Genomic DNA, 72089 nt, shown 5'->3' on the forward strand with positions numbered 1-72089 from the left:
TTATATCTAAAAGCACTGCTGTTGGTTTCTGATGATAAAAAACTAAAGAGAAAAGTCAAAAGTACTCGGACTATTAATATTTTCTCTATAGGTTTATAGGTCTTTTCTGGTTAAGATTTGCTCAGTCTAGAAATCTGAGATGCAGATATAGAAATATGCATTATGTTGAAAGGATGATGCTAAATTCCAATTAAAACATTCAGACAAAATACCCAAAGATGGAAAGTATGGGTTCATATGTTTTATGTTCAAGAAAAAATATTTAATTATTGATATATTTCCTTCCCAGCACTCTGGAATTTTTATCAGTAACAGCCAGATTTTTCTAATTTGGTTTCCCTTTCTCTGGCCCTATAGATGATCCAGAAGATTCTTTTTCCTCTTACATGGTAGCAACATGAATTTGAATTTTTATGAAGTATAAGTTTTATCTGTTGGCACTGGTTAAATGTATTTCTTTATTTAAACCAATACAGGTGCTGATGCACGCAGCCAAACATAGGACTGAGCACGAAGACCCCAAGGGAAAAGTTAGGGTAAGGACTGAAGGGGTTTGCAACCCCATGGGAAGAACAGTATGAGTCAACCAGACCCCCAAAACTACCAGAGACTAAACCACAACCCAAACATACACATGGGGAGACCTGTGCCTCCAGCTATATATGTAGCAGGCGATTGCCTTATTGGACATCGCAGGGAAGGGAGCCCCTTGGCCTTGTTGAGGCTCCATGATCCAGGGTAGAGGAATGCTAGGACATTGAGGAAGGAGTGGGTACACAGGTGGGGGAGCACCCTTATAGCAGCAGGAGGGGAAAGGGGATGGGTAGGAGATAACATTTGAAATATAAATAAGTAAAATAACCAATTAAACAGGCATCACACACACACACACACACACACACACACACACACACACACACTTCCAATAGACAAAAAAAAGAACATGTATATCAGCTGCAGTGCTTGTGAGAGAGTGTCGCTGGTCTCTCACATGTGACCTTGTCTGTTGGGGTTCACGTGGGTTGACTTTTAAAGACACACACACAAAAAATCATTAAGGTAATACAATTTTAAAGTTACAAAGGACCAAGAGGAAAAGAGGAAGAGAAAGAGTTCAGGGATGTTACAAGACCTAGGAATCAAGTGGAATGTATGCATGCCACACGAAGGGCAGTAAGATACTGCCAGTGGGACCACACGTTATGTTTTCATTAAGTTTTATTTTAACTCAGAAAGTAGAAGAAAATTGTTTCCTAGAATATAATTACCTAACATCAAAGCATCCATTGTCTATGTGCCTCTAGCTAAAATCTTGAATCTGGAGAGAGATGACATCAATTTCCATATATTCATCCCTTCCCTCATACCCCAGGACTTCCTTTGCACTCTTCTAGTAAGCTATGACCTGTCCTGAACTTTATTTTAATTATATATTTGTAGCTCCCAAGGAATTCTTTATAGTTCAGAGCCTTTCTGCATTAGTTAGCCCAGAGAAAGGACATTACAGAAGTCCAAAATTAATTCAGCTTAGAACTAAAAACAGTGTTTGGTATTATTGTTCTGAGGACTAGAAGTTGAAAGTCGGGGTATCTCAGGGGTCAGTTACTATCTTAGGGTGTTACAAAAGGTTTTAGCCAACGCCTGGCTCAGAGTTTCTGGTACTTACCTATTTTATGACATTAGTGTTAAGGTATGCCTTTAAAGATAACCGTACCAGCAATACCAAAGTATGGCAAGGTCCTGATGTCCATAACAGAATTAATAACCCTGCATGGAAGCAATCAATTGTATGGCACTCATGTAGAAGGACTTCCTATGCTAGCATGAGTTCAACTCAGCTGAACTCACTGCACTTGTTCCAATGATGTTATACACTGAGGGATATGGCGTTGGGGTTTCAACACATAGGATTTGAGGAAACCAAGCCAATAATATACCTCATATGAAACTCTGCACACAACTGTTTTAATTCATAGGAGATTAAGATCTGGATAAATATGTGAATAAAAGTGTGAACTTTCTCAGCTTTCCCTTTGCCGCTTCCATGGCTTAATTTCTTAATTTCAGAGTCATTTTCACAATAATAATGAAAGCAATAAACCGATTATACTTATGGACAAATTTACAAATATGCTCATCTGCATTTACCAAATTTCTCATGCTACCTTCTTCGGGCATATGAATATATGACTGAACACAATCTTTTCTCTAAGTGAAGAACAAGCGGTTACCTAAATATTGAAAAGATTGTCATTTTTAACAGCATACATGAGCCAGTGCTATATATTTGAAGAATTTCTTTTCCAAAGAATACAAATGGTAGTATCAAAAAACTCATAAGCCATTATTTGCTTAATAAGAAAATAGGAATATCTTTGAGAGTGTTACAACTTGAGTGACATACTAGATTCTGGAGTGCCCAGGAGGCATCACGAAATTAAAGCAAAGTCTGTGCAGTTCTTCACTGAACACAGAGACAAGCATACACACAGACACACAAACACACACACTCACAGACACACACAATCATCCACACACAGACATAATCTTACAGACATACACAATCATGTACACACATACAAACATTTCACACATACACACACACAATCATACACACACAATCATACACATACATAGTACACATACATGCACACACACAAACACGCACACATAGATGTTTTACACAATCAAGTAATAACATGCTCAGTATATAAGCATTAGTTCATCTGCTGGTAATTATGAAAATCTGCTTTGTAAGCAAAACTGGCTAGGTCAGTTTTATTGTGGCTTCAAGTTCTTTTGTTTTATTTTCTTTATGTTATTTTTTTCTTTGTAGTACTGAATAAGTCCTTAAACCAAAGTGTATATTAGTGCTGACTCCATCTTCCCTTAAATATAACAGGTCATTTATCATCAGAAATAATTTCTTGTAAATTACATATTTTTTCACAGTATGCCATCTTAACCAAAAAACATCCATTGGTAATATAAGTGATGGGTAAAACACAATACATACCATAGACACATACACACACAGACACATATTCACATATATACATGCATGCATACATACATACATACATACATATGTATACATGCATACTCCCAGGTACACACATGTACACACACATACACACATACACATACAGCTATACATAGACATACACAAATTTTCATATTTCCTTGGCAAGTTTTGAAATACTACAAACAATTGCTCTTTTGTCTACTATGGAAATCAAAACAATTGATGTTAAAAACTTGATTGAATGTTGAAACTCAGTTGTAAAAACAAACAACAGATACCATTTACTGACTTGACTGCATAACCTTTCAAATGACAGTACGACTTAGTTGTTCTTAAAATATCAATTTCCCTACACACACAAATAGTCTCTATGCATTCATTAGAGTCTAATTTTTCACCCCATCTCTTTAATAGTCCATTGCTATTAAGCACATCATCAGACTCTTTTTAAACCAATCCTGAGGCCTGAAAGGGTATTCTTCTAGCCTCTGAATGTACTCTGTGTACGCCACTGGAATTTTTCTATAAACTGCTCTAGGATTTAGGGATACAGCAGTGTTATGAGACAATATGCACACATAAGCCACAGTTATATATCCTCTCATACTCATTGAGGTGGAAATAATCTGCAAAATAAGAAAATACTGTTTTGTAGAGAGTGAGGGTCAATAGGAATTCTTACACAGTGTGGAAGTAGAAATTGATACAAAAAAGGGGGGCTTTAGAAAACTAGAGATGGCATTGTCAAATAAGTCCAAGGACATTCACAAAATAGGATAACCAATTTCATTCTATTTGTGTACCCTGAAGAAATGCAGGTATATATACATATGGTATATCATGAATAACAAACACACATATATGTAGAAAGGGTATAGCATCAATAACAAACAACTATATATGTAGCTATGGTATAGCATCAATAACAGACACACATATTTATATAGGCTATAGCATCAATAACACACACATATGTACATAGGGCATATCATCAATAACAAACACATGCATATGTGCATAGGGTATAGCAAGAAATAACAAACAAATGCATGTGTACATAGGGCATAGCATCAATAATAGTGGTAACAACCCAGGAAGACCTGTCCGGACATCCAAACATGGCTATTGGAATGATGTAAGTGATAAATATCTTTTATCTATTGCTTCTATCTTGTTCTCCCATGTATCATCATTTTGTAGTAATTCTATTTAAATACACACACACATATAAAGAACAGATAGAAATGAGAGTCAATAAAATTAAAACAATCTATTATTGAAAAGACATTTCTTTCATTTCTATGCTTGCCAAAGAGAGTTTGTGCGTCAGAATGGGGTGTTGAGAGATTAACACAGAACACAGAACAGATAGCTGCTCTTGATGATTCCTGTCCTTTTCTTGGCAGCACGTTGTAGTAGTCTGCTTATTGATTACTTGGCGGCTTTGGAATTTAAATCTCAAGACTCTGTGTTGTATATCCTGACTTGTTCCCCCCTGACACTGATTCCACTTTTAATGGACTAGGAAGTATAAATGTCTGGGAGCAGCTGGAAATACAGCTCTTACGAACAGCCTGATCTTCCTCGCCGATGGCTCAGACTCCTCTGTCCATCTATGGAATGAGGAAGAGGATGGCACCTCACAGTATTTTCCTAGTATGTGGTGAAGCATGTATGTCAACTGCTTAAAATACTATATGCAATGTAGAGATTTCCTGTTTATTTTTAATCTTTCATTTCAGATCATTCATTAATCTGTTTCTGAGATTTCCAACCTTGTATGTATGATGGTTAGGTTTTGCAAATCCCTTCCAACATTTATTATTATTATTATTATTATTATTATTATTATTATTATTTCAGAAATTATAGATGTTACTTCTACAAGTGAATACTATTTTATATCAGTCAGTCTTTCTTCTGCCATCTTGAACATACAAAATATAGTAGAGGCTAAACTTATATCTATATTTGTTGATAGTATATTGCATGCAATTTTAAGTCAATTGACATTTTGCAATGAGAAAACTATGGGCCATTGTTCCTGCTCTCGATTTTTGTTTAGTGAACTAAAGATTCTATTGGCTTAGGATGAATTTTGTTTCTTTGTAGAGGTAATGCCTTACAAAATACTTTCAAAATTGTACCATGCATTTTAAAGTGTAGTGTCATTGATAGTAATATGAACCACTCCTGTCTCTATTTGACCTATAAGAACTGACCCCATCTTCGATCCTTGTAAGTGGTCTTTTCTCTTCTTAAAATATGAAGTTTTAAAATTTTTATGTCTGCAAGTCAATAGATACTCAGCTAGGACTCTGGGGGGGGGGTGGAAATCCAATGAGCAGTGGACAAGCAACAGCCTTTTCTATCTCTCTGTTCAGAAATACTAACCACTGTGTGAGTTCCAACACAATATGCTAAGTACCCCCTGGAGTTCCAACTAACAGAGACTCCAGTACCTGAAAACAGAGACATTGCACATTTTCCTCAATTTCTTGGTGTTTGAGGTGACAGGGTAAATATGCTCAGTTGCTTCCAACTTAATGGGCAACAAAAGTATTATTAAAGTTGTCACCAACCAAGAAATTTTTCTAAAATTGTGAGCCAGCCCTAGGCACTCTGATCCATACAGTGCAGAGGTTGGTATGCATAATAATTCTGTCATTTGGGAATTCTATATACCAAGGGAAGATAAAGGTGGTCATGGGCTATACTCTGAAGAGTTCTTTTGAAACGATTTAATACATTCTTCATGGTGCGTGACATGCAAACTCTGCAATGAGTCTCAGAAATAGTTTACTATGAAACACAGTGATTTTTCTTACCCAACACAAATAGAAACTTATGTCTACAGAATGAACTTTATGAAAATATTAATAGAAACTTTATTCACAATATGCAAACTCTCAAAAGTGGAATTTACTTACCAAAAGAAACCAAATATACAAAACCCCCCAAGTCCCAAAAGGTGACTCTGCTTAGTGAGAGGAATTGGATACATGGACTGTATACATCAAGTGTCTAGTTAGCCTGTGGTATTATCATATGAAAATTGCAAAATGGGTTCTTTGAACAACAAAAATTTGTTTGTACCCAAGTATAGAACCTAGGAGTCCCAGGTCAAGGTACGACCTGATTTAGTTTCTACATGAATCTAATGCTCAGAATGAAATTGTTTCTTTCTTTCCTTGTAGTTTGATGGCTTTTCCTGTGAACATGTATCCTTGATGTTGAGTTTTACAAATTCATCACTCATAATGGGTTGGGGCTTCAGTTGTGTAAATTCTTTTTCTATGAAATTATAAACAAATGCCTACTCACCCCAGATAGGAACAAAAGCATGACAAAGAAATGATTTCTTCTAAGTCACTCTTAGAGAACCAATACGTTTATCAAAGTTATATCACAAACATGGGTAACTCAAATGTCGCTACACCAATGAAAAGTCCACCCCAATATTGGTGATAACTCACATAAGCTAGTCCCAGAGCTCCCTCCCCAATTTACAGACAGCTTCACCAATAAATCTCTTCATCCCCAGAAAGCGCTGCTTGCTTGTATATTCTCTGGAGAGGCCACAAGAGTCCTGCAATGTTTTGAGCATCCTCAATTCTGTAAGTTTAGTGGGCTTCCAGGGTACCTAGAGCCTCTCACTTCCTTAGAAAGGATTAATTCAATTCAGAAGAAATCACTATAAAACAATTCCCCTTTTCCATAAATAATTGCATTGCAGAACAGAGTCTCAAAATATAAATTTAAAGGTAGAGGGGTAACTTTTCATTCCATCACAATTGATACAATTCTAAGAATCCACATTTATGATAGTCCTTATCGTTGGTAACCTATAAGAGAGTAGACATTGGGAGTATGACAGACACACAAGAGAATACACTATGACTTGAGGTTGGTTAAGATTAAATGGGTAGCTACACTTGCTGAAATTTTCAAAATGGAAAAGCTAAGTCATGGTACATGGGTAACACTGAAAGGGTCTGTCACAAGATAACAGTCAACAGTGGTCTCAAAGAGGTACTTGATTTATGGCTTTATTTACTTCCAAGCATTTGTTACCGTCTCACATATTGTGTGGTGTATTTGTTAGTGTATTGTATGTCTTCTTCTGAAAGTCAGCCCAGCAGGAGTTTTACTTCTTTCATGTCTTTTCCTCAAATCCCTACTCAATCTCATATTGTAAATATCAATAAATGTTAGCTGGGCAGATAATAGTAAACAAGAAAACAGTGGTAAAATAGGCTAAAGAGTCAGCAAGACAAGCTTAACATGAACATTGCTGTTTTAGGTGTTAAATGTGTAAACACTTTAAGTAAAGTTATAAAACAGTAAAGCACAAGTTCTCAACCCTGTCTGCAAATTAGAAGTATCTGGAGAGCTTTTAAGTAAAACACAGTTAATACTCCAGCCCTACCGCCAGAGAACCTAAAATAATTGGTCTGAAATTGGGTCCAGACATTAATTTTTTAAAAGCTCCCCAGGTGACCTTCACATGCTGCCAGTGGTGAGAACCACTGATGTAGAACCATTTCCTTCTCTCCTATGCCTTTTGCTGAGCCATCTCTTCAACGTCCCCCTGGACTGAATCATGTTAGATACAATCATTGCTACACAAACTAGTTCTCTCAAGCAAAGAGAAAGGTAAGCTTAGGATGGATTCCAGCACTTGTATAAGCTAAACATATGTGAGTTGAATATGTGAGTATGCATGTACACATGTCTTTAACACATATGCACAGACTACAAGTCCAAAGCATGTTTTTTACCTTGTTCATGAAGACTCACAATTCTATAACAATAATTTATTCAAGTGCCATGAGTTTTATTAGATTTCTGTTGTGTGTATAAGGCTATTGGTATTTTTTTTTAACATAGTACAAGCAGTAGACCTCCTTCCAAAAGCAACTTCTCTATCAGCTACATCTCAAAGACAAAGAATTATAAGAGGTAGCAGGGTAGGTTGTAGATTGCACTGTGCGCAAGAATGTTGCTGCTTCAATCCCCCAGGCCGAAGAGCCAGCAAATAGCTTAAATTTCAATCTCTGGTTGGGATATGAAATAAAAATTAGGATCAATGTGCAAAAAGAAAAAAAAAGACATGATAAAATGGTGATCAATAAAATTAATCTCATGGGCTTGATGGAAGAAAACCTGTGGGACTTATTCCTTGGTGTTGGGGCATGGAGGAAATCTAGTGCTTTTATGACCATGTTACACTCATCTGAAATACCCAGTAATACTAAAGTATAGCAAACGAAGGAAGGGAACCTAATGTAATCAAATTACTATAATATAATGCCATACAAGTTTGGGATTATTTTTTAAAGTTGATTAAGTAGACAATGTTTCTTTGCAATTTTGTATTTTACTATTTAAAATCTACCTAGAACTTTTGGATGTTGCAAACAAAGATTCGCATTTAAAAAAATCTAATCACATGATTATGTCAAGGACTAAAGGTAGACAATTGGTTGTAGTTACAGATTATTATTTCTACTTGCATAGCAGAAGCAGCTTTTACTTCATTTATATAATATATATATAGTGTGTGTGTGTGTGTGTGTGTGTGTGTGTGTGTGTGTGTATGTGTGTGTGTGTGTGTATTAGGGATTAGTTTTTATTATGTCAAGAACATATTTTGGAAAAAAAATCAAAGAAAAAAAACCGAACTGGCTTCCCTGAACTTGGATAAATCCTTTTGTCACCGTAAATAAACACTGCATGAAAGAATCCTAGGTTTCATATGCCTTTCCTAACAAATTGACTGTTATACTAAATGGGCATTTCTAAGTGATTGGCTAATGAATTCCTTGCTAATATACCTTCCTCTCTCTCTCTCTCTCTCTCTCTCTCTCTCTCTCTCTCTCTCTCTCTCTCTCTCTCTCTCATCTTTAATCTTTTTCTACAGTACAGTTATCATCCCCCTCCCTCCCGTTCTGCCCTCTGACAGTTCCTCATCCCATCCTCCTCCACCATCTCCAAGAGGATCTCCCCACACCCACCCCTGACACCCCTCCAGACCTCCCCACACCTTGGGGCCTTAAGTCTCTCAGGATTAGGGTTAGAAGCCTCTTTTCTCACTGAGGCCAGACCAGGTAGTCCTCCTCTGTATACATATCAGGGCCTCAGAACAGCTAGTATACGCTGACTGGTTGATGGCTCAATGTCTGAGAGATCTCAGGTGTCCAGGTTTATTGAGACTGCCGGTCTTCCTATGGGATCACCCTCCTCCTCAACTTCTAGCCTTTCCCTAATTTAACAACCACAAGGGGCCCCAACTTCAGTCTAATCATTGGGTGTTAAGTATCTGCATCTGATTCTTTCAACTGCTTGTTGATCCTCTCAGAGGGCAACCATGTTAGGCTACTGTCTGTAAGCACACCATAGCATCAGTAATAGTGTCAGGCCTTAGAAACTTCCCTTGAGTTGGATCCCAATTTGGGCCTGTCACTGAGTCTCCTTTCCCTCAATCTCTTCTCCATTTTTCTCCCTGCAGTTCTTTTAGACGGGAACAATTCTTGGTCAGAGTTTTTGACTGTGGGATGGCAGACCCATCTTTCCACCTGACACCCTGTCTTTCTGCTGGAGGTAGATTCTACAAGTTCCCGCCTCCCACTGTTGGGTATTTCATCTAAGGTCCCTCCCTTTGAGTCCTGAGTTACTCTTATGTCCCAGGTCTCTGGTACATTCTAGAGGGTTGCCCCCCAACTCCTACCAATGTTGCATATTTCTATTCATTTTGCTGGCCCTCTATAACTATGATCTGATCATAGTTATTTCTTAAATATTTTGAAAATCAACTTGGAACATATTAAGAGCTTCCATTATTACATAAGCCACAATGCATTATTAAAGAGTGAATCTAATAACAATACTAAATTATTTCTCATCTACCAACTTCCATAAAGCTATGGTATGTCAGACTAATTCACATTCATTTTAATGTATCCCATAGGAACTTGAAAATTATAGTTTTTTTTAAAAAATATTTCCCCATTTAAATCCTTTGGATAAGTAGTCTCAAGAACAACAAATTTAAAATGTAATTGAATAAAATAATGTTTAAATGGAATGTCATTTGCTTTTGTAACTTTATTTTCTTATTGATTTTAGATGCAAATAATGTTTATATGAAGTGGTGAATTCTTCATGAAAACAAATATTTTCTGGAAGGCCCTGGCACTTCCTTATAATGCAAATTTTACCTCAGCTCTGATAGAATGAGATGGTAGAAGAAAATGAACTCCAAGTTGCACAGAAGTGTCAATCCTGCCAGACAGCAGGATGCATTGAAAACTTTCTTACTGTATATCAAGCACATATGAATACATGAAACTACTGACAAAACTGTTTCACAACTTGCCCACTTGATACCTGAGATCTAGTTTCTTGTTCAGTGTTTGAGAGGATAACGTAGAGAATTGGTAACTTAAGCATGTACTTGAATGTACTATAAAACAATGACCATTGTTTGTAACTACTCTGACTTCTCTCCATTCTGATGCTTTGGTAACATACATGATATATTAGCAAATGCTAAATAAAATAGTGAGTGCTCATCTTATATATAATGAGGTAACCTTGGATACCGACAGAACATCCTCTTATGATATACAGGTACATGCAAATAGGCCATCTTACTATAACTTGAAGTCACCACAGGATACAGTTCCCAGTAAGGATTCAAACTCTTAAGAGATCAGAGCAAGAGAAAGGATAAGCCACCTTTGTTTAGAATCCCTTTGGAAAAACATGTTTCTCTATAATACCAGTATCAAAAAGAAACAGACCTGCAAGCTGGCTTTGTGCAGTGTGAAGCTAGACCTGCTGGTGAATGTCACCTCATGGAGGCCAGTCTCTATTCTCTTCCATTGGGTGTTTTAAAATTCTATGAGCTGCTTGAAGAATGAAGAACCAGCAGAAAATCATTTGAATCTGTCCAGCTGTCTTTGGGAATAACTTTGTCATGTTTTTTCCCTTCCAAAATATTTGCTTAAATTTTCACCGAGAACAGTTTTCTATTACATGTGATGTATAAAAATCCCCAACAGTACTTACATTGGAAAGTGAACTCAATAAAGAGACATAAATATAGAATCCATATACATAAAATCAGGTTTGAAATTCTAGTCCCTCTGCGGTATTTCTTTTCCCTTTACAAAGCCCAAAGTGCCCATTTGTCAATACCAATATCATGTTCTAAATGCCAGAAATAAAATGCAAATCCTAGTGAATGCTCAAATTCCCACCAATCACAATTAATTATGTGCATTTCTGTGAAGCGGCATGACCTAAATGAGTTGGGAATTATGACATCCCAAGGCAGAACTAAATGATGGAAAGGCTCTCTCCAAACCCAGTGAAAACTGTCACTTCACTTACATGATCCTATTTACAATGTGGAAGCCGTGGAAGTCATTGTCAAGGCCAATCAGTGCCGACTTTCTGAAAACTGTGACAATCTCACAATGATTTTATGACCACTTGGATAGGTATAAATCTAAGCCACTCTTGGCTACTCCAGGGTTAGTTTATTAATTAACTCATTTCTGCCTGGAAGTTCCCTTATCCCCTTTTAATAGTTACAATTTCTTTTTTTTTAAAAAAAATCACTTCCTAAATTAAAAGAAAACTTGGATTTAAATTAAGACTCTTTTTAAAACCTTTCTTATCCATTTTGGTATTAAATTCTCATGCTAGTCTTGCCCATATAAATAATGTATAATGCACAAAAATCAGGGGGAGAACCATGGTTTAGAGACAAATTTGTTATAAAAGATATCGCAGCATCCATGGAAGCCATTGCTTTTTTCTCCCTGCAGTGTAAGCTCTCCCCACCCATTCTTGCCTCTTTTCCTTCCTCTCTGTTTTTCTGTTCTTCATCCAAAGGAACTAGCTTCCAAATAATATCACAATAGCCCGCTCAAGTGTTAGATGCACTACCAGTTCAGAGGTTCATTCTGAAATGATGGAATTTGTTGTCAAATAGACATAGTATATGGTGTTCCACAAACATGAAAAACACACAGGAGCAGAAACACAAAAGGGGGAAGAGCAGGAATGGTTGCTGTCCTTGAGAGTGTATGTAGGACTTCTTAGACTGGGATTGACAGAGGCAGCCTCAAAATGAGGAAGACTAAGGCAGACCTCAACATTGTAAGACAGCATTTTTTTTCCAACTTGAGAAATAAACATTTTTCTCCAGAATGATGCTTGTGCTCTATGGAGATGACAGAGCCCAGGTCTTATAGGAGACAAGGCTGTTGGTTTACTTAAGGGTTTTATAAGTGCTTTCAGAGAATGGAGGGTTGGATAGACACCTGAATATTTGGGGAATGGAAAGTTTAGCATAGATTGGGCATCTTTATTGGGCACAGATGTTCTTAGGAGATGGGGGGATTCCTTAGTGGAGGGAGGCATGTTGACCACTAAGGTTTACTAGTCCCACAATTCTAGGCTGTAAATGGTTGAAAAGCCTGGTCTCCAAGTGAGTAAATTCTTAACAGGTGAGACAACATGACCAACATTTGTATTTTTCTGTCTAGAAATCAACATGTGGGATGAGGCAAGAGACTAATCTACTCTAGTGACCAGAACATAAAGTGTTGCTTTCAGAAAGAGGCAGAAGAAAGAATATGAAACATGACTCAGCCGCATACATTCTCCTAGATCCTCTCTTATTCTAGTCATAACTGTGAAGACAGTGAATCTGCTATGAAAATTACACAAAGCTAGTATTAGGAAGTTTGTGAAACCTATCGCCCTTCAAGACCACAGTTCCAAGAAAATATCATGTTTTGGAAGGCGACTGCAGCCAGAGTTCATGAAGGAGCGAGCTAGATAGCTAGCTGCTACTGTGCTATCTGGGAAGTTAACCCCTGGGATTTGATGAAGGCAGCCATTGAAGTTGAAGATACGGTGAAATCTCTGATAAGAAGGGGGAAACTCTCCCAATGGCACCAGGATTCGGGAAGAAAGTCAGGCCTTCTCTCCTATAGAACTACTCTTTAATTGAAAAATAAAACTGTCTGGCATTAAAGAAATCTCCAGATTGGATGTACAGAAATAAGATATGGGATTACATGAATAGACGGGAAGAAAGAATACCTGGGCAGAAAATGCTCCAGCATCTAAACCTATTGTGACGATCCCAGACAAGGAAGCAGAAGGAAGGCCATGCATGAGCTTCCCATCATGGGCTTCCTTTACCAAGCTGTACAAGATACTGCCATTGATGGAACCCCAGACTTCCCTCAGTAACATCTAACAATGATCATTGAACAAGAAGCAAGTCCATTGCATGGAGTCCTTCCACTTGAGGCACTGATATGCCCTTATTAAAACTGGCACCTGCTATAGATACATACTTACATTTCTTGCCCACAGTTCTGCTAGAATGACCTGAATTTATAGGATGAATGATTTATTTGGTAGAGTATCCCACATAACATTTTCTTGGCATTCAATCACTAAGCAAGACAATATTGCCAGTCAATCTATCAGTCAATGTTGATGGAGACAGAAATCAATGGTATTATTTATAGCCACTGGGCCAACTGCAATGGAGACTGTTCTTGCTATAACCAGCCTATAGTCGTCTGTATGTTGGTCAACAAATCAAAGGAGACTCTATGACATTGAGTACTTAATAAAGGACACATATATCATGTCAAATCCTATAATTCTAACATCTTGCTAAATAATAAAAGAGTAGTATTGTGTAGGCCAACCCCTGACTTACTTAGCATCACCTTCAGAACCTCAGTCTTATGTAAATAATAGTCCACATAATAATTGCAAAAGAGTTACTACTTGTAGGACCAATCTTAATTATCAGAGTTAGAAGACATGAACAATCCCTCTGTTTGCATGCCAGTGGAAGACGGTTCTAAGATACTTTCAAAAAGTGATATAGAGTTGAAGACCCACCACTCATCAAGGCAGACAACTGATAGACATCCCTAGGCTGACTTACCTCTCTGTTCAGGATCATTGCCCCTTGTCCTTCACTTACTGGTATCAGTGTACAATAATTTATATGCAAACCAACTTTATTCAAAGTTTCGGGTTTGGAGATGGACTCTAAGACATACTTAGATGTATGTTATATGATAGCCTTCATTCATTTAACATAGCATCTTAAAGTTTCTATTGATGTGATAAAACACCATGACCAAAAATCAAGTTGGGGAGGAAAGGGTTTATTTGGTTTAAAGTTCTACATAAGTGGATGTTCATCACCAAAGGAAGTCAGGACAGGAACACAAACAGGGTAGAAACCAGGAAGCAAGAGCTGATGCAAAAGCCATTGGGGGATTCTGCTTACTGGCCTGCTTCGCTTGACTTGCTCAGTCTGCCTTTTAGAGAACCCAGAATCACTAGGGATGGCCTCACCCACAATGATCTGGACCATGCCCAATTTATCACTAATTGAGAAAATGCCTTACAGCTGGATCTCATGGAGGCATTTCCTCAACTAGGTTCCTTTCTCTGTGATGTCTCTAGCTTATGACAAGTTGACACACAAAAGTAGCTAATATACATAGTTTTGGAGCATCCATTTTTTTCCCTTGGTTACTAGATAAGTAATTCTAAGTTGTTTTACTGTTCGTGTCTTTGTCACAGAATTGATTAACATGATGCTAACAAGTAAATCTGAGATTTTAAAATTTTATATACTTTGGTCTGAAATTTCATTCAGTTCTATATTCTATGGAATTTATTAGACAAATCATATAATGCTTTATCTAAGATACCTAGCAGAGTATATAAATTGGATACAATTTAATTATCAGTAGGTAACTGGTGAACTAAATTCTAACATTGCCCTATACAATATACCACCCTATCAAATAAAAAAATGAGATTTTTTAATAAAGACATGGTTCTAAAAATATGCCTCATAATTCTTTCTGTTTCTTTTAAAGCTCATCTTCTGTAAGAGTAGCTTTGGTTTGACGAATTGTCTTTTAAACCCATCACTTCCATACTTGTGTGTGTGGGTTTATTTGTGTTTGTTAGATATAGAAAACCCCTAAACAACAAAAACTATAATTAGGTTGATAATGCTGCTACAGATAAACATTATCTGTTTTGAACTGAAAGATTGTGAATAGGAGGGCTTTACATAATTATTTATTATCAGAACAGAAGACAATACACACTGCTTTTAATACGTTGCTGAAAGTTCACCCATATTACATAAAGAACAAATACTTTGTTCAGAAGCTTCCCCTGTTGCATTGTCTCTTCTTGAGGAGGCAAAAGCAAACACTCTACTCATCCAAGTTAGGGCACCATGAACAGAATCCAGAGAAACTGTCCACCAAAGTGTATCTCAATGCTTCAATGAGTATAACTAGGATTCCTTATGGGCAGCTGCTTCACTGAAGAAGAAAATGTTTCTCCAGCAACATTAATTACCCAGGTCTATCTGTGTTGGAAAGTTCATAAGTTCTTACCCATTACCAACCCAAAACTGCCTTTAAATCTTTGGAGAGGGGTGGGACTTTCTGTGTTTCTTCCTTCTTTAGGAGGGAATGTTAATGAGCTCAATTAGCACAGAACTTACAGGAATTACAGCCAGCTAAGAATTTAGGAAGGCTAATATCCCCTTATTAGTGAGTGCATACCATGATTGATCTTTTGAGACTGGGTTACCTCAGTATGATGTTCTCCAGCTCCATCCATTTGTCTAAGAATTTCATGAATTTATTGTTTCTAATGGCTGAATAGTACTCCATTGTGTAAATATACCACATTTGTATCTATTCCTCCATTGAAGGACACCTGGGTTCACTGATAAGTGGATATTAGCCTAGAAACTTTGAATACCCAAGACATAATCCACATTTTAAATGATGTCCAAAAAGAATGGAGGAGTGGCCCCTGGTTCTGGAAAGACCAGTGCAAGAGTATAGGGGAATTCCAGAACAGGGAAGCGGGAAGGGGTAGATGGAGGAACACGGGGAGGGAAGAGGGCTTATGGGACTTGCGGGGAGTGGGGACCCAGAAAAGGGGAAATCATTTGAAATGTAAATAAAAAATATATCAATAAAAAAGGAAAAAAAGAAAAAAGAAAAAAGAAAAGAAAAAAAGAAAAAAGAAAAAAGAAAAAAATAAAGAATTCAGGAAGGCCAAAGCTGTATCACTCCTGAGAAAAACACTCCTGAGAGCTCTCTTTAAAATGTTTTTTTCATAACTACCTGTTTCTCATTCTACTCCTCCCTTTTATCCCACCCCAGACCCTTCTCTGCCTCTAAGAGGGCATTATCTGATTTCTTAGGAGATGTTCTCCTAAAACATTCAAAGAACTTTGGAGATTCAACTGTTGTTGTTTTAAGATCAGAGGTAAAACTGATCTGATAATCCCAGGCAAAGGAGAAGGAAGTGTGAGGTTCCTGGGGACAGTAGGAGCAGAGGGCAGAAGAGAAATGTGGGCAGCAAAGGCAAAGGCAAAAGGAAAACAGTTACAGCATAAACAGACACAAGATAATAATTCTATCAAGGAAAGGACATGTTAGAAAGCAAAACCATGATCAATAGTGTGATGGTTTGAATGAGAATGGTCCACATAGGCTCATGTATTTGAATACTTGCTTCCCAGTTGGTGGAAGTGTTTGAAAAGGCTTATGAGGTGTAATGGGGAGGAGATCTGTCACTGGGCCTAAGCTATCAGGATTCAAAAATTCTATACCATGCTCTCTGTCTCTGTCTCTCTGCCCTTTTCTCTCTCTGTCTCTCTCTCTCTGTTCTCTGTCTCTCTTTTTCTCTGTTCTCTGTCTCTCTCTGTGTCTCTCTGTCTCCCTCCCTCCCTCATCATTCCCCTCCATCCCTCCCACTGTGATTTTGTGTGTGTGTGTGTGTTTCTGTCTGTCTGTCTTTGTTTCTGATTCGTACTTGTGTATCAACTAGTAAACTCTCAGTTTCTGGCACAATGCCTTTGCTCTACCATCATGATTCCAATTCTTTGAAATCTTAAGCTCCAAATAAATTCTTTCTTCCTAGGGTTACCTTGGTCATACTGTCTTATTATAGCAGTAGAAAAGTAACTAGGCAGTGATGAGAATATTTGTCAAAGTAGGAAAATTAAAGCTTTCAATAAATGAGGTACTAGGATCTATAGTACAGACCTAAAGATAAGCCTGAAGTATTTATCCTTTCAAGTAATAAAGGAATAGAAATAATCTCCTCTCTACTTTCTTGGTTCTTAGCTGGACTAGAACCCAGTAATAAGAGATACAGCATAAACCAAACAAACTTATTAGCATATAGATTCTCCTTATGGGCTGTTGCCACTTCTTCAAATAGGGACAACAAGCAGGAAAGAACATGAATGTTTCAGATTTCAAAGATTTTCAGAATTTTTATGTTTTTATGGATTTTACTGGTTGAATATCTTTAACATGACATGTTCCAAGATCCAAGACATTATGATGTAAAAGTTGTAGATTTCAGAGAGCTGTGAGTCTCAGGTATTCAAATTTTATATACAAGCTGTATCCATGAGAGTCCAAGGTATCTAGCAATTCTTAAAGAGGTTTCTTTGAATTCTTTCAAAAACAACAGTCAATTTATATAGAAGCAAAAATCTAAAGAAAAGAAACTTTGAGCACCTTGGAGAAGAAAGTTGGGATAAGGAAAATTAGTGTCATTCACAAATATTCTATTAAAATTTATAAAGAGTCCTTTGACATTGTCTCCAGATTGAAAATGGCTGTGAATTTGCTTCCTTTGAGCAAAGTCTCTCTCTTTGACTTTGTGTCATATGTGTGTGCCTTGCTGTTAAGCAAGAAATGGCAGTCTCAGTGTTTCCCTGTAACCCCTCTCTACTCCTCCATCTGAGAACAGCCTTCCTGCTAAGTTCCAAGTCCAGAGCCTTCTGTCACTTCTGCTGTATTCCTAATATTTCATCAAAAATCCTGGCATTTCAAAATGGTGAAAATGATCGGCTTGGGACAAGTGAACACCACTCAATATTGGAGACAAAAGATTAAATCCCAACTCTGGTGTCACCTTCTGAGTTATAGTAAGGGTGTATGATAGTTCAAATTCCTCTAAGCTTAAACGTTTTCACTAGGAAATTTATAACCTAACAAAATCAAACATACTGGGTTCCTGTGCTGGTTAAGAAAATAACGCTTGTGCTGAAAATAAGCTTGTATAATCCTTAACACATAGAATACAATCAGTGGGTTTCTTCTGAATCCAAAAATATATATATATATATACATATATTTATATATATTATATATATATGTATATATATATATATATATTATATATATGTATATATTTATAAATATATATATATTTATATATATATATACATATATATATAAATATATATATACATATATATGTGTGTGTATGTGTATGTATATGTGTGTATATATATGTATATATATGCTGAATTTATATAAAGTGCAGTGACATTTTTACATTAGTGAAAACTGTTAAAAAGAATCTAATAATTTTAAAAATGTATAAAATAAGAATTGCACAAATTGTCTCTAGTTTTAATTTATCTTATACATAAACAGTTATATATAAGGTAATATATAAATTCAAATTTATTTTAATGGAATGTCAAAAATATAATTTTGAGTGAAAATATTGGAACCGAGCTATTTTAAAGAAAAACTTTCACTAATAGGCAAATACACTTAAATATTTAAACATTTCTTATAAAATATAATGAGACTATTCTACTTTTTCTAGAATATATGCTTGTTATTTCATCAGTTGGTAGCTTTTAAGATAATGTGTTGTTTAATTTCTACTATAATATTCTTTTGAGAAATATAAAAATATACTGAATTCCTAATAAGACCTTTTACTAAATCAATTTTTTCTAAAGATATTGACTAAGAAGGATCTAATAATCTAATGTAAAAATATGTACAAAGTATTTTAAATGAACTATTGATCCAACTAACAGCTGTAAAAGAGCTATTAATGTCCATCATTAAAGCTATTTAATGCCTTTTTAACAGAATAATTATTCACTTAATTGACCATAGCAATGGCTTTGCTAGAGTTATGATATGTCATCTACTATCCAGGTAATGTCTCCTAAAACCTGAGATTGGTTCACTGTTCTGTCACAGGAAGTTAGTCTGGAGGGTAAACAACAGCTCTTTCAAAACTGGGACATCAGGCACAACAGAGATAAATGTACATATTGAGGTTGAGGTGGATGCTCAAGTGGGAAACATAGATTTACCTCTTAATTAAGCACATTCTTCAGACTTGCTTCTTACTTCAGTTTTTCTGCCTATTTCCTTTTGCTCCCTGTTTTTCCTTATCTCTTTGTTTGATTATCTTTTCAGGGATGGGGTAAGAGTTGGGGAACTGTTAAGAAGTCCCAGAGATCTAAGATAGGTGAGGCTCCCAGGAGTCAATGCATGTGACCTTACTCAAACTACCTAACAATGGGGACATGGAACCGGAAGAAGCCACCTCCTATAGCCAGAACGGACAACCAGTGGAAATACCCCCACAAAATTTTTGACTCAAAAGTTGTCTGTTTAAAAAAAAGGCAGGGACAAAGATAGAGCAGAGTCTGAAGGAATGGCTGACCAATAACCAGTCCAACTATGGGCAAGCATCAATTCTTGACAGTATTAATGAAACTCTGTTATGCTTGCAGACAGGAGCCTAGCATAACTATCCTCTGAGAACCTCTGTCCAGCAGCTGACTGAAACAGAAGCATATACCCACATCCAAATAATGTACGTTTATGGAAGAGTTGGGGGAAAGGATTAAAGGCTCTGCAGGGGATGGGAACCCCACAGTTTAACAAACATGGTCAACTAACTTGGACTTCTGGGAGCTTTTAGAAACAGAACCACCAATAAAAGTCATACAGGGACTAGAACAAGGGCCACATGCACAGCAGCCTCCCGGTGGGACCCCACCAACTGGACCAAAGGCTCTTCCTAAAACTTTAACCCAACTGTGGTACCAGTTCCACCACAGGGCTGCCTTGTCTGGCTTCAGTGGGAGAGATGTGGCCTTGTTGGAGGAAGTGTGTCACTGTGAGGGTAGGCTTTGAGAACCTTAATTGCCTGGAAGCCAGTTTTCTCTTGTTTGCCTTTAGGATAAGATGTAGAACTCTCAGCTCTTCCACTGCCATTCCTCCCTGGATGCGGCGGCCATGCTTCCTGCCTTCATGATAATATACCGGATCTAAGAATCTGTAAGCCAATTAAATATTGTCCTTTATAAGGGTTGCCTTGGTCATGGAGTCTCTTCGCAGCAATGGAAAGCCATAACTAAAACAACAGCAAGAACATCATCCACCTTGATCAAGCAGACATCATCTACAGGGATACAGGGATGGTTCAACATACAGAAAACTATCCATGTGATCCACCCAAAGTATAAACAAAATGGAAGAAAAAGCACATGATCATCTCATGGATGCTGAAAAGCCTTTGAAAAACTATAGCACCCCTTCATAACAAAAGTCATAGACAGATCAGGACTATAAGGCTTAACTATACATAAACTCAATAAAATAATATACAGCAAGTCAATAGCCAACATCAAATTAAATGGAGATGAACTTAAAGCAATTCCCCTAAAATGAGGGACTAGACAGGCTGCCTATTCTCTCCATATATATTCAATGTAATACTTGAAATCCTTGCTAAATCTATAGGACAATAAAGGATCTGAAGGAGGTGGAAAATGGAATGGAAGAAGTCAAAGTATCTCATTCATAGATGATATGATAGTATACATAAGTGACTCCCCAAATTCTACCAGAGAACTCCTTTAGCTAATAAACACCTTTAGCGATGTAGCTAGATACAGAATTAACTAAAACAAAATCAGTAGCCCTCTTTTATATAAAGGATAAATAGTAAAGGTACTGAGAAAGAAATTAGGGAAACAGCACCCTTTACAATAGCCACAAATAATATAAAATATATTGGTGTAACTCTAATGAAGCAATTGAAAAACCTATAGGACAAGAACTTAAAGCCTTAGGATAAAGAAACTGACAAGATAATAGAAGATGCAAATCTCCTCCATGCTCATAGAATAAAAGGGTGAAAATGGCCATCTTAGCAAAAGCAGCCTACAGATTCAATGAAATTTCCATCAAAATTCCAACAATTCTATTCCATTACAATTCTTTATAAACCTTGAAGAACAATACCCAAATTCATATGGAAAAAAAACAGAAAACCCACTATAGCTGGGGTTTACTGGACAATAAAAGAACTTCTGGAGGTATCACTATCCTGATTTCAAGCTGTACTACAGAGCAATAGTAATAAAAAACTGTATGGTACTGGCATAAAAACAGACATATTGATTAGCGGAATAGAATCAAAGACCCAGAAATAAACTCACATACTTATGGACACTTGATTTTTTACAAAGCAGTCAAAGGCATACAAGGGAAAAATGAAAGCATCCTCAACAAATAGTGCTTGTCTAACAGTACTTCTGCATGTAGAAGAAAGCAAATAGACTGAAACATTTCACCTTGTACAAAACTCCAAGTGGATCAAAGACCTCAGCACAAAACTAGATACACTAAATCTAATAGAAGAGAGAATGGAAAATATCCCTGAATGTATTGGTACAGGAGAAAACTTCCTGAACAGTACAGCAATAGCTCAGGCACTAGGATCAATAACTAATAAATGGAACCTCATAAAACTGAAAAGCTTACTCAAGAACCAAGTACACCAGCAATAGGACACAATGGCAGCCAACAGAATTGGAAAATATCTTCACAGACCCTATACCCCACAGAAGGCTAGTATCCAAAATAAATAAACCACTCAAGAATTTAAACAGCAACAAACCACATAACCCAATTAAAAAATGGTATCCAGAGCTAAACAGAATTATCGACAGATGAATCTCTAATGACTGAGAACCACTTAACTAAATGTTCAAAGCCCTTAGTTATTAAGGAAATGCAAATCAAAGCAACTCTGAGATTCCATCTTATACTAGCAGAATGGCTACAATCAAAAAGTCAAGTGACAACACAAGCTGGCAAGGATGTGGAGCAAGGGGAACATTCTTCTGTTGCTGGTGGGAGTGCAAAACTGTACGACCATTTTGGAAACCAATTCATCAGGGGTCTGTCAGAAAGTCAGTAATTGTCTACCTCAGAATCTGGTTATACCACTTCTGGACATATGTTCAAACTATGTTCCACCATACCACAAGGATACTTCCCCAACTATGTTCACAGCAGCTTTATTCATAACATCCAGAAACTTGAATCAACCTAGATGACCCACAATGGTGTAATGGATGAAGAAAATATTGTATATTTACACAATGTAATACTACTCAGCTATTGAAAAACAAGGAAATCCTGAAATTTGCTGCCAAGTGGATGAAACTAGAAAATATCATCCTAAGTAAGGTAACCCAGAGCCAGAAAGACACACATGGTATATGGTCACTTATAAGTGGATATTTACCAAGAAGTACCAGGAAGCACATGCTATGATCCACAGATCCAAATAAGCTAAGTAACAAGAAGGACCCAAGGGAGGATACTTGAATCTCACTCCAAAGGAGAAATAAAATAGACATCTACAGTGGATGGAGAGAGAGAACTGGGTGGGAGAGGGGATGGTGAGAAGAACAGGTATGTAGATTAGGTGTGAGGAAAGCAGGCATGGAAATTAGTTTTCTGAGAGTTAGAATTAAAATTGGTAAGGTCATCTCTGGGAAAATCTAGAGATCTGGGTTGGGGAAGACTCCTAGGAGTAGCTAAGACTCTTATGTGCAGCCTGAATTGGTTACCTCCTATAGCCTGGCAGGACTTCCAGAGGAGGAAGAAGATACCAACTCACTCACAAATCCTTTAACCAAAAATTTTCCCTGCCTACAATATGTAGGGATAAAGACAGAGTAGAGATTGAGGGAATGGCCAAACAATGACTGGCTCAACTTGATACCCACAGCTTGGGAAAAAAACCAATCTCTAACACTATTAATGATGCTCTGCAGACAGGAACCTAGCTAGCATAACTGTCTTCTGAGAGGCTTCATCGAGCAACTGATGGAGACAAATAAAATGACTCACAGACAAACACTAGGCAGAACTCGGGGAGTCTTATTGAAGAGTCCAGGGCATGGAGAAGGATTGAGAGAGCGCAAAACATCAAAGTCAAGGATGCCACAGAAACACCTACAGAATTAACTAACCTAGGCACATGGGGGTTCACAGAGACTGAAAAACGAACCAAAAAGCAAGAATGGTCTGGACGTCTGCCTCCTACATATATGTACCATATAAGCAGCTTGCTCTTCCTAATTGGATTCCAATTCAATTATTAGTCCCCTAATAATTGGAGCAGAGGTTGTCTCTGACTCAGACTCTGATTCAAGCCTGTGAATACCTTTCCCCTATCTTGTCTTTCCTTAATGGGAAGGGATAAGTTCAGTTTTAATGTGACATCATATGCCAAGGCAGGCTGGTCCTGGTATGAGAGTTTCCCCTTTTCCTTAGAGAAGAAAATGGGGAAAAGAGGATGAGAGGGTGGGGCTGGGAGGAGAGGAGAGAGAGGGCTGCAATCAGGGTGTAAAATAAATAAATAAATAAATAAATAAATACATGGAAGAAAAAGAAATGAAGTAACATATAGTTCAAATAGCTATGGAAAAGCATGAAGAAGTGACATATCAAAAACATGCTTGGCAAAGGTGTTCTAGGGTGTTAGCTGACTCCAAGTGTAAATTCAAGGAAGGACAGTGTAAGAAAATGGTAAAAACCAAACTTTGTCTGGAAGTAGGAAAACAAAGGATAGATTTCTGCTGTTGCTCTTTAGCGGAGGTTGACAGGAGAGATGATATGCTGTTTTATTTATTTATTTTTTTTGGATGTGTTGGTTTTTCAATGGTTGTTGCTATCTATTTTACGATATCCAGTAGGCAATGAGAACTATGGATGCGGGCCTGAAGGGAGAGGCTGGAGTGAGAGATATTGAAGACATAAATTTGAGTCATAAAATTGGAAGTCATAAATAGGAGCCGTAAAATTTGAACTTAAAACTGTGGGGGCACAAACAGAATGCCAGAGAGAGTAAAGAAGGAGGAGAGTCTACAAAGCCACTCTTGAGTTGTGTTACCCCTAAGTGGGGTAAGTGGTAGAAGGAAATTTCTGATGGAGAGATAGATAGATAGATAGATAGATAGATAGATAGATAGATAGATAGATAGATAAATAGGTAGGTAGGTAGGTAGGTAGATAGGTAGGTAGGTAGGTAGATAGATAGATAGATAGGTAGATAGATAGATAGATAGATAGATAGATAGATAGATAGATAGATAGACAGACAGACAGACAGACAGACAGACAGACAGACAGATAGATAGATAGATAGATAGATAGATAGGTAGATAGATGGATAGATAGATAGATAGATAGATAGATAGATAGATAGATAGATAGGCAGGCAGATAGATAGATAGATAGATAGATAGATAGATAGATAGATAGATAGATGATAGATAGGTAGAGACAGAGAGATCAATCATAACAGGAAGAAAAGGAGAAGACACTGAGATCCTAGGATACTGGGATAAGCAGATGATGGGATCTCAAGGAAGGGGGAGGTTTAAAAAGCAACAGGGAAAAAAAGATTATTTAAAGGGAAGACTTTTCTTTACAATTATGTGTGTGAATAGTTACACCAGAATGATCAGAAAAATGTACGTGAACTGAGGGGCAGGCATGATGACACACTGAGCATAGGATCTACTGCCAAGCCAGATATCATGAGTGTTGTCCACAGAACCCGCATGGCAGGAGAAAAGAAATAATTCCTACAAGTCACCCCTGACCTCCACTGCATGCCATGGCACAGGCAGGCACAAATGCAAACCTATGAATAAATAAGTGTAATAAATAAGTAATTGATAAAGATGCATCAGCGTTGAGTAGGAATTAATGATTCAGACACAACTTCACATAGAGGTCATATTTGATCAGCATGGAATTGGGTAGTATGTTGATAACCAAAAGGCACATGCAGAGCACTTACATTTGGATTAATAGAATGTTATTTTATACTTTTATTTTTTGATAGAGACACTTGGTCTGTATTTTGATTAAAAAGTCAGGTCACAATGAAAGAGTGAAAAGTCTGAAATAAAGTGAGGCAGGAATAGAAGACTGAGTTCCTCAGGCAGACATTGCTCTGTCAGACTGGAGACAGAGCAAACTTTCTTTGGAAGAAAAAAAAAAAAAAACACAGAAATACCGGAAAATCTGAAGCAAGAACCTTTAGCGTCTAACAGGTTATTCCGGTTACAAACTTAAGCTCAGAGGAAACATCATGTAACTTTGAATCCCAGATGCATTATCTGGGAGAGTTTCCTACATATTTTTAAACCATTTTCCTTTTTGAAATAGTGCTATGATATACCATTCAACTAAGTGATAAACATAAATTGATAAAATATTACATAACAGGTTATTTAATTCGAGTCAGAATCCATTCTTTTCATTGAGAGAGACAGAGAGAGAGAGAGAGAGACTGAAAGACAGAGGGTCCCAACTGATTCTAATGGAAGTTTTATCAACTGGAATGCCTAATGACCAAAAGTGTCAGACAGCTTGTAAACTTGTGCTGAACAGTGCTGAGAGATCAGGAACATCATTTCCTATGCCCCAATTAAGCGCAGTTTCCATTTCACGTTTCCCTATTTCATCCTTAATTTTACATAGTCATTGGTTCCTCATCAAATTTGTCTTTCAATGTCAGTTGATTTTCATGCTAGGCACAACTCTAAACTATAGAGATCCAACTTTGCACCAAACAGACAATTTATTCCCTCATGGAAGGTCATTGAAGTAGTTGTCGTAAAGAACAATGAATTAGCAAAATGATGCAGGCCACATGTTAAAATGATGATAGTGCTAAGGATAGGAGGAAACTTGGAAACAGGATGGCCCAAGTCTACCATGGTAACCGAGATGAGAGGGGTCCTCCTGAGTGAACGGTCCAGGGAGGGTTGTTCCAGCCACAGAGGACAATGAATGGATACAGCCAGAGGCTAAAGTGCTCCTGATGTGCTCTGGCAAAAATAAAACCAAACTGGCCCAAGTCTACCATGGTAACCGAGATGAGAGGGGTCCTCCTGAGTGAACGGTCCAGGGAGGGTTGTTCCAGCCACAGAGGACAATGAATGGATACAGCCAGAGGCTAAAGTGCTCCTGATGTGATCTGGCAAAAATAAAACCAAACTGGGTAAGTAGGAATGTATAAAGAATTAATACAACCATTGCAGAATATCATAAGGGCATGAGAGGGAAGTCACCTATGCTGGAAAAGCCTGACTCTTACTGTATACAAGCAAGGAAACAATTCAGTAGAGTGATTATGGTGCAGGCAAGAGAAAGGCATGGCTTAGACTAGTGTGGACATAGAGGAGTTGGTAATGGTGAATAACTTCTTCATATATGTAGAAGGTGGATCCAAGTTTAAAGTAATAGTTGCCAAAGTGGAACTTTGGTACCAGCTTTCCAACTGCTCTCTCTGACTCTAATTTACTCCAATCGTGGAAGCCAAGGACTAATGTTAAGTTTATCAAGTGTTCTAGTTGATAGAATTTATATTCTGTTTATTTCTTAGAACTCATCCCATGGACAATAAATCTCAAACAATCTTCAGAATTCAGAATATGGTGTTTTAGCCTTCCTCCTTTGTGACTGGAAATTTATTTAAATAATTAGTGTTTTTGAACTGACTCTAAAGAACAACATCTAAAGTTTGACCATATGCAGTTAAGAGTATCTAGTCTTTTTGTGTGATAGAGTTAGCTTATAAATCTCTGTACTAGTAAAGTTAATTCCCAGGACATTCTGGTGTGGAACAGCAGCATATGGGGTAGGGTAGCTATATCATTTACGACTTACGTCACTCCTCACTTGTGGACACCTTCTAAGGGGGAATTTTGCCTTTCATGATTTTTCAGTTCCTCAGAGTGATAACAAGGTTGTTCTTATCTTCTCTTAAGAAACCAAAGAAATGCCAAAAACCTGATTTTTCACCAGACTGTCATGGGATACTGGCTAGGTTTTTGTAACAGATAATGATTTTTAGATTTATCTTTACAAATGCTTAGGTTTTCTTCTTCTTAATTTGTTTTACTTTGACCTGTTGAAGAAATGTAGACAGCATAGACTAAAACCCAGTGATCTCCTGTCTCCATAACAACAGATGTTACAGTGGAAAACCCTCACATTTATCATATAATGAAAGGCAATCAGGCTGTGGTTTAGCTCAACCACAGACAGGTGGTTCTACTTGATGTCCTCAAACAAGCCAATGTAGATATTTCACTGTTAGAATTTACCCTACCAGAATCTCGGGAAAGAAATGCAGACATAGAAGAATAAACACATGGAAAATTTCTTTAGGATCAAAGGTCAACCCACTCCATGGTTAAATGTCTGGTTATTTTCAGAATAATGCACTTTATATATAAGTTTTAGAAAACAACTGATATTAAATCACCAGTCATACTGAATTTTGATTTCTTCCACAGGGATATTATCAGGCTGTCCATTTAAATAAATACATAACAATAATGAATATTTGGTCTTCAGACAAGATGGATGGAAACATATCTACTATAACAGGTTTAGAACTAATATGATTTTTCCTTTTTTGACACTTTAGAAATGTGACATAAAAATTTTTCTTCCTCTTTCTATTAGCTTCTACTGACATAAAATTTGTTTCTCCTTGAACCATATAAAATGTGTAAATTTTATAAAACCTTCAAATATAGAAAGTCACAGAAGCAACATATGCTATCAAAAATTTACTTGTGAAAACACAGTTTGGCTGTTTTTTTTATTACTATTGGGATTTTAAAAAGGCATTCAGACAATGAGTGTATTCACTTAAAGGTAAAAGTATACATAGCAATCTATCTCTTAGCAATCTGACTTCTAAGCAACATGCTCAGATAATTGTAGCTTTTAATGATTAATACAAAATGTAAAGATAATAACTATATTTGCAAACAAGGTAAGTGAGCATATGTAGTATGAGATGACAAAACAGAGATTGCATTTATTCACTAATGACCTGAGCGTCCACTAGTGTTCTGGGTGCATTCCCCAGGCTCCCGAGGGCCCTACCCTTATATTTCCCACATGCTTTTTATTTTATTTTTTGTTCCTTGAATGCATGTCTGCCCACACCTTACCAACTCTGGATGCTGTGTTGCTCCTTAAAACAGACTTGTGGTAACAGGATCGTTCTAATTCCCTTTAATACAGTTCACTTTTTGGGAAACTGAGCTCTATCCCTACACTGAGAAGTGGGAAGTTAGAGAGATGAGATGCAGATGCTTTGCTCTTGTTGTTGTTGTTGTTGTTAATAATAATAATAATAACATTGTTGTTGTTTTTATTATTATTATTATTATTTTGGTTTTTTTTTTTCTGAGACAAGGTTTCTTTGTGTAGTCCTGGCTGTCCTGGAACTCACTCGCTCTATAGACCAGGCTGGTCTCAAACTCAGAAGTCCTCCTGCCTCTGCCTCCCAAGTGCTGGTATTAAAGGTGTGTGCCACCATGGCCTGGCTTTGTAATTTGGGTTTTTTTAAGATTTATTCATTTATTTTATGTATATGAGTTTACTGTTGCTGTCTTCATACACAGCAGAAGAGGGCATCGGATCTCATTATAGATGGTTGTGAGCCACCATGTAGTTGCTAGTATTTGAACACAGGACCATCAGAAGAGCAGTCAGTGCTTTTAACCTCTGAGTCATCTCTCCAGCCTTGGTAAATGTTCTTATTACACCATGTGAGAGCTCTCATGGTCCTAATTAAGTAGTGTGCTTTTTAATAATGAGTGTGTACAGATACTGCAATAATTTACTCTCCTCTCACAAAAGTAAAGAACAGGCACATACTAGCACTGAAGACAGAGCTAAGTAGTTGAGAGTTCATAGTGCTCTTGCAGGGGAACTGAATTTGGTGCCCAGACCCCAAGATTGGTATCCAGGGCCCATATCAGGCAGTTCACAACTGCCTGTAGCTATAACTCCAGGGGATGCCATTCCCTTTTTTTGGACTCTAGAATTACCTGTAATAATGTGAACAGAAAACACACACACACACACACCACAATTTCAAAAATTAGAAATAAATATTTTAAGACTAGCTACTTATATTTTATGAACAAATAAATGATTTTTGAGAATCTTACTTTTTCCACCAATTTTATCTATTTTACAAGGACTCATTTTCTTGAATTTAAAACTATACATCTTCTTTACATAAATGACTATATATGAACATGCATACATGATTGCCTTTGCATATTAAATACAGGCCTTCTTTAATAATGCCATTTTAGTATTTCCTTTCCTGTGAAGAATGTTTGACCTTTAGAATGTAAGCATTTTCATGTATCACATTAAAAGTGTAACTAATGATTTCAGATGTCTGGGTATTTTATGTTTTCAAAATTATGACTAACTCTACAGGTTATTATAAAAATAACCTTTATTTTGGCATATAACAGGCTCCAGCTACACATTACATGTACAGCTGTTTTGAATTTTCCTTCTGATGTCACTTTTGAGTGTACTTTTAGGTTGTATCTGTTATAAAGGTTGAATAGTGAGAGTCTTTCTTTTCCTATGTTACCAAAAACCATAGAATTCCACAGACATGATCAGCACGATTTCTACAAACAAAACAAAGCTTTCTTCTGCTTTTGGAGATTCAACTGAGTTAAATGAATTTCACCTATAAGAAAACACAAGTGTCCTGCTAGTCCAGTTAGAAATGGAAATTCAGGTTTTGGAGTCCAGAGATGCTCCAGGTTTTAGAACCACAACCTTTCTTCCTTTCCTCCCACATACCTCCCCCTCCTTTCTTTGCCTGCACTTCTGTTTTGTGACTTCTACTCTAGTCTAGTTCCAGAACAGATGTTTTAATTGTATAGTTTATATCTCATACTTTTGGGGGTAAATTGGGACGACGAATAAAAATGACTCCCTTGGCTTATCCTGTTTCATTCAGTTAGCATCTTGAAATACTTTCTCTTCAAAGAAATTGGCACATCTTTACGGCAGGTAAACCTACCATTGTCATAACTGATTAAGAAGCAAGTGGTTACCTTCTTCTTTTCTCTGAGTTTCTGATGCCCCCCTACATATGAATCAGGCAAGCCATATTTATGAACTGGGTTCTTCCCACTGGAAATAATGTCAAATCCCTTGTGTTGTCTCCTAAGCTGAGGCAAAGCGGCATCCTACTACTAAGACGGTCACAGACCCCTGATGCGCTTTCTCCTTTCTGCCTTCAAAGTAGAGTAAATATTCACCTTTGCACAGGGATTGCTTTTAAAATTTGGCTTTTCTTCTGCTCAATTGTCATACTTAAAATCACTAGTCAGAAATAATGTTTCTCGGGATAGTATTACTTATTTGACTTTCCCTGTGTGAAGCACACTCATCGGGCCATGATCTCTACTCTGAGTTTGGACTATTACAGTTTCCTTCAAGTTCTCTCAGGCTTTGAGGGTTTACATCTAACCTAAGACTCATGTTGATGCTCTAATGCTAGCAGACCTGTGTGTGGGCTGACTCTGAACCTTTCCATCCCAATTCTGGACCCTTGATCTCAGCCTCAGAGTACCAACCGTTAGCTGGCTGCAATGAACACAGCCTACTCTACCCATCCCCTGTTCTGCCGCCAACATTTCAGTAAGCTCTGAACATCCTCAGACACGCTCTTTTAAATATGCAGAAAATAATATTTTCCACAGTCTATGCTGAGTAGAAGTTACTGGTGAAGTGCCTTGTAATTAACACTATGTCAGCTTAAAGCAGACCCTGTTTAAAAGAACCACAAGAAGCTAACCATGAGAAAACGGAGTGTCACACTGTAGTGCAGCGAACAGCTGTGGCCTAGATCTGATGAGCTATAACAGCGAGTGGTGCTCTCAGTTTTAAATCAATCCTGTGAAAGGCCTGAATGGCAAATCTTGAGTAACTATTTTTAAATATCCATGTATAAAATTAAATAAGTTTCTTTGGCATACATAACAGTAGAAGTAGGCATTAAACACTTGATCTTCCAAGCAAATGTCTCCAAAGCCCTTCAGTGTACAAATTAACAGTGGATGTTGTTTTTGTTGATTTGGTTTGGGTGTTTGTTTGTTTGTTTGTTTGTTTGTAAGAGACCACAAGATGTAGTCAAAGGTTCACATAATTATTTTAGTTGGGGCTTCTATCCAAAGTTCAAGTTTGGTTCATAATATTTTAGAAACTACCAAACACATATCAGTGGCAGAAAAGGTTCAGATGATTCATAGCCAAAGCTATGTGGCCCTAGGAAAGGGGAATAGAATTGACAGTTATGAGTGGATGGGGGAGGGGCTGTGACTGGAAGATCAAATGGGGAGGGAGAGGGAAGAGGGAGTTTAAAGGACACATGCTCCACTATGTTCATAGCAGCCCTATTTGTAGTAGCCAGAAGCTGGAAAGAACCTAGGTGTCCTTCAATGGACGAATGGATACAAAAAATGTGGTATATTTACACAATGGAGTACTATTCAGCCATTAGAAAAAATGAATTCATGAAATTCTTAGACAAATGGATGGAGCTGGAGAACATCATACTAAGTGAGGTAACCCAGTCTCAAAAGATCAATCATGGTATGCACTCACTGATAAGTGGATATTAGCCTAGAAACTTTGAATAACCACAATTAAAGTAATTAAATGATGTCCAAAAAGAATGGAGGAGTGGCCCCTGGTTCTGGAAAGACTCAGTGCAAGAATATAGGGGAATTCCAGAACAGGGAAGTGGGAAGGGGTAGATGGAGGAACAGGGTCAGGGAAGAAGGCTTATGGGACTTGTGGGGAATGGGGACCCAGAAAAGGGGTAATCATTTGAAATGTAAATAAAAAATATATCAAGAAAAAAAGAAAGCTAATTTATGCAAAAGATATAAAAAAGAATGATTGATAAAAGGGAGGGACATCTAAAGCAAAGACCCCTTAAATTGTTGTGTGGAAACCTAACACAGAAGAATCTTGCTAGCATATGTGCACATATAAAGGTGTTCTACATGAAATCATCAAGTAATGGAGGGAAAGAGCCCCATCCAGGTATCTTTATTCACCAAATGAAGTTTCTGGTACCAGGATTTGGTTACATCTGAGTTGTTTGCCAAAGGGGCCCCATGAAAATCCACAAATAACACAGGCTGTTGCCAAGACTGTTGCTTGCTCTCCACAAACTGACAGAAAGGTATCATTGCTGAAGACAATGTACATAACTCGTTGAACATGGAAAAGGTGAACTGGTGCCTACTAGAACCGTTACCCCTACTTATCACTGATAGATCTTCTTCAGTCATGGTACTGGAAGGGACTCACTCTGCAGGCTACCGAATAAGAAACAAACACAAACCCAGCCACGGTACATTTGGTCTAACTTGCTATCCTGCCTGCGAGATATGCTAGGGCAGTGGTGGCACAATGCTTGTAGGTGTAACCCACCAATGCTGAATTGGACTTAAGATCCACTCCGGGAGATGTAACCCATACCCAATGCTGCTTGGGTGGTCAAGAACCTGAGACTAGATAGGACACCTAGGATAATATTCTTTTTAAAAATGTAGCAATAGAAAAAGACTCCTAATATTATTCTGCTACACTCATAGATCAATACCTTACTCAGCTATCATTAAAGATGATTCATCCTGCAGCAAATGGGAACACAGACCCACAATTCATAAATATACAAGTAATATATATTACAGTCCTTGGAACAGTAAGCCTTACATGAGATGTGTCCACTAAAACCCTCTGGTTGTGGCTTAGGAAACTCTGCAGAAGAAGAAGAAAGAGTATAAGAGCCAGAGTATGGAGGACACCAAGAAAAAAATGTTCTCTAAACAAAACACAACTGCCACACATGAACTCACAGTGACTACGGTAGCATACACAGCACTTGGGTGAGTATGTGGCAGATGGAGTTCTGGAGCAGAGAGAAGTGAACACATGCCCTCATCCCTAACTGAGTCTCACAGGGACTCACCTCTCCAAGGGCAGGCTCCAAATCCATCAGTCGATGCCCAACGCAAAACACACTCAATAGCATCTTCGGAGGTTCTTTTTCTCACCACACTGAGTCAGGACACTCGTTTTTACCTTGCAGAGCTTTCGTGTATATGTTGTGGACCAGTTCCATGCTTTAATGAGATTATTGTATGTGTGTGCATGTGTGGTTCTGAGTTCCAATGCTCCTCTTCTTCTGTTAATTCGTTGTGTTCTATTTTGATGTTTGCTTTTAACTTATTTGCTTTGATTACTATTCCTTATCTGTCCATTTGTTGTCTGTTTAAAAGTTTTCCCTCATATATATGAGGTGCTATTACAGATAAAATTTTGAAGGAATGCAGTGAGTCTTTTTGATATATAATTGCTATGTTATGCTTACCATGTTCTGTTTAACTAACTCATTGATGACCTCATTTATTTCTGCATATAGTTGATTAGGTATTTTAAGATCTGCTCTATTGTGAATTAAAATAACAACGCTCTATTCTAGGAATCTAGAATGTTCTAATTTTAAAACTCTTTAAGCAACATTTTTTCATCCATTTCTTATGTTTTCATTAATTCAATTATTCACATTACATCTCTACTGAGGCTCCCTCCCTCCTCTCCTTCCTGTAACATCTTCCCACCCGCTTTCTGCATTCCCTCCTCTCCTCCTCAGAGAAAGGAAGTCCCCCACATCCCTGGTACCAACCTACTCTGGTACATCAAGTCACAACAGGACTAAGCACATCTTCTCCCACAGAGACCGGACAAGGCAACCCAGCTAGGGGAAAGGGATCCCAAAGGCAGGCAATGGAGTCCAAGTCAGAGACAGCTCCCACTATACTTGTTAAAGGATCTGCATGAAGACCAAGCAACCCATCTGATACATATGTGTAGCAGGCCTAGGTCCAGCCCAGGCACGCTCTTTGGTAGGTGGTTCAGTCTCCGTGAGCCCCCATGGTCCAGGATAGGTGGCTCTGTAAGCCTTGTGGTGACCTTGACCTCTCCGACTCCCTCAATCCTTACCTGTTTGTTTTCTAAGAAGAGAGAAAGAGAGAGAGTATGGATTTAGGTGGGAGGGGAAGAAGAGAAAGTGGCGAGAGCGGAAGGAGGAGAGACTAATCAGAATATATTGCATGAAAATAAAAACTATTATAAAATATGCTCATGATTGATAAATAAAAGATATTTTAAACAGAATTCTTTATTAGAGTACATCAATTACTCTATCAATGGACTTCCTAAGATATTGAGGGGCTAGAAAATACAAATAAAAGAATAATAATATGACTCAGCCTTTTGGGGCAGTCTTTCTCTGATCCTAGTTGTTTTGTTTGTTTGTTTTCAATTTTTTTCAATTAGGTAGGGCACAAGCAAGCCTTATCTATCCTTATCTCTGTCCTGCAATCTTGAAGCTACAGTTATATGTGTGCACACAGTGTCTGGCTGGATAGGTGAGAACTGGATTACATGTACACAGTACCTGGCTAGGTAGGTGTGTACTGGAGTTATATGTGTGCACGCAATGCCTGACTGGGTAGGTGTGAACTAGTTTCTATGTGAAAACACAATGCCTGGCTGGGTAGGTGTGTACTGGAGTTACATGTGTGCACACAGTGCCTGACTTAGTACATGTGTGCTAGTATCCAAACTCTAGTGCTCATTATACTACAGAAAGCACTGTAAACCACAAAGCCATCTCTCTACCCCGGAAACCTTTTTAGAGTCAATATCCTGTAATATGTATGGATGAGTATAAGCCATAAATTATTCATTGTCAAAAAAAGTAAGATACCGCTAACTTACAGGCAGTGTCTATTAAATTTAAATTTTCATGGGAACTTAAAGCTATTCACCGTGGAAAACAATTTCTGAAAAGGAAACATTAACATGCAGGAATATGTGCACATAATCACATGTAAGTGTGCACTAATACTGTCGGCAGGAAAGCAGCCTGCTTAGATAACAGCAAGTAAGTACTGAGAAGAAGCTTGTAATTCTACCCAATGGGCTATGGAGCAGCTATATACAAGTATGGATATGATCTGTAGACACCCAGATGGAGAAATGTGCAAGATATGCTGTAAAACAGAAAAAAATAAGAATTTACAAACATGTACTGAAATAAATAAAAATATTTATAAAAATAAAAAGTTCCATGTATATGGGTTTATATGTTTGTGTGGACCCCTATAAATAGGAAGTCTCAAGCTAGGACCCTATAGATAAAAAAGGAAATTGGTTGCTATTTATACTTGCAATTTGGAAAAAGCCTTTAATAAAATCCAAATGTAGGCATCTTATCAAAATGTCACATTTTTCTATGTATTGTTCAATTTAGTTATTTTAGAATAAGGAATACATAGGAAATCTTGATTTTTTTTTTCCTAAGGATAACAGCCATCTGAACATCATTTGTGGAAGGTCCAACCCATCTCTAAGAAGTCACCTCCACCCTCTGTTAAACCTGCATATATGAGCAAACGTCTACATTGGGGTCTCTGCTGTGTTATGATTCATGTCATTCTAAACTGCCATCACACTACCTTCAAATTCTGAAGCTTTGTAAAGCAGCCTGCTGTGTGATTTTAAGTTCTATCATTCTTCTCATTGTAATTTTCATAGGTATTAATCACATGTAAAATTTATTTTTTAACATTTACTTATTTTAATTTCATTTTATATGTGTGCGTTTATATTTATACCATGTACATACAGTGTTCACAGAGGCCTGAGAGAGAGTCAGACCCCTCTGCAGCTGGAGTCACTGGTAGTCAAGAGGCACTGTAAGGGTGGCAGATGTCCTACCAAGCCCTCTGCAAGAGCAAGTTCTGAGCCATCTCTGCATGTTTTTTGCCATATAAACATTTTCTGAAGTAAAAAATAATTGGGGATATACTTACTTTATGATTTGTAAAAAATTAATATTATACTTTTTATAACATTACTTAACTTCAAATCAAGTATTTCTCTTGCCCTTGAGAAATGTTTTGTTGATTTTCTTATCCTCACATATTTTTTGAAATTGAGTTGTAAAAACAAACAACTTTAGTCAACTTTATCTGAATGAAAAGACTAAATTCACTATTTTATAGCTTATCTTAAATAACACAGAATACTACAATGTTGGGGATTACAAATAGTTTCAGATCTGAGACTATTTTGTCTTCACAATTGACAAATCAATGTGCTTTACTTAACTTCTTTGTTGCCATTCTATTTTTTGTCCTATGCTAACGTTTCAACCTCTGTGAAACTCTCGAAACTCTCTTAAGAAATTTCTAGACTACATATAGTACATCTTTCAATATATAGTTTATTGACATAATACAACACACACCAATCTTTTTTTGTTTTTTAGGGAATGAAACAAATGCTAACAATTTATTAAAGCCAATACTTAAAAAATGAAACATTGAAAAAAAGCCACAGGAGTATAGAGGCTATTTCTCGGGTGGGGGGGGGCAGAGGGGAGGGGAGGGGGCTGACTGCAGGGCAGGGAAGACTGCTATATTGAAATCAGGGAATGATTCTGTTGGGACATCAGACTGGTGCTGTCTGACCCAGTAGACCCCCATTGGTGATAGACCCCAGGGGGTGACAGGGTCATTCTCTACGGAGGTTGACCCACTGCCGAGGGCGAGATGTTTGAAAGGCCACTGTGTCCGCTGACCTGGTGAGACACACGTTCCACGGCTGCTAGCAGCTGTGCTGGATGGATGGCTGATGTCACATCTGGCTCCAACATTAGAGTGTTCCGGTGGACTTTGGGCTCTCTCTCTCGTGCACCTGCTGGTTCTGGCTGCTGTTTCACTGTCAGGAACCGCACTTTATTCTCTGGATCTCCAGCTACGTGGCTCTCCAAACGTGAGTCTCCTTCATCCTTTCGCTCTGTCTCCCTCGACTGCAACTCCGTAAGAAGCTTATGGACACGGCGATTCAGATCTGAGTCGGGCATGTTCACATTCAAGTAGGCCTTCAGCTTCTTGAGAACGGACAGGTCTGAGGGTTGACAAAATTCCTCTGGGTATATGTCTATCCATGAGTTCAGGAAAGAACAGAAGATTCTCTTGACCTGTTCATCCTCTTCACTCTTCCGGCGGAAGTTTGCGTACCGCCTCAACAGCAGGTCCAGCACATGCAGTGTGGTAGTGAAACTTCTGTATGTGTACAGGAAGGCAGAGACAAAGAAGGAGTCTCTTCCCTGCAGGGATGGCACCAGATGGTTCACCATCCTTTCCACCATGTCTGCACTGACGAAGGACTCTCCACATGGTTTCTTCATGTCCTCTGGGACACACTCATGCACACCCTTGTCTGCGTGGTCCTGGGCCTGGCTGTCCTGTGTCAAGTCTGTTTCCTTCTGGCCAAAAGGCCAGAAGCATTGGAGGCAGGAGAGTACTAAGTATCTCCAGGCCCCTCCATGGCCTTCATTCTTGTCTTTTTTGAGGTCTGAGCCTCGAGTAGTCCAAAGACAGCAAGAGAACATCCTCCTCTCTCTAGTGTCTAAGGTAAATGAGCCTTCTCAGCTGCCTCTAAGCAGTTGGCTGTCTGGTCACCAGGTTTCTGCACTGTTGGCTCATAGTCTGAGGAAGTGATGTCACTCCCTGGGAGTCTCTTTTCTGTCTCCCTTCACACAGGGCTTTCCCTAAATGCTCTAGGCCCCCTGGTACTTCCCATGTACACGAGTGGACACAGATACATATGTGTGTCCCATTCCACTGCTCCAAGGGATGTCTGGGTACAGGCAGCTTTGCCGTCTGAGTCCCTGCACTTGAATAGTGTCTCTGTCTCTGCCCCTAAACTCATCCCTGCTCACACAGGCCCACCTTAAACCCTAGCCATGTTGCCTGTGCCAGGCTCCCAGCCCAGTGTCAGCGTTCTTTCATGGCAATTGTCCTTCTCAAGACCAGTTCCCACCTCATGATCATTTTAGAGCTCAAACCCAGAGGTGCGCTCCTCTGTAACCGGCTATCTCAGCCACACCCTCAAGCTCAAGATGGAAACTGGCCCTCAACACTGTTTCAGAACTGATTCATCCTCCATTGTTTCTGCTTCAAGTTCCTGCTTGCATTCTTGTCCTGACTTTCTCCACTGTTAGACTCTGACCTGTAGCTCACAAGAAACCTTTGCCTTCCCCGAGGTGTTTTGGCCATGGTACTTGGTCACAGCAACAGAGGGCAAGTCCTGGGCTGGAAAGATAGCTCAGTTGTTGAGAGCACTGACTGCTCTTCCAACAATCTTTTTAAAATAATCTTTGTATTTTAGGTTACTTGCAAGATAAATGTCTGCAATGAGATAAGACCTTAAAATATTAATAGAAAATTATGAAAAAAAGCAAAACTGGTTTTCCATGAGATCACAAACTATTAATTTACTTCTTTGCTTTTTCTCTTTTCTCTTTATGGTAGTATTCATTCTTTAATTTCTCAATAGTTTCAAATGTATGATACATCTTTTTTAAATTGAATATATTTTATTTTATTATTAGATATTTTCTTCATTTACATTTCAGATTTTATCCCCTTTTCTGGTTTTGCCTCTGAAAATACCCTATCCCATCCCCAAGTCCCCTGCTCACTAACCCACCCTCTCTTGCTTCCCTGTCCTGGCATTCCCCTATACTGGGGCATCGAGCCTTCTCAGGACCAAGGGCCTCTCCTCCCTTTGATGTCCAAGAAGGCCATTCTCTGCTACATATTTAGCTGGAGCCATAGGTCCCTCCATGTACACTCTAAGGAACAACAATGGAGTATACAAGTAAGTCGGCAACAGACTTGGAGTTGAGACCTCCAGGTGGTCAACAGGCCGCCCGTATCTCCAAGGTCTGGTGAAACTAAGATGGGCATTTCAACAGAGGCCTTGGAGGGAGGTTGCTATCCTCGAAATGAAGGAAGGGTAAGAGTTAGTAAAAACGTAGACAGAGACAAAGGTCACAGCCAGATGTTTCCATGTGGCAATATTCACACACATAAGTGGCAAGTCTAACAAAAATATAGACTTGGAGTTGTTGTGCTTTATTGCCTTTAACCTGGGATATAATAAATATAAATGAATAAGAAACCAATATTCCCTCCTGCACTCATATTAATTGCAGTGTTAAAAAATAACAGCATCTGTTAATGAAACTCCTACCGCCAGAACAGATGCAGCTCTAATATAGATTCTAAACAGAAGTCCTAACTGCTATTATATGAGCTTAAGTACATTTAAATTATAATTTTCTCTACTCAGTCTTCTCTACTCCTTAAAGTATTTAAAGATGCCAAAGCAGTATTATATTTTACCCCTTATTTAAAAAAAAAGAATTCGCCTAATAACAACCAAATGGATATTGCCAATTGAAGACCAAGTTAGATTCCCATGGGGAGTGTTTTTTCTTCCACATGAAATAGGCTAAAAACTTATAGGATCTGAGGATGTACTAAAATATTTAATATGCAAAGCCTGCAGAAAAGTAAAATGCTAAGACTTCAAAGGGGTCACAGGGGCCAAGCAAAATGGTCTTTCTGGCAGAACAAATACTAAGTAATCTGAACGCTATGCAGCATTAAGCACTTTTGCTCTCTGTACTGAACCTCCTCAACAAGAACTCTACGTGTGTTCGCCTTCTCCCCCGCCCCCTCACTGTCCTGTTTCCCACACACTGTCACGCTTGGTCAGTCTAGGTTTCTTATCTGTGCCATCTCAGTTGCTGGCTTCAGTTTCTCAAGAGTCTCCTCAACCTCTCTTCAATGCTTTCTCTGAGCATTCTATCCATGTCAGACTTCCCATTATTTGAAGTACTAGCACCAAATAAATGCTTCTTGTCTTTGTCCACAGAAATGTTTTGTAAGTGGTGTCAGGCACTGTGCTAGATGACAGGGAACTGTCTGCTAAGGGAACCTGCTCTTAAGCTCAGTCTAGGCTTAGGAGATAACTCAGTGAGATGAAACACCTCCCTGGCAAGCATGAAACGCAGAATGCAGGTCCCAGACCCCACAAAAAGCTGGATGCAGAAACAGACATCTGTAATCCCAGAACTCTTACAGTACAACAGAGGGCAGAGACACAGGAATATACAGGAATCCAGGAAGCTTGTGGGCCAGCTCGTCTGATTTGCACATAGTAAGCAAAAGAACCTGTTCCAGACAACCTGTAAGAAATGTCCAAAAGCCCTAGCTCTCCCCTGAGCTCCATTTGTATTCCAGGGCAGAACAGGACAGCATTCACAGTTATGCATGAGGTATAGGCATGTACACACAGAGACCACAAAAATACATGCACAGAGAAAAAGAGAAAAAGAGAACAAAATTGTCAGCTCTGAAAACATACATATATAATATTAAATATACTAAACAGACTGTGTTTACATATCTGTGTATATATATGTATATATGTGTGTATATATGTGTATATATATTATATACATGTATTTATATATGTATGTGTATATATATGCTACATGTATATAAATATTAAAGAATTATATGATAGGGTTTAGAGGAAGGAGAGGAAAGGAGGATGTGATATGGCTATATAATCATCTTAAAAAATAATTATGATTTTAAAAACAAAGGGAAAAGTAGCTTGTTTCACTGTGAGGTAGAAAGACTTGACAAATGGCACCAGAAGGAGTTGTATTAACATTCCAGCCTTTAGGACAGCAGAGGTGAGACTGATTCATCTAGCCAGTTCTTCCTACTTTTTAACTATTCCATGTAACAAAGATACTTTCTTTCTACATCTACATTCTCAGCAAATAACCCAAGTACACCAAGTGCAGTAACTTAGTGTGAAGAGATGGCTGAAGCATCTTTATCATGCAAAGGAGAACAAATTATTTCTGGTTTTTCTACAAAATATGAGATACTCCTAAGATTTAAACACATCTTTAAAAAAAATGGAAACACTAGAGAGAGCCTATGTCTAAAAAGATGCAATTTTTGTAATTTATCCAAATTCCTTTGATGACAGTAAGCTTAAGCCTTATTAGTAATGGGCTAAGAGATTCTTCTACTCACTCATTCAACACAACATGGATGAATTGTACTTTTGGCAAAGCAGTGAGCTTGCAAGTGAGTATGTATCAGAAGTGAAGAATGATATGGTTTTATCTTAAACAGCATTTTACCAGGGGAGAGATATGAAACTATTAATTACACAATCAATTCCTTAATGTAAATTTGGCCAGTGGCTGGAAGAACAGAATTCTATATACCCAGTTTATCACCATCTGTCCAGCCAGTATCAAATACACCAGAAGGATTCAAATACAAATGTATCTGATACAAAAATATCAAATATAGAAGGTCTCACAAAGAGAACATGTAAAGTTCTTACCCATTGGGTTACCATTATGTATATATCACTTTGTGCACTACATGGCATTTACTAGAAGCAAACTAAATATTTACTAAATGAAATCAGATGTTAAGTTAAAAAACAGTGTTTTTAATAGGGACTGTATCATGAAAAATGCACACTCTTGGAAGAACAGATGTGTGTGTGTGTGTGTGTGTGTGTGTGTGTGTGTGTGTTTGACTAGGCTTGTTCACAATTTCTGAGCCCACATAAAGTAAATAAGTAAATACAGGAAATTAAATTTAATCAAAACAAACAGACAATAATAAAATAGCAACACCATGGTCTGGTGTATCAGTGCTATCAGTATGAGTGAAGAAAGAATTTGAGGATTTATGGTCAATCTAAGGCTGGGTTTCACAGAAATCTGTCTTTAATACTATATCAAATCTCAAAATGCTGCAACATGAAACTCACAGAAGAACAAAAAGGCCAAGGAAAGCACAGAAATCGGGAATGTTCTTCTAAACCTTGGTCTAGTTGCATATATACAAATTATTCTCTCATTCTCTGGATGTCTCACAAAATCCCAAGACCCTAAATCCAACATTGAACTTCAAGTTGCTTTTATGATGCTGAAAATCTGATCATGACGGTGAACAGGATCACTTATTTTCACATAGGGCAATGTGGAATGAGCAGAGGGAATGTCTTTTCCATATATGACAGAAGCACGGCAATGTTGTTTTACTGCCCTTGTTTTTACGATATGTATACTTTCCCATAAAGTACAAAAATTAGCTCGATAGTCTAGCCGTATGCATCATATTGTCTCCAGAGAGCAAATTAAAAGCACCCCTTTTATTCTTTTGTGTGTTTTCTTCCTCCTCTTCAACTATCCTAGAACCATTAAAAAGGGCAAAGAAGTTTAAGAATTCTTTCAGTCAAAGCTAAAACAACCTTGAAGTCAAACAAAGACTGTCTATCATCTAAAATAGATGAAGGAGATCTGATTAAAATCAGAATTCCCACCCCTACATCTCTCTTCACCACACCAAAATCAGGAGCTATTGATTCCTTTAATTAAAAAAGATCTGATATGGAAATACTACATTGAGATGAATCCCATATGAACAACTCTGTGAAGATTTCTATTTTTTGCTTGGTACCTCAGAGAAAGAGTTGTTTAAATCCTTCAATTGAAAATGGGCCATGATGCATGCTCATCCACCAAAACACCCTGAGGGGAAAGAGAATAGGAGCAAGAGGAAGGGAATATGGAAAAATGAGTGGAACCTTGTGTGAAATAAGAGTGTGTAACAACAGCCTCCAAAGCTAACCAAGGAGATAAAGGAGCCAAATAGGAAATAAAGAATAAAGTTTAAAAAACTAATAATGAAAGAAACTATGGAAATATGGCTAAATGACACAATAATCACTGAAATCTCTCAAGGTTTTTACTCAAAAAATCTGAGACAGAGTACTAACTAGTATAAAAGAAACGCTCAAAACTACCCACAATCTAGAATAATCTTGCAATTATTCATTGCAGGAAGCCTTAAATTTTTACTAGCAACTAATTCTATGATTCCATAATACTCTGATTTTACAGAGTTAATATTTAAGGTAGCTTTCAACCAGGAAATAAGACATTTTTATAGCTTACCTACATTCTCTTTTTTACTCGTAAGTGGTAGTAAATTATGAAGGAAACATCAGGATTATGGAAACAAGCAACTTAGCACAAATTGATGATGCTAGTCCATTGGCTAAGGAAGAGGCCATAATGCACATCTCTGTGTTACACAGCTTATCTTCTTTATACCAATCAGCAGTACTAAGAAATTGCAAAGGAAACACCAGCTCTATGGAAACAGCATGCTTACACCCACAGTGGCTGTCTAGGACTGCTCTTTCTTTCTCACATATTAGCATCCACAACATATATGGAATAAAATAAGATGAACTGAAATAAGGCCCAAAGGGAAAAGAGGGCAAGGAGAGAAAGTGTAGGGATGAGAGGCCATATCCATCAACTCATGAATGATCCTTATTGTCATGTCTCAATGCAAGTTTATTTCACTTTTGTATTTGGTAAGCATAGTAGAGTTGGCTAAACACACACTTAAGCATCTTTACAATAAACATTGGTAATACTGAGTTTTCATTTGTTTATTCAATATACTCATTATTTACATTTCAAATGATATCCCCTTTCCTGGATTCCCCCTTCCCAAAAGTCCCATAAACCCTCTTTCCTCCCCCTGTTCCCCAGTCAACCCCTTCCCGGTTCCCTGTCCTGGTATTCCCCTACACTGCTGCACTGAGACTTTCCAGGACCAGGGGTCTCTCCTTCCTTCTTCTTGGACATCATTTGATATATGAATTGTTTCTTGGGTATTCTGAACTTCTGGACTAATATCTGCTTATTAGTGAGGCATACCATGTGCATTCTTTTGTGATTGGGTCACCTCACTCAGGATGACATTGTCCAGTTCCACTCACTTGCCTAAGAATTTCATGAATTCATTGTTTTTATAGCTGAGTAGTATTCTATTGTGTAAATATACCACATTTTCTGTATCCATTCCTCCATTGAGGGATATCTGGGTTCTTTCCAGCTTCTGGCTATTATAAATAGGGCTGCTATGAACATAGTGGAGCATGTGTCCTTATTACATGCTGGGGAATCCTCTAGGTATATGCCCAGGAATGGTATAGTGGTGTCCTCCAGTAGTATTGCTCTATAGTATTGCTTGAGGTTAGGGATACTGATTGCCCCAAAATTTCTTTTGTTGTTGAGAATAGTTTTAGCTATCCTGGGGTTTTTGTTATTCCAAATGAATTTGAGAATTGCTCTTTCTAACTCTATGAAGAATTGAGTTGGGATTTTGATGGGTATTGCATTGAATCTGTATATTGCTTTTGGCAAAATGGCCATTTAAACTATATTAATCCTGCTGATCCATGAGCATGGGAGATTTTTCCATTTTTTGAGGTGTTCTTCCATTTCCTTCTTCAGAGTCTTGACGTTCTTGTTATACAGATCTTTCACATGTTTGTAAGAGTCACCCCAAGGTACTTTATACTGTTTGTGGCTATTGTGAAGGGTGTCATTTCCCTAATTTGTTTCTCAGCCTGCTTATCCTTTGAGTATAGGAAGGCTGAGCCCCGTTCCTTTCAATGTGGTAGACCCATGCCACTTCTGCCACAAAGAAGACCCCATTTCCTGATACTTCTAGAGAATCAGAATCATCAGGGCATTTGAGAACCATCAGCATGCAGGGCATTCAACCCTTGCTAAGTCTGCCATAGGGAAGACCCCATTTCCTGATACTGCTTGGAGAACCAGCTGTATGCAAGGCATTTGAGAGAAAGGGAATCCCAGGAGTAGAGATGCACAGGCCTGCAGGACAAAGAAGTCACAGTCAGAGACAACAAGACCAGCTAACATCAGAGATAACCAGAAGACCCAAAGGCAAATGCAAGATTCTTACCAACAGAAACCAAGGCAGCATGTCACCATCAGAACCCAGTTCTCCCACAACAGCAAATCCTGGATACTCCATCGCATTGGAAAAGCAAGAGCTGGATTTAAAAATCATATCTCATGATGCTGATGGAGGACATCAAGAAGGACATAAATAATCCCCTTAAACAACTGCAGGAGAACACATGGGTCAACAGGTAGAACCTCTTAAAAGAGGCAACACAAAAATCCCATAGGGAATTATGGGAGAACATGGGTCAACACGAGGAAGCCCTTAAAGAGGAATCAGAAAAATCCCTAAAAGAAACACAGAAGTCAACAGGTAGAAGCCCTTAAAGAGGAAACACAAAAATCCCTTAAAGAATTTCAGGAAAACACAAGTAAACAAGTTAAGGAACTAAACAAAACTATCCAGGATCTAAAATGGAAATAGAAACAAAAAAGAAATCACAAAGTGAAGCATCTCTGGAGATAGAAAACCTTGGAAAGAATTCAGGACTCATAGATGTAAGCATCAACAACAGAATACAAGATACAGAAGAAAGACTCTCAGATGCTGAAGATTCCATAGAAAACATTGACTCAACAGTCAAAGAAAATGCAAAATGCAAAAAACTTGTAACCCAAAACATCTAGGAACTCCAGGACACAATGAGAAGACCAAACCTAAGTATTATAGGTATAGAAGAGAACTAGGATTTACATCTTAATGGGCCAGTAAACATCTTCAACAAAATTATAAAAGAAAACTTCCCTAAAGAAAGAGATCCCCATGAACATAAAAGAATCCTACAGAACTCCAAACAGACTGGACCAGAGCAGAATTTCCTCCAGTCACATAATAATTAAAACATCAAATGCACTAAAGAAAGAAAGTATATTAAAAGCAGTAAGAGAAAAAGGTCAAGTAACATATAAAGGCAGACCTATCAGAATTACACCAGACTTCTCACCAGAAACTATGAAAACTAGAAGATCCTGGGAAGATGTCATACAGAAACTAAAAGAACATAAATGTCAGCCCAGACTACTATACCCAGCAACACTTTCAGTTACCATAGATGGAAAAACAAAACATTCCATGACAAAAGCAAATTTACACAGTATCTTTCCACAAATCCAGCTCTACAAAGGATAATGGGTGGGAAATACCAACACAAGGCAGGAAAACACATTTTAGAAAAAGCAAAAAAGTAATCTTCAAACAAACCCAATAGAAGATAGCTACACAAACAGAATTTCACCTTTAACAAAGAAGATAACAGTAAGCAACAATCACTTTTCCTTAATATCTCTTAACATCAATGGTCTCAATTCCCCTATAAAAAGACATAAACTAACAGACTGGATACATAAACAGGACGCAACATTTTGCTGCATACAAGAAGCCCACCTCAGTGACAAAGGTAGTCACCACTTCAGAGTCAAAGTTTGGAAAACAATTTTCAAAGCAAATGGTCCCAAGAAACAAATTGGAGTGGCCATTCTTATGCCGGATGAAATTGACTTGCAACCAAAAGTTATCCAAAAATATAAAGAGGGACACTTCATACTGGTCAAAGGAAAAGTCTACCAAGATGAACTCTTAATTCTGAACATCTATGCTCCGAATGCAAGAACACCCACATTCATAAAAGAAACTTTACTATAGCTCAAAGAACACATTGCACACCACACAATAATAGTGGGAGACTTCAACACCCCACTCTCAACAATGGACAAATCATGGAAACAAACTAAACAGAGCACAGTGAAACTAACTGAAGTTTGGACCAAATGGATCTAACAGGTATTTATAGAACATCCCACCCTAAAGCAAAAGAATATACCTTCTCTAAAATTGACCATATAATTGGTCACAAAACAGGCCTCAACAGATACAGAAATATTGAAATTATTTCATGTACCTTATCAGCTCATGGCCTAAGGCTGGTCTTAAGCTCAAACAAAAACAATAGAAAACACACATGCACGTGGACTTTGAACAATGCTCTTCAAAGGATAGCTTGGTCAAGGACGAAATAAAGAAAGAAATTAAAGACTTTTTAGAATTTAATGAAAATGAAGACACATCATACCAAAACTTATGGGACACAATGAAAACAGTGCTAAGAAGAAACCTCATAGCTCTGAGTGCCTCCAAAAAGAGAATGGAGAGAGCTTACACTAACAGATAGACAGTGCACTTGAAATCTCTAGAACAAAAAGAAGCAAATACACTGAAGATGAGTAGATGGCAGGAAATAAATGAACTCACGGCTAAAATCAACCAAATAGAAACAAACAAACAAAAAAATTATACAAAGAATCAACAAAACCAGGAGCTGGTTCTTTGAGAAAATCAACAAGATAGATAAGCCCTTAGCCAGACTAACCAGAGGGCACAGAGGCACTACCCAAATTAATAAAATCAGAAATGAAAAGTCAGACATAACAACAGAAACTGTGGAGATTCAAAAAATCATCAGATCCTACTACAAGAACTTATACTCAACAAAGTTGGAAAATCTGGATGAAACGGACAACTTTCTAGATACATACCAGGTGCCAACAGTAAAACAGGATCAGATAAACCATCTAAATAGTCCCATAAGTCCTGAGGAAATAGAAGCAGTCATTAATAGTCTCCCATTAAAAAAAAAAAAAAAAAGCCCAGGACCAGACATGTTTAGCAGGGAATTCTATCAGATCTTCAAAGAAGAGCTGATACTGATACTCTTCAAACTATTCCATGAAATAGAAATTCAAGGAACACTGACTACCCAACTCATTCTATGAAGCCACAATAACACTTATACCTAAACCAAAAAAGATCAAACAAGGAAGGAGAACTTCAGACCAATTGGTCTCCCTCATGACCATTGATAGAAAAGTACTCAACAAAATTCTGGCCATCTGAATCCAAGAAAACTATAATTCACAACAATCAGGTGTGCTTCATCCCAGGGATGTAGGGATGGCTCAATATATGGAAATCCATCAATGCAATCCACTATATAAATAAACTCAAGGAAAAAAAAACCACATGGTCATTTCATTACATGCTGAAAAGGCTTTTGACAAAATCTAGCATCTCTTCATGATAAAAGTCTTGGAGAGATCAGGAATCCAAGGCTTATACCTAAACATAGTGAAAGCAATATACTGCATACCAGTAACCAACTCTTGAAGCAATCCAAGGCTGCCCACTCTCTCCTTATCTGTTCAATATAGTATTTGAAGTCCTAGCCAGAGCAATCAGACAACAAAAGGAGGTCAAAGGTATACAAATTTGAAAGGAAGAAGTCAAAATATCACTATTTGCAGATGATATGATAATATACTTAAGCAACTCCAAAACTTCCACCAGAGAACTCCTAAAGCTGATAAACAACTTCAGCAAAGTGGCTGGATAGTTAATTAACTCAAGCAAATCAGTAGCCTTCCTCTACTCAAAGGATAAACAAGCTAAGAGAGAAATTAGGGAAATGACACCCTTCACAATAGTTCCAAATAATATTTCATACCTTTGTGTGACCCTAACAAAGCAAGTGAAAGATCTGTATAACAAGAACTTCGAGCCTTTGAAGAAAGAAATCAAAGACCTCAGAAGATAGAAAGATATCCCATGCTCATGCATTGGCAGGATTAATATAGTAAAAACGATCATCTTGCCGAAAGCAATCTACAGATTCAATGCAATCCCCATCAAAATACCAAAACAATTCTTCATAGATCTAGAAAGAGCAATTCTCAAATTCGTCTGAATTAACAAAAAATCCAGGATAGCAAAAACTATTCTCCACAACCAAAGATCTCCTAGGGGAATCACCATCCCTGACTTCAAGCTCTACTACAGAGCAATAGTAGTAAAAAAAAAAAAAAAAAAAAAAAAAAAAAAAAACTGTTTGGTATTGGTATGGAGACAGGCAGGAAGAAGATCAATGGAATAGAATTGAAGACCCAGGAAACAACCCACACATGTACAGTCACTTGATATTTGACAAAAGAGCTAAAAACATCCAGTGGGGGGAAAAGGCAGTATTTTTAACAAATGGTGCTGGATCAACTGGAGGTCAGCATGCAGAAAAATGCAAATCAACCCATTCTTTTCTCCTTGTACAAAGCTCAAGTCCAAGTGGATCGGGACCTACACATAAAACCAGGCACACTGAAGCTTATAGAGGAGAAAGTGGGCAAGAATCTTGAACACATGGGCATAGGGGAAAATTTCCTGAATAGAACACCCATAGCCTATGCTCTAAGAACAAGAATCTACAAATGGGACCTCATAAAACTGCAAAGCTTCTGTAAGGCAAAGGACACAGTCAATAGGACAAAATGGCAACCAACAAATTGGGAAAAGATCTTTACCATCTGATAGAGGGTTAATATCCAGTGTAAACAAAGAACTCAAGAAGTTAGTCTCCAGAGAGTCAAATAACCCTTGGGATTCCCAAGATACAATTCACAGACTACTTAAAGCTCAAGAAGAAGGAAGACCAAAGTATGGATACTTCAGTCCTTCTTAGAAGGGGGAACAAAGCAGGGTAGTGGTGGTGAACGCCTTTAATCCCAGCACTTGGGAGGCAGAGGCAGGCGGATTTCTGAGTTCGAGCCAGCCTGGTCTCCAGAGTTCGAGGATAGCCAAGATTACACAGAGAAACCCTGTCTCGAAAAAACAAACAAACAAACAAACAAACAAAAAATTGACTTTAAGCTGGGAAGGTGGTGGCACATGCCTTTAGTCCCAGCACTTGGGAGGCAGAGGCAGGCAGATTTCTGAGTTTGAGGCCAGCCTGGTTTACAGAGTGAGTTCCAGGACAGCTAGGGCTACACAGAAAAACCCTGTCTCAAAAAAAAAAAAAAAAAAAAAAAAAAAAAAAAAAAAAAAAAAAAAAAAAAAAAGGAGGAACAAAATACCCATGGGAGGAGATCTAGAGACAAAGCATTTAGAGACTGTCCTACCTAGGGATCCATCCCATATAGTTTCCAAACACAGACACTATTGTGGATGCCAACAAGTGCTTGCTGATATAGCTGTCTCCTGAGAGGCTCTGCCAGTGCTTGACAAATACAGAGGTGGATGCACTCAACCAACCATTGGACTGAGCACCGGGTCCCCAGTGGAGAAGCTAGAAAAGGGACGGAAGAAGCTGAAGGGGTTTGCAGCCCCACAAGAGGAACAACAATATGAACCAACCGTTCCCCCCAGAGCTCCCAGGGACTTAACCACCAGTCAAAGAGTACACATGGAGGGACCCCTGGCTCCAGCCACATATGTAGCAGAAGATGGCCTTGTCGTGTATCAATGGGAGGAGAGGCCCTTAGTCCTGTGAAATCTTGAAATCCCAGTTTAGGAGAATGTGAGGGCCAGAAAGAGGGAGTGGGTGGGTTGGTGAGCAGGAGGAGGGGGGATGGAATAGGGGATTTTCAGAGGGGAAACCAGGAAAGGGAATAGCATTTGAAATGTAAATAAAGAAAATACCTAAGGAAAAAAAAAGGAAAAAATGGGGTACAGAGCTAAAGAGGGAATTCTCAACTGAGGAAACTTAAATGGCTCTAAAGCACCTAAAGAAATATTCAGCATCCTTAGTTATCAGGGAAATGCAAATCAACATTGAGATTCCACCTGACACTGGTCAGAATGGCTACGATGAATAACTCAGGGGACAGCTGATGCTGGAAAGAATTTGGAGAAAGAGGAACACTTCTCCATTGTTGGTGGGATTGTAAGCTGGTAAAACCACTCTGGAAATCAGTTTGGTGATTCCTCAGAAAAGTAGACATAGTACTTCCTGAGGACCCAGCTATACCACTCCTGGGCATATACCCAGAAGATGCTCCTACATGTAATAAGGATACATGCTCCACTATGTTCATAACTGCCTTATTTATATTAGCCAGAAGCTGAAAAGAACCCAGATGTCTTTCAACAGAGGAATGGATACAGAAACTGTGGCATATATACACAATGGAGTACTATTCAGCTATTTAAAAACAATGACTTCATGAAATTCTTAGGCAAATGGATGGAACTAGAAAGTGTCAAGGTAACCCAATCACAAAAGAACACACATAGTATGCATTCACTGATAAGTGGATGTTAGCCCAAAAGCTCAAAATAAGCAAGTTACAATTCTCAGAGCACAGGAAGCTCAAGGAGAAGGAGGACTTAAGTGAGGGTGCTTTGGTTCCTCTGCAAAAGGGAACAAAATACTCACTGGAGCAATAAAGGAGACAAAGTGTAGAGCAGAAACTGAAGTAAAGGCCACCCAGAGACTGCCCTACCTGGGGATTCGTCCTATAAACAGTCACCAAACCCTGACACTATTATGGATAAGAAATGCATACCAAAAGGAGCAGGCCATGGTTGTCTCCCAAGGGACCCTGCCAGAGCCTTACATATAGAGGCAAATGCTAGCAGCCAACCATTGGTCTGGGTGTGGGGTCACCAGTGGAAGAGCTGGACGGTGGTCCAGAGGACCTGAAGGGGTTTACAGTCCCGTGGGAAGAACAATGATGTCAGCTACCCAGATGCCCCAGGACTGCCAGGGACTAAACCATCAACCAAGTGGTACACACAGGTCCAGCCAAAATTGTGGCAGAGGAATGCCTTGCCGGGTATCAGTGGGAGGAGTGGTCTTTGGTCAGGTGAATACTCAATAGATACCCCAATAAAAGGAAATTGAAGGTGGGGGGATGGGAATGGGTTGGGTGGAGGGGCATATACTTCGAGGCAGGGGGTGGGAAGAGGGTTTGGGGGTTCTCCAGGAGGGAGGAAAACCTAGAAAGGTTACCATTTAAAATGTAAATGAAGATTATGTTCAATTAAAAAAAAAAAAGAAAATAACCTGTCGACATATCTCAGAATACAAAAAAACTATCTACATGTAAAAACCTCATAACACCACCATCAAACACATACAAATTATAGAACAGAGTGAACAGAGTTTGAGTAATGCATAGATAGCATAGATTACAAAGTAACTTTTAGATAAGTAAAATATAATTTTAATGCTGTATAAAAAACACTGTGGCAATAATGGGAAAAATAACAAAAAGTAAATGAAGAGAGAGATGAAGTTTGATTATGCAATTATATACTACTTATAGTTTAAAATCAGTGAATTTGTAAACTGACAAATCTTAGTAGCAGGTTGGAATTATCTACACTGATTTCTAAAACTGTAATAATATTGGGTTACCCTGAGTTTTCACAGAAAGCTGAGGCTACTCTTTTCTTTGAGACTTCTGTCCCTAGAAGGCAATCCATCCTCTTCATCACTGTCATGGTAAAAGATGAATTTTTTTAGAAAATAAATCCAAGTTTTAATTGACACTTCCTTCTCTGTAGGAGAGTAAAAATCTGAGAAACAGACAAAGCTGCCCTGTCTTTGTGAGATTTCCTCTAATGAAGGGGGACCTCAAGTTGGCATCAATGTTTCAAAATACAGGATTTCTCTTCCTTGGTGTCTATACCAAAGGCAACGTACAGTAGTGAAGATGATGGGGTTGGCACACTTGTAACACCATTGGCATGCATGGATGTCCTCAAAATTGCTCATCATTTATGGTTCAAAGTGCCTGGATCTATCTACAATAAACTGTAGATTCTGGGATTCCAATGACCTAAAGTTCCAGAAATATTATTAAAAGAATAGAATATTAAGAATAAATGAAAAAATAACTGCATTAATTGCAAGAAAACTATGCAAGTAACTCATTGTGGAAGGAAATTTCTTGTGGCGAATTAATAAGCAAAATATTCAAGATTTCTCACCATTTAGACATACAACCAATAAATGAAATTTAGTTCATTTATATTTTATTTTTATTGGATATTTTATTTATTTACATTTCAAATGTTATTCTCTTTCCCCATTTCCCCTCCACAAATCCCTATCCCATCCCCCTTTCCCCTGCTTTTATGAGTGTGCTCCCCAACTTACCAACTCCTGCCTCACCTCCATGACACTGGGGCTTCGAGCCTTCACTCTAAGTGTATACCGATACATAACTTCAACCATCAAAAATGTACACAGATGAGGTTTAAAAAGCAGTACTGGTGTATCTACATTTCTCTCTTCAGAAGATTAATTTTCACTAGAAGTTTTCATAGTATCTCATAATATCTAAGTCGTTGGTCATATACTTTCCATTTCTATTTCCTTTTTCAGCCACAATGAAGTAAATAATCTTTTTCCAGAACTCTGTTCTACACTGACTGATTTCGGTCTGATTATTCTGGGAACATCTAATTCTGATACCCTTGCCATTTTCTTTATCGTTAGTGGTGGAGTCCAGTATTCTAAAGAATGGATATAGAAACTCTAAACTAGATACTTTCCCACACGAGAGTGTAAAGCAAATTCTATTACTACCTTCCAATTTCAGTTGGCCATTGTGACATTAAATGCTGTACCAAGCACAGCAATTTTGCACATGCAATTCTTGCATGTACTGATCAGAAGTCATGTGGTTGAGAACATCCAATCACAGTGGTTTTGCTTTAAATCTGTGAGTCACACATTTGACGAGAGACCTTAACATTAGTGCTGAAATCATTTCTTCAGTAATCTCTGTGCATGTTGCCCATGCTTTATTTGCCATTTCGCTTGTCTTTGTTCTTATATTATGAGATTTGATATTTTGCCTTAGTACTTTAGTCAACAGTTTGTTTCTTGCTTTATGGTCCTTTTCTTCCTTAAATATTTTGGTAAACTCTCTACCATACCACTATAGCTACAGAACTCACACCCCTGGCTCCTTTTGCTTCGTTTTCTGAACACCCCTTCTCTTCATACCTTTTTGAGATTTTCCTCCATAAAGCTTTTTCATGATCATGTTTCTTGTAAATCTTGTCATTATTTTGTGTATATAATATCTTCTTATCTTTGTGAAAAGTACCAATAACATTTTAAGTATTTTTATTTTCTTTTAAAAGTCCCTACCCATTCTTGATTATAAGGTTGTAGGCTTTGAGTTTTTCAAATCCTAATAAGAAGCTTTGCCCTCTTTTATCCCACCATCTAAAGATAAGGAAGAAGGGATGGTAAATAGGACAAGTGGATGTAGACCTGTTTAGAAGTAGTTCTTTGGGGCAATTCCAATATCCATTACTCAGGATACTGGCAGCCCTATGCAGTAGTGTCAGAATGCCAAACCTTACTGGCAACAGAGGCATGATCCAGCTGAAGGTGCCAGGCCTCCTCCAAATGAGCAAGATTCAGTGGAGAGTGACCAGGACCATCCAAAATGCCAGGAGTTCTCTGTGTGCCTCTCTCAGTGAAGTGAAGACCAATGAAGACTGTAGACCAAAGGAAGCATTGAACAGCTAGCTATGCAAGTGTCCCATGAATGTCCATTGAGCCCCACTTAGACCCTCTCCAAACATCACATGTCCTCTCATGGGTCTTGCCTCAGAAAACAACGCATGAGTCTGCACCGCATGCATGACACAACCAGAAACGTCCACTTCCTAAGGTACTACAAGGTATGATCATATGCCACATATTAATGTTTTTGGTCAGTGAGTCACGTGTAAGATAGTGCTTCCCTGAGATTATATAGAAACTGGAAAACTATCATCTCATGACATTGTAGCAATCATAACATTGGAGTACATGAAGCACTCCTGCTTTCATGATCAGGAGGTCTGAATAAGCTACCCTTCCATTTATGTAAAAGCATAATACATACAATCACATACTTCTATATTTGATACAGTACTTGGAGATCATAAAAAAACCAACTATGTTACATATTGGTTTATGTATTTTCAATCCCATATTGTTATCAATATTTTGGCATGTTCTTGTACTTATTTATGATAAAATGTTGAGATATAACACCAGTTCCAGTCTCCTGACGCTTGTGTTTTCACATATCAAAAGGACTAATTTTTCCCACTTACACTTACTCTCATTACATCGCTGAGGTCCTACATTATGGACCCAGAATCCAGAGGCTATTAAAGAAGGGCCAGAATAATTCTAAGGTCCAGAAGTTGTGGTTGATTAGCGCCTTCCAGAATTAATAAGACCTTGGCACTGATGAGCTCACAGCAGCCTACACCAGATCTGTACAAGGACAAGCCAAGCTAAACCTCAGCATGACAGGTAGAGAGGCTCTGGAGCTCTCATGTCTAACTGAGGAGTTACTGACAATTGATAACTTTGAGAGAAAGGAGAGTCAGGTTTATTTAAGGATATATTCCTTGGTTGGCCAACTACAGTCCAGTGGAAGATTCTATATTCAAGAGTATATGGCCAGCACAAACTGGACTCTAGATTGTTTTTCTTCTTTTAAGGACATGAAATTTTGAAAGAATGAAGAGATCAGAAGGATATAAGAAGAATTAGCAAGAGAGGTTAGCATAAATATGATCAAAATACATTGTAGAAAATTCTGAAGGAATTAATAAAAATAATTTTATTATATATTTTTATTTTCTATCTTCTTTGTTTACATTCCAAATGATTTCCCCTTTCCCAGTTCCCCCCTCCCCATATGTCCCATAAACCTTCTTCTCTCTACCCATTCTCCAATCACCTCTCTCCCTTTTCTCTGTCCTGATACTCCCCTCCAATGCTAGATCAAGCCTTTCCAGGATCAGGACCCTCTCCTTACTTCTTCATGGGAGTCATTTGTTATGCTAATTGTGCCTTGGGTATTCAGAGCTTCTGGGCTAATTAATATCTACTTATTAGAGATTGCATTCCATGTGTATTCTTTTGTGATTGGGTTACCTCACTTAGGTTGATATTTTCCAGATCCAACCATTTGCCTAAAAATTTCGTGAATTCATTGTTTTTAATTGCTGAGTAGTATTCCATTGTGTAAATATACCACATTTTCTGTATCCATTCCTCCATTGAAGGACATCTGGGTTTTTTCCAGCTTCTGGCTATTATAAATAAGGCTGCTATGACCATAATGGAGCATGTGTCTTTATTGCATGCCGGGGAATCTTTCTTAAAAAGGCCCTATGGAGTTATTAATCTTTACTACCTAGTTTTGTGTAAATATGTTGATTCACACAACACACAATGATTCATTTTTCAGAACATATTTTCAAGAGTCAATAATGCCCAATTGCACTGGGCATCCACACATACTACAGAGCTGATAGATCTACATCCATCTATATATAGGACTTTGAGGATGCTTCTCTTCAGTTTTCAGGTCCCTTATGGACAAAGATTACCAAAAATATGTGTTCTTCATACAAATTGACTAATAGCAGTAAAGAATCTGAAGTAATACTGCCTGTAAACATTTTGATTCCATGGACCCTTATCATTTGTTCTTCTATTTGCAGGTTTTAGTGTCTTCCAGAAGATCATTTTTGAATTATCTAGTGATATCAAACTGCATGTTAAGGTCTAATCAGATTTCATTCAGGACTGGAAAGACTTCAAGATGCCTTTGCCATAATGAGTGTCACAGTTACAGGCTTTGCTGTCACAGTTGCAGGTTTTGCTGTGAGCCATTCCTCTTGGAAATAGGATGTTAACATCTCCCTATTTGGGGCTCATCACATGAAAAGCACACACTGTCCTTCAGGTTAGGTAAAATGGTCAGGAGTGCCATCTTCAGTGTGCAGTTGTACTTTATGTTTGCTGTATGCCATCTCCATCTACTACTCCACAGTGTTGTATAATAAGGCAGGAGCTAAGTTAAAGGATCCAGATGTCTAACTGCCCTTGCATGTATTATTCCTCTGCTTTCCCTGCCGATGGTGCGAGATATGTACCTTCTACTGTGTCATAGTAGTGACTACTTGACCGCGCGCTCCACCTTCTAACATTCCGAGCACATTTCCTATCACAAATTGCTATAAATCCCTCTGCAATTTTAAGTGATATTTTACAGCGATTTAAGTTAAATTTTGTGTTCGACACAGTATTGCTACCCAAAAGTTAACATAGCTATTTAAAACAATGAAAAGCACTTATTAGGGGAACGCAATTCACCTAATTATAACATGGCATTTGTCTCTGTAAATTCACCTTTCCTAATAAGCAGTGATATTTTGGGACTAGTGCTCTGAATAATTGTACCAATTTAAATTTTTCCCAATAACGAACAGAAACAAAACCTTAGGCTTGTATCTATTTCCCAATTTTCACTTCCCCACTTAGCCAGTAATTGGCCATATGTAGAGATATTCCCATCAGACCTTTTCCAGCATCAGCCACTGAGCATTTCCGGCCTCGTTTTGGTCATAAATGCACATTTCTATATGCATTATATACACAAGGTTGTATAGCTTTGAGTTGCTCAAATCAAATTTTATTTTTGTCATGTTCGATGAAAATCATCCCAAAAGGTGACTGTTTTGGGAAGAGGTTTCCAGAATTTCCGATGGATAGAGAAAGATTGCTTTTGAAAGCATGGAAAGAGTAAGCCAGAGACTGAGAATGTTGGAAAGACCAGCAAGATCAGGACCTGTTCTCAATGTCTGGTGACTGGAAGCTTACATCTGGATTTAAAATTTACATGGAGAACATTTTACTGTTACACAAAATGTGCCCTATGAGTACACTTATTGAAGGAAACAACTTCTCATTTTGCTCTACATGGAAGGTTTTACATTCTGAGTAATATATTTCTTACAGCTTATTGTTTTATTTCTGTATATGTGTGCAGGCATGAGTGCATACATGTTTGTGTGTGTGCATGCTCATATGAGCATGTGAGTAACTACTTATTACATGTACATGGGTGCCTTCAGAGGCCAAGAAAGGATGTTGGATCCTCTGGAAGTGGGATTGCAGACATTTGTGAGTCACCCAACTTGAGTGCTTGGAACCAAACTTAGGTTTTCTGAAAGAGTGTAAAGAATTAGTAACCACTGAGCCATTGATTGCTTCAGCTACCAAGAGTAAATATGTTTATCTTCTAAAATGTGGTCTAAGCAACTTTATTTAATATTGCTAAGCTTAGCTGATTGTATGTTCAATTATTAATTTAAAAAATTATAAACAAATATAGAGACATTTTTTCCAATACCAAGGGGCCCAAAGACACATTGATAAATCATTAGGTATGTTAGAGGCAATGTAATCTCTACTATACAGGATTTTCTCATGTAAATATATAGTCACTCAAATCATGTGAAATCAAATGTACTAAACATTTTTGAAGATAATAATGCTGGAGAAAAATAGCTAAAAAGAGTCAATAAAGCTAAATATACTCTCTGACTGTCTCTATCTCATAACAATGTGGGACCTATCCATCTTCTAACAAGTGTTATAATAAAGGAGAAGAATTTGTGATCTGGGCCCAGAGAAATGCAAGTAAGAGGCATGCGCTTCCCCCATCACATCCCTTTCTCTCCTCTAAGTTTGGGGACTTATCAATAGCTTTTATCCTGTATTTCCTCCAGAACAGCAGTTGTCTACCTATGGGTCACAACCCCTGTGGGGGTCAAATACTAGCTATTGTACATATCATATCATACGTATCATATCATACGATTGAAAGCAGTAGCAAAATTACAGTTAAGTGGCAAGAAAAATAAGTTTATGGGTAGAGGGTGGGTCACCATAACATGAGGAACTGTGTTAAAGTGTCACAGTATGAGGAAGGTTGAGAACCACTGCTCTACACTTTTCTTATGATTAAACAGGGCATTACAATTTATTTTATTAAAATATCATTTATTGTATGCCTGTGTGTCTGATTTTCTCTGTGTGTATCCCATACATGCATTTCCATAGTACCTAAAAGAGGGCTAAGATCCCTTAAAACTAAAATTGTGGGCAGTCGTAAGTTTCTACATAAGATCTAGGACCCCATCCTAGGTCCTTTGAAAGGGCAGTAAGCGCTCCTATCTGCTAACTAATTTCTCTAGCTCTCATTATATTAATTTTAAAAGCCTATGTTGAATTCTTAAATGTAAATAATCTCAGAACTTTTGTTATGGATTCAAAATTGATGAAGCCATGATGAAAAAGTTGCTATGTGAAAAGATATCTGTTCACTAAAATTCGTTTTATTGAAGCACATTAAATAAGATTCTGATTGGTATTATATAAATGAAATAAAATATATTCATAAAGGCATATATAGTATATTTACATTTTTTACTTGTTGAGCAAGGAGATCACCAAGAGTGAAAATTTACTGTTCCCAACAAAAAAGCATATTTCGCCACCAACTATGAAAATGTACACTTTCGATTGTATACCATGCCTTGACTTGGAGAAGAGCAGAGAATCTTAATCATGTCCTCATTAGGCAAAAGAGAATTTACTTTATCTTAGACAGTCAACAACATCCACTTAAATGTAAACACCAGAAGCTTGAATGACTAGCTCTTCACCATTTGCATCTTTTAAATCATAGACAAGCTGTAGGACAGAATCAGGCTACTGTCATCTAGCTGTGCAACAAGAGTACATCATAAGCTGCTTATTCAAACATGTGTTCCTGATGAAGATAGAACTTGTGGCGTATGGAGATGGAGAGCAGACTGCAAAGCTCCGTAGTGGAGATTACCCCAGAGCGAGGAAAAACACAGAGCCCAGTGCTCCCTGCTCTTTGGCTCATTCTGCCTGATTGGGAAGGAAAATTGAAATGGCTCAATTATTTAATTTATACATTTGATGAGTTTTTATAACATGAAATGAATTTTGTGATTAATGGGGATTTTATGTAGACTGTATATTAAAAAAAACTCTTCTACAAAAGGCAAATAGTATTATTTTCTGGCAAGCGAAGTTGAAAATGAAATGCAAAATAATGTTGATTGACCTAAATTTAATATATAAAGGTAGCAGTAGTTAATAGAATATTGATTAAAGATATACAAGGAGAAGGTGACAATTCATCAAATCTCCTTGTTCTGTGCCTGAAGGCATTTGGTTAATAAACATCTTCTCTTATAATTGATCTGTATCCTCCTATTACTCAGTTTATGCCTTGTTTCTTTCCTTGTGAACATACCAGAATTACACCGTTGTAATGCCAGAGTTACACAGATACTCATGCAAAAGGTTTTGCTAAAACTGTTAGTGTATGTTCATACCTTAAATGTGACCAATCATACAGGGGCCCACAGACTAGGGATAAATGTAATTAAAGCACATGAATGTGAATTAGTCAACTAACCCTGAAAAGAAGCTCCAATAGGAAAAGAAAGAAATGTATCTATAATTTGTCTTCATTGTTATATAACACTCAATTTGGTAACAATTATAAAACAACCTAAACAATTGGATATGTAAAAGAGATAGCTTCTATAAAGAATATGTACATGATATTGCTTTTATAATCTGTCAAATTCTGGAGACTTTTTTTTCCAATTTTCTATTTTATTTCAGTTAATATTAACAGTTGATCATTTTTAAATCTTAGAAAATTGCTAATTGAGCTTATTTTTCTTTACTTTTACTAAGGATTATATTCTTTATATACATATAATTTATGCACATAAACATTACTGTCAATTCAGTTGAATCACTGTGGAAAAAAACATTTTATAAGCCTCTCCCCGGGGTATGTAAAACAATAATGAATCCTAATGTATGTAACCGCTTCATATGTAACAACTGCTTAATTGGTTTTCCTTTAGGATATGAGATGTAAGTGATGGATAGGTTGTTGGTTTATGTGTTTGTTATCTGCAGACCAACTGTATGCCATTCTGAACCTAAACAATTTGTGGAGTGAAAGAAATACAGGGAAATTTATCCTTCATATAGTAAATGTGATAAGCACTTTCTTATAAATCCTAACCTACAGAATGTTTTCCTCATGTTTACCAATTTTAAACTTAGTAAAAAACAAAACAAAATCAACAAAAACAAAAACAACAAACCCAAGAAACTCAAAAAGGAGAACCATTTTACTTCACTCTGTAGCTTAAGTGGCCAAAAATATGAACTACATATACTGACTGCTCAACCTAATCACACAAATGGGTCAGTGTGCCAACACATCCGGTTAAAGCACACAGAAGCGCATTACAAACCATTCAGTGGCTCAACAAAATTTACATCAAAAAATTCTTTGTCCTACATAAGTTTCACCCATATTTCCCAACAGATAAAAGTTTAACAGTTTGTTCTATTTATGACTGACCAGTAACAATTGACAATTACAGAATGGTCAATATGGACCATAAAGTAGAGGATACTCACACGACAATCCACAGACCCAAAGAAGCTAAATAACAAGGAAGATGATTGACTCTCACTCAGAAGAAAATATAAAATTACCATCAGAAGTGGTTGGAGGGAGGGAACTGAGTGGAAGGATCTGATGTAGGGAGAGCAGGGGAGCCAGGAGAATGGAAGGAAATTGTGGATGGAGAGCATCTGTAAGACATACCAGAGGCTTGGGATTGGGGAGGCTCCAGGTAGTAGTCTACAAAGGTAACTCTACCTGAGAATCCTAGCAGTGGGGGATATGTAGCCTGAAGTGGTCACCTCTTACAGCCAGTCAGACTCCCAGAGAGGAATAAAGACACCACCTTACCCATGAGTCCTCTGACTCAAAATGTGTCCTGCCTACTAGAAGAACAGGGGCAAAGATGTTGCAGAGACTGAGGGTGTCAGGAGCTATAACGGGACAAGCTAATATACTAGCAGGTAATCATCCTGAAATGCCTACTTTGGATTATTATATAATCTGCGACAGGTGAGCCCCCATTCAGCACGGCTGTGGGGGGACCAATTTTAGGAAAGATTCCTACTATTAATATGCTTTTCCTGATATTATTATACATATATAATAATCAGTAAGTAATAGCACGCCCCTTTGGAGCAGATCTCTGCAGATCCACATAGATATACTGTCTTACAGTGATGCTATGTAGACAAATAGATGACTTAAGTTTTAATGATAATCCTATAAGAATTCCTAAAATTATATCTGTGATTATTAAACTCTTTTATAATGGACTCTGACTAGGTCCTTTTCTGATAGTCAAACTGCAATGAGAACTCTGCCAGTCTCCCAAGTGTCACAAGTTAATTGCTCTTAGATGGCAACCAGACTTTCTCCTATTCAGAGTATAGTCCAAGAGGTTGTAAAAAAATTAACCAAAGGTCATAAAAAGGGAACTAACAATTTATTATAGGTGCTAGGACAGAAGATAAAATATTGACTGGGTTTACCTATATAAAACTTTACTTATATTTAGTTATGGTTTTATGGTTTATGTTACTATCTAGATAATTACTCCTAATGGATATGCACGTAAGCATTCTCTATTGTAAACTTCTATTTCAATTTATGATTTGATTTTTGTATGAACTTGTGATGAACTTTGTAACATGTGATCATGTATTCTGAAAGATGTATAAGTACTGAAGACAAAAGAGAAAGGGCACTACCTCTCTCTCTCTTCTGCTCTCCTTTTCACTCTTTTTCTCTCTCTTTGGTGTGTGCTCTTTTCCTCCTTCTCTCTCTCTCTCTCTCTCTCTCTCTCTCTCTCTCTCTCTCCTCTCTCTTTCTCTCCTCTCTCTTTCTCTTGCTCGCTCTCTCACTCTCTCTTGCTCTCTCTCTCTCTCTCTCTCTCTCTCTCTCTCTCTCTCTCTCTTTCTTGCTCATTCTCTCTCTCTTGCTCTCTCTTGCTCTCACTCTCTTTCTTGCTCTCTCTCGCTCTCTCTCTCACTCACTCTCTCGCTCTCTCTCTCTCTTGCTCTCACTCTTGCTCTCTCTCACCTTTTGCCTTTCCCCACTTAGAAGAATTTTTCCCTTTCTCCACTTAGGATCTTTCTGCTTTTCCCTCTTAGATAGCTTTCATAGGAAACTCTTTACAGCTTAGTAATAAACTCATTAACCACTTCTTTAAGTGTTTTTTCTTCCTGGGACTTCTGACAAGCAGGCTGAAAGTTAGAGCCCAGAAGTTCCTGCTGAGATAAAACAAAGACCACCTTGCTTAATCCTTCACTGTTGGGCTACAGGTGTTAATCACCTAAGTCAGAAGACTTTCACCCTCAGAAAGAGCATGAATGTCTCAATGGGTAAGGATATACCTAGTCCTATAGAGACTTGAGGTGTCAGGATCCATTTTGCAATAAAAGACAAAACATGGTGTTTCTTAAGTTCTTGCCAAAACAATTCTATGCATAAGAGTTTTCCACAATAAAATTGTTGCTTTGACACAGCCAATAATTCAAAGATGAAGATCTGAAAGATCCTTGCTTCTCTAGTCCCTGCCAAGGAATTGCCACTTGTGTGAATACACAGAAAAAAAAGGCTTCCTGTGCCAATGTCTTCCTGGGTACATAGGCCTGACCTGTGAAATTGCCACTAATTTCCCGTGGAAGGGATGCCTGCCAACATGGAGGCACCGGCCATTCTCGAAAGAATATGTGCGAATACCACATTTTAAGGAAATACAGTGTTGCAGAGTAAAGACAACCACAAATGTATTAGAAATACTTAATCTGGACGAGAAGAAATTCCCAGCAACTGGTGAAGCACCCTGTCTTCACCAGCCCTACCGGATATGTCAGAAGATTCTGAGACAGATCTAAAGGAGTGTGCTTCCAGCCCTCACCACATTGGGGCTATGTGCCAGGATGAAATCAATGGCGACTCCTGCTTCTGTGTTCCCGGATACCAAGGCAGGCATTGTGAGTTGGAAGTGGATGAATGTGTTTCTGATCCCTGCGTGAATGAGGCTGCATGCCTCTCAATGAGATCAGAAGATACATGTGTGTCTGTCCTCAACAATAATATTCTGGTGTGAACCGTGAGTTGGAAATTGATGAATACGGATCGCAGTCATATCTACATGGTGCCATGAGTCTGGATGTTCTTGGGGCTCACTTCTGTGACTGTGCACCTGGATTTCTCCGAGACCACTGTGAACTCATCTTTGAAGATGTACTAGTGAGCCACGTCTCCACGGAGGTTTATGTGTGGATAGAGGAATCTACCACTGCGTCTGTGCGGGTAGGTAGATTCACGGGGACACACTGTGAGACCCTAATGCCTCTTTGTTGGTCAAAGCTTTGTCACCATGATGCAACCTATGAAGATACTGCTGACAGCTATATTTGTTATTGCTGCTGGCCAAGCTACATATTTGCCCTGTGAGAGATAGACATAAATGAATATAGAAGAAAACATTGGCAATTGGGAAGGGAGTGTTCAGAGTTGTCCTCAGAAGATCTATGTGGGCACGTTTCTAGCCTGTATTCCTCCTTCTGTTATCTTGGAGCCTCAGGCTGTGTTTTTCTCTGTCAGCCTGGATTCACAGAAAGGAGCCTAGTGTAACTGTCCTCTGAGAGGCTCCACCCAGCAACTGCCTGAAACAGATATAGAGACCAACAGCCTGATGTTAAACCAAGCTTGTGAAATCTTGTGGAAGAGTTAGGGGTGTCTTTGAGGAACCTGAAGGAGATGGGGACTCTACAAGATCAACAAAGTCAACTAACCTGGACCCCTTGGGGGCTCACAGAGACTGAACCACCAACCAAAGAACATATAAGGGCTGAAGCCAGCCCCATTCTACCCCACACATATGTAGCAGATGTGCAGCTTGGTCATCATGTAAATCCCCCAACAACTGGAGTTGTGGCTTACCATGACTCTGTTGCCTGCCTGTAGATCCTCATCCCCTAACTGGGCTGCCTTATCTGGCCTCAGTGGAAGAGGATATATCTAGTTCTGCAGTGACTGGAGTTGCCAGGATGGGATGATTCCCAAGGTGGGGCTTCTTATTCTTAGAAGTAGGGGGGAGGGATGGAGGAGAGAGTGGTGTGAGGGAGGGATTGTGTCTTAGCTAGGGTTTACTGTTATGAACAGATACCATGACCAAGCCAACTCTTATAAGGACAACATTTAATTGGGACTGGCTTCTAGGTTCAGAGGTAAAGTCTGTAATCATCAAGGTGGGTGCATGGCAGTCTCCAGTCGGACGTGGGGCTGAAGAAGCTGAGAGTTCTACATCTTGTTCTGGAGGCAGCTAGAAGATTGACTTCCAAGCAGCCAGGGCAATGATCTTAAAGGCCAAGGCAAAGGTGACACACCTACTTCAACAAGGCCACACCTCCTAATAGTCCCACTCTCTGGGCTAAGCATATTCAAACTGTCACAGACTGAGAGGAGGATGGCTGTGATTTGGATGCAAATTGCATAAATAAATAAATTAATGGGACAAAAGGATTGGCAATTGTATTTTTCTTGATCATGAAAGTCCTTAAAAGTTATGAGCACCTCTTCCTCTTTCAAATAGAACATGAGCTTATCAAACAAACTTATCAACAAACCTATTTGCTAGCTTAATATATTAAAAAGAGATATCAAATTAAAAAATTATAGAGTATTTTATTCTAAAATTTTCCTTCATGGTAAGAACAAGTTCATAGCATGTCTCCATGTGGTACTTTTATAGTCAAATGTAGTCATCTCATAGTCAAATGCAGTGATTCTTGTCAAAATATGCACCAAGTACTGGAAACTGATAGCAAGTGTAATTCGAAGCTTCCTGAAAAAGCTACTAAATATGGCTAGAGACTATAGTTAATCACTAGCTCTGTTCACAACCAATACCGATGCATATGAAACTTATCTCAGCCTGAAATATGCCTGAAGATATATTTAAACAATTATGTGATGCGGCTGCACCAGGAACCTCAGGACCTTTTTTTTCTGGATCTCATGGTTCAATTATGTTTGTCAGTTCATGCACCCTCCCTGTTAGTTTGCATATTTTATTCACTGTGTTATTTGTGTCTATGTGAGGTGGGTTGGGGAGAGAGACAGAATAGAGACAGGAAAGAAGGAAAAGAGGAAAGAGAATAGAAAGAAAGAAGGGAGTATGATGAGTCACAATATTTGCCTGATGTGTTCTAATTAAAATTCTGTTTCTCAGGATTCCTAAGTAGAACTTCTACATTTAAATGAGGCAAAGATGGCAAAGGACCTAATGAAGGAGGTCTTGCCCATCCAGCCTTATCTGCGTAGGTCCATGGCAATAGAACCTTCTGAACTGTCTGCAGAGGCAGACAAGCAGTTATCTTCCTAAGCTGCTGGGCATACTCTTTACATTTCAACAGTATACAAGAATGTGTAGACAAAAGACTTGAAGTTGGAAGTTGGTCCAAGGAAAACAAAGTGGATGATGGGGAATTGTTCTGATAAAGAGTGGGAACAATACTCAAGTTCTATCTGTAACTTATCTAGTGCCAAGAAAGAGTTGCCTTGCTGTAAACAGCAAACTAGAAACCAGTAGAAATGACACCAAAGCACAACCTATCAAATACTTAAATTGACTAGATAGTTTGGGTCTATGTAGGACAGAATTCCATTTTTCACTGCATCTAGGGGGCAGGCTTCTGAAAGGCAACAGACAGATGGGACATGGTTTCCTTTATGAGAGATTTAAATATGGTTACAAGATGAAACTAAAAAAGAGAAAGCTTGCTGATGTTCTAGTATTTCTATCTTTAAAACATCTAAATATCACATCACACCCAAGAGTACACAAACTTGCCTAGCTACCCAAGAATATGCTGCACCTCTATCTTTACAGGGAGACACGTAGGTCTTAAAAGAGGGAGGAAAGGGATGAAAAAGAGGAAAAGGCAGAGGAGAAGAGGAAATGAGAGGAGGAGGAAGAGGGAAAGAGGAGGGGAAGAGAAAATGGGAGAAGAAGGGAAAGAGGAGGAGGGGAGGAGCAGGAGGTGAGTGGAAGAGAAGACAGCTGAGTGCTCATTCCAAGGAAGTTATGAGTAGAACCTGAATTGTGTTAAAAATTTGGCCCAAGAAGTTTCCGTGACCCAAAAGATGGTGAATAGAGACAGCTGGATCCTGGGTTCTCTCTGGCCAGCCAATCAAGGAAGCTTCAAATTGTCTAAAAGAAAAGTTGAGAAGGAAGTAGGAAGGCATCCTAGCATCAATCAGCCTTGGACCTCCACACACACACAACTGCATACATACACACAACTGCATACATATGCACAACAAGCACGCAAACAAATAGATATGTTACAAAGAAAGTAGAGAGGAGAGACTGCCAGGAAATCTGTGGTTAATCTAACAAGTAGATGAATTTAAAGGAGGTTTGAGTCTCTGGACTAGACTCCTCTGCTTGTGATTTCTCCTGTGTAATTCCCCCAACAACTGGAGTTGTGGCTTACCCTGACTCTGTTGCCTGCCTGTAGATCCTCATCCCCTAACTGGGCTGCCTTATCTGGCCTCAGTGGAAGAGGATATATCTAGTTCTGCAGTGACTGGAGTTGCCAGGATGGGATGATTCCCAAGGTGGGGCTTCTTATTCTTAGAAGTAGGGGGGAGGGATGGAGGAGAGAGTGGTGTGAGGGAGGGATTGTGTCTTAGCTAGGGTTTACTGTTATGAACAGATACCATGACCAAGCCAACTCTTATAAGGACAACATTTAATTGGGACTGGCTTCTAGGTTCAGAGGTAAAGTCTGTAATCATCAAGGTGGGTGCATGGCAGTCTTGGCAGTCATGGCAAGTCCTGTGAATGCTCCTGAGCATGATATTTTGAAAATTCTTCAGGTGCATTGCAGAATAACATAATGACTATGTTTTTGTATTTTGGAAGTTGTTGTTTGGAAATAATTCCACTAAAGTATGATGTTGAAAACAGCTGGTTAAGGTGTTTAAATGTTAACAGATCAGTAATATGACCATACTTATATAAAGATGGGGTAGGTGTTTCCTAGAAAAACAATCCAACTGTCACAGAAATGGCATCCAACCTCAGCCTTGCAGTGAGCTGCTGGAGTGACTCAGGAGGGGCTAGACTCAGAGATGTCACACAACTTAACTGTGGTTTTCCAAAATCAAGGCCCTGTCCTACAAAACCATCCAGAAAAGAGAATAAAACACCTGCTGGGAACTGAACTAAGTCATCTAAATAGAAACCATTTCTAGAATTAAAAAATGTGACTGCTAGAGTGAAAGTCAAATTGAGTTGCTTTCATTTAGCTTGTTACACAGAGCACTTCACTTCTCTACTGAATGTTCGGAAGTTGAACGTTAGCAGTGTGCAGACAGGCACCAGGTGAACCCCAGCCTCAGCTGAGTGCGTAGGTTCCCCCGCATGCATCCAAAAGCCTTCATTTGTTCTCATTCTGAGTTTATAATGCCCCCTCCCAAAAGTTTCTTCTACTTACTGGTCCTTAAAAATGTCAGTCTGTTACTTTATCTGATTGAGCTGCTTTCTACAAATGAAAAAAGGAAAGATGATATTCTTCTTATTTGTTAATAAATGTACACACAAAAAGATTCAAGTCTCTGCAAGGACTGGGACCTCAAGTATCTTAAAGGTTCCTCTATAACCAGGCTGGGTTGTTTACGGAGAAGGAAAAGCTTGAGGGGAGAACAATAGGTGTTGTTTATTTCCATTGTAATAGAGTAAGAATCCCACTGTAAACTACTAGAGTTTCATCTTAAATCAAGTTCTGTATGAACACACCTATTTCAGCATGTTTAAACACCCCTGCTTTTACCATTCAACCACAACACACATTTAATTTCCTCAAATGAAACTTCACTAAGATAACAATATGAGAAAATTGGCATGGCACGTGGGAAAACCTACAGGCAATTGAAATAGTGCTCTCCTAGCATGTTCTATCTCCGTTCCCAGAAAAGGAGCAGATCTGACAAAACAGATTCTAGCTTTGCTAAACAGAGAGACTTCCTTATGGCAGCTCCACACAGCCATCAATGTCAACATTTTGCAAAGAGGAAAATTTGTTTGCACGTGGTTCCTTTCACGTGAAGTGGATTTATTTCAAGTATTGTAATTTCCCCCAATGATCCTGCCAATCATATTAGACATTCAAAACCAACTCTAGAGCTTGAGAGATAGCTACTTGGGAGCAACACTTGCTGTGCCAGTATGAGGACCTGAGTTCGAATCCTCTGCATTGATGGAAACAGCTGATACTATGCATCCAGTGTTGAGAAGTAGAGACAGCAAAAACTTGCAGTCCAATCAGCTGAAGTTGCTCAGCCCGAATGGCAAACTTCCAATTTATTGAGAGGTCTATGGTATTTGCCTTTCTCAAGGTAATGAGGCAGAGAACTATTGAGGAGGACATCCAACCACCTGCTCTCAAGTCTTATACATGCTGGAACAGGCACTCACACCCACAAACTCACATGAGTGCAACACACACGTATAACATGATAGGGTTGGGGCTGGGAATCATTTGTCCCATTTATTACTAACTGTAGGTAGTACAAAAGAATAGTCACTTTGTTCGCCCTCCTAAGTGGACCTAGGAGGGAAAGTAGACTGTGGGGGTGCGGGGTGGGGGAGGAGAGCGGAAGGGAGCGGGGAACCTGATCTGTTATTGGGTGAAAGAAAAGGACTGAAGCCCTGAGGGCCAGCAGAAAGAAGGTAAACAGGCAACCTCTGGAGATAGGAGGTTGGTGGGGAGGAGGGGGAACCCTCCAGAATGCACCAGAGACCAGGCAAGTGAGAGACTCTCAGGACTTAATAGGGGGGACCTTAGATGAAATACCCAACTGTAGGGAGAGAGAACTTATAGAACCTACCTCCACCAGGAAGATAGGACATCAAATGAGGGAGAAAGGGCCATCCCACAGTCAAAACCCTGACCCACAATTGTTCCTGTCTAAAAGAACTGCAGGGATAGAAAAGGAGAGGAGCCTGAGGAAAAGAAGGTCCAGGGACAGGGCCAAAGTAGAATCCAGCTCAAGGGGAAGTCCCAAGACCTGACATTATTACTAAGGCTATGGAATGCTCACAAAAAAAAAAAAAAAAAAAAAAAAAAAATGGGACCTAGCATGACTGCACTCCGGAAGAGCCAGCAAGCATATGGATAAGTCAGATGTAGATATTTGTATCCAACCAATGGAAAGAAGCAGCTGCCCCCTGTTGTTGAATTAGGGAAAGGCTGAAAGAAGCTGAGGAGAAGGGCAATCCTGTAGGAGGACCAGCTGTCTCAATTAAACCAGATCCCCAAGATCTGTCAAACACTGGACCACCAAACAGGCAGCACACACCAGCTGATATGAAGCCCCCAACACACATACAGTAGAGGACTGCCCGGTCTGTGTTCATTCAGAGATGATGTACATAACCTTCAAGAGACTGGAGGCCCCAAGGAGTTTAGAGGTCAGACGGGGTGGGGGGTGGGGAAGCCACATGGAGACAGGGGGTACGGAGGAGGTATGGGATGTGGAACAGTCAGGGTGGACAGGGATGTGGGGGAGTAAAATATAGAGTGTAAAAAAAACTAATTAATTAATTAAAAAAAGAAAGTCACATCCATTGTTTATGTAATGGAGTTTACATCTTCTAATTTTAAGTGAGTGCCACTTATAACTCTGGTTGGGCAAAGTAACTTTCACTAGAGTTAATTAGAAATAAATGTATCACACTGAGAGATTATTTTACCTGTCAATAGACAAGATTCTGAGATGCTTTGACTCCTGCCACTCCAAGACTCATAAATCTTGAAAATAACATTGTCAATTCTTAATTATCTACAAATTAATTTCTCTTCTCCTCCTTGCCGCCTGTTTCAGAGGGGAAATTGTCTCTAGCCTTTCTCACGGCTAATGTCTCTATTTCATCCTTGTCTTTCTCATCAAAGAGTTCTCCTCTCATGGAAGTCTGCCAGCCCTGAAGGGTGATGGCTTTTGGTTCCACACAGAGATGAATTTAGGTCTTGACAGCTCATGGCTTTCCAATTTCCAGTGCTGTGACCTCAGGCAGATTATTCAATCAGCTTGCATCAATAGATAAACAGTTTGTAAAATTCCTTTCTATATAGCATAAAGTTTGAGCCTCTTATTAACTCCACCAGATGACTCCAGCTTGGAAAATTGCATCTGGATAAAAAGGACCTGTAAATATCTAATCATCAAGACACGCGTCTTGATTCCCATTAATACAGAGATTCTTCTAGCTAGTATCTTTCATGCAAGGCTCCTGGAAACTATGGTGGTGTTCCAAGAACGCCACGTGAAGCAGGACATTTCTTTTTCAGGTCACTTGGCATCCTCCTGATGGGAATCTTGTCTTCTTATCTCTGAACTTCCTCGTGCTCTGCAGGATGGGCTTTTACAGAAAACTAATACACTGTGTTTCCCAACTTGCCCTTGTACTTCAGAATGTTTTCAGTGTCTAGTGTTAAACATGTGCTTGGATGTTCTTCTAAGTCTGAATCTCTGATAAGACCTTAGAAATACACATGAGTAGAGTGGTTATAGAATGACTACACAATGAAAACTTAACTATAAATCAGAGCACACAGATGATGCATTTATGTTTTCTGCACAGGTATGGAAATAGGAAGCATGCTGCATTAGCATTCTTGTACTTGACAGCTAAAAACGTATGTTCCTGATGAAGTTCTTCTTTTGCTAAATTTTATCTGATGGAGCTGGTGACTGAAACAGGCATTCTGAGCTCCTACCAGCTACTGTTAGGAAGTAGGTGCTCAGTTTACCTCCATTCATTCTCATTACTGTCCTGCACAGAAGAAATTACAAGTCAAGATGAAGTTTTATTCCCAAACAAATTTGAAAAATGCTGGACTAGCTCGTCCTACTCACAATCTCATTTTTTTGAAATTTATTTATTTATTTATTTATTTATTTATTTATTTATTTATTTATTATATGTAAGTACACTGTAGCTGTCTTCAGACATACAAGAAGAGGGCATCAGAGCTCGTTACAGATGGTTGTGAGTCATCATGTGGTTGCTGGGATTTGAACTCAGGACTTTCGGAAGAGCAGTCAGTGCTCTTAACCGCTGAGCCATCTCTGCAGCCCACAATCTCATTTTATTCTGATACTTCTCACGATTCTCCCAGAAAGGGAATGAGAGGAGACAAAGACTCTCGCTTAAGGAGCTCCACTTCCCCACCAGTTTTAAGTGCTATCATTTAAAAGAAGTGACATGTTAGGAAACACGGTGTCCATGGTGGTTTATATTAAAAGTGTTCCACATACTCTCACACACTTGAATACTTGGACTTCAGTCAGTGGTGCTGTCTGGGGAGGAGATAGAGCTTTGAGGATGTGAAGCCTGGATTGGAGAAGTTCATCATTGTGGGAGGGCATTGGGAGCTTATAGCATCATGCCACTTTTGGTGACCTTTCTCTCCTTCTTGCACGTGAATGGAGATGTGGCTTCTCAGTCTTCTACTGCTACTGTTACTTAGAAGCTTGGTGTGATACCTCCCTGCCATGGTGAACTCTCAACTCTGCTTTCATCTATAACTCCCTGTGG

This window comes from Apodemus sylvaticus, chromosome 20 (assembly GCF_947179515.1).
Source record: "Apodemus sylvaticus chromosome 20, mApoSyl1.1, whole genome shotgun sequence".
Lineage (NCBI taxonomy): Eukaryota > Metazoa > Chordata > Mammalia > Rodentia > Muridae > Apodemus > Apodemus sylvaticus.